Raw genomic sequence first — 72,089 nt, 5'->3', positions numbered from 1 at the left:
TGAACATAACAAGATTCAACAACTGAGACATAAACTGAACAAGTTCCACAGACATGTGACTAACAGAAATGGAATAATGTGTCCATGAACAAAGGGGGGGTCAAAATCAAAAGTAACAGTTAGTATCTGGTGGGGCCACCAGCTGCATTAAGTACTGCAGTGCATCTCCTCCTCATGGACTACACCAGATTTGCCCGTTCTTGCTGTGAGATGTTACCCCACTCTTCCACCAAGGCACCTGTAAGTTCCCAGACATTTCTGGGGGGGAATGGCCCTAGTCCTCACCCTCCGATCCAGCAGGTCCCAGACAAGCTCAATGGGATTGAGATCCGGGCTCTTCTCTGGCCATGGCAGAACACTGACATTCCTGTCTTGCAGGAAATCACGCACGTAACGAGCAGTATGGCTGGTGGCATTGTCATGCTGTTGGGTCATGTCAGGATGAGCCTGCAGGAAGGGTACCACATGAGAGAGGAGGATGTCTTCCCTGTAACGCACAGTGTTGAGATTACCTGCATTGACAACAAGCTCAGTCCGATGATGCTGTGACACACCGCCCCAGACCATGACGGACCCTCCATCTGTAAATCGATCCTGCTGCTTCGATGGTAAACGCAAATCCGACCTTCACCCGTGGTGAGACAAAACCACGACTTGTCAGTGAAGAGCACTTGTTGCCAGTCCTGTCTGGTCCAGCGACAGTGGGTTTGTGCCTATAGGCAACAATGTTGCTGGTGATGTCTGGTGAGGACCTGCCTTACAACAAGCCTACAAGCACTCAGTCCAGCCTCTTTCAACCTATTGTGGACAGTCTGAGCACTGATGGAGGGATTGTTCGTCCCTGGTGTAACTCGAGAAGTTGTTGTTGCCATCCTGTACCTGTCCTGCAGGTGTGATGTTCGGATATACTAATCCTGTGCAGGTGTTGTTACACATGGTCTGCCACTGCGAAGACGATCAGCTGTCCTTCCTGTCTCCCTGTAGCGTCTCACAGTATTGCAATTTATTGCCCTGGCCACATCTGCAGTCCTCATGTCTCCTTGCATGCCTAAGGCACGTTCACGCAGATGAGCAGGGACCCTGGGCATCTTTATTTTGGTGTTTTTCAGAGTCAGTAGAAAGGACTCTTTAGTGTCCTAAGTTTTCATGACTGTGACCTTAATTGCCTATCGTCTGTAAGCTGTTAGTGTCTTAACGACCGTTCCACAGGTGCATGTTCATTAATTGTTTATGGTTCATTGAACAAGCATGGGAAACAGTGTTTAAACCCTTTATAATGAAGATCGCCAGTTGTACAGTGTTTCCTCCGATACATTAGTGCGGTAGACTTCTGGGTTAAGCAAGCAGTGTGGCTTGGCAGGGTTGTGTTTCGGAGGACACATGGCTCTCAACCTTTGCCTCTCCCAAGTCCATACAGGAGGTGCAGCAATGGGAGAAGACTGTAACTACCAATTGGGGAGAAAAAAGGGGGAAAAAATGGCAGCATTTTAGAGATCCCCTGATACCCGCATGTAAATATTGAAATTCAACAGCATACACTTTCATTTTTGTCTTAATATATTGACTTGAAGTACAGTTTCATATAAAGATAATTTACATTTTGAAACATCTCTCTAAAGTGCGTTACTGGAATGTCGACACACACTAAAAACATCTTCAAACCTAACACATGGTATTCACAGAAGTCCACATCAACTACCAAACAAACAGCAAGTCCTCCTGAATCCCTCCACCAATACATGGATAAACACATAAGCCCATAGATATCTGTAAATCTGATGGATCTATTTGAGCCAATGGGAAAGATGGATACAACTTTGTTGGGTGTTGCATCCGATGTCTCCATGATGAAATCAACAACAACTACCAAGTTAAAGGAAAAAGCTGATGCGATACAAGAAAATATGGAAGGAGCTGAGCGATGGATTTCGACAGTGGAGAATACAGTCTCCCATCTGGAAAAGGGTGATGAGAATCACAAGAAAAATCTGGACATATTGTGGAATTGTGTCGAAGAACTTGGGAACAGACGTAGGAGAAATACGGTTAGATTGGTTCGTCTGAAAGAGCAGAGTGCTGGCGGTAGACTAATCTCTTGTCTGCAGAAAATCATCCTAGAAGGATTCGGATTTGACGACAAGCACATGAAACCATCGCAGCTTAGACATACCTGACAAGAATGGGACACTTCACGCTCACAGGCTATAACTACTCAGAGCAAATATGGCTAATGGTTATGGTTATGTAAACAGATTCTCTTGGAACATGTGGTAACCAAGTGAAGAGGAAAAAGATTTTGGCATATTTAAAATCAAAACAGGAGGATATTGTTAAATAAAGGTTCAATTAAAAAAATATATATAAATATATTGTGTTCATACCGGAATCACATTTAACAGATACAGAGGCACTGAAATTTAAAGAACGCTAGTTTATCGTACTTCATTTAATTCCAAACAAAATAGGGTGAATATTCTGATAAGCAAAATGCTTAATTCTGTAATGTTGAAGCAACACTCTGATGAGTTTGGCAGGATTATCTACATTTTCTTATAAATGGGATTAAGGTAGTGTTATGCAACATATAGGCTCCCAACAAGGAGGACCTAGATTTTTTTCAAGAGGTCAACGTTATACTGGGAAATATGGAGGGGCAGATCGTCCTTGCTGGAGACTTTAACCAAGTGATGGACAATATGATTGATAGAAGTATATTTACAGGTAACTCCATGCCAAAGGACAGACTTGCAATACATATGCTAGCAGAAGATATGGGCCGTTCAGACATATGTAGATTAGATTAGTCCATCCTAATGATAGAGAATATAATTTTTTCTCCCACTGTCATAAGACACACTCCATAATAGATGTATTCTTGATATATATGAGATATATAGCTAATCACTAGCAGATGATCTTAGTGTCACACCCTGATCTGTTTCACCTGTCCTCGTTATTGTCTCCACCCCCTCCAGGTGTCGCTTGTTTTCCCCAGTGTATTTATCCCTGTGTTTCCTGTCTCTCTGTGCCAGTTTGTCTTGTGTGTCCAAGCCTACCAGCGGTTTCCCTGGTTTCCTGCTTTTGCTAGTCCTCCCGGTTCTGAATCTTGCTTGTTTTCTGGACTCCAACCCCGCCTACCTGACCATTCTGCCTGCCTGCCCTTCGGTACCTCCTGAACTCTGAACTGGTTTTGACCTTTTGCCTGTCCACGACCGTTCTCTTGCCTACTCCCTTTGGATTGATTAAACAACTTGAACTCCAACCATCTGCCTCCTGTGTCTGCATCTGGGTTTTGCCTTGTGTCATGATACCTAGATCCTTTTCTTGAGATCAACAGGTTCAACTGAAAAGAATTCCACAGTATGGGAAAACTCTAAAGCATATATTAGACTTAGAGGGAAAATTATAGCACATGCATCCAAAAAGAGGGAAGGGGTTGAAGTAGCAAAAAATATTAGAAACCAAGATGTGTCTTGGAAAGTGATTTGGCAAGACATTTCAAAGACAGCACATTTCAAACTGCCTGCAAACTGAAATTTCAGTTGCATGAAATGTATAACAAAATGGCAGAATATGCACTGTTTAGGCTTTTAATAAGAGAGGTGAAAAGACAGGCAGGCTACTAGGAAGACAGGCTACTAATCCCAACAATTAAGAAGGGCAATAAGATGGTGACCTCATCCAAAGAGATAAACAGTGTGTTTCAAAGTTAGAAAGTTTTATATATAGACACAGCAAAAAAAGAAATGTCCTTTTTTCAGGACCCTGTCTTTCAAACATACTTTGTTAATCTAAATAACTACACAGATCTTCATTGTAAAGGTTTTAAACACTATTTCCCATAATTAATGAACATGCACCTGTGGAACCGACGTTTAAGCACTAACAGCTCACAGACGGTAGGCTGTTAGTCACATGTCTGTGGAACTTGTTCAGTTTATGTCTCAGTTGTTGAATCTTCTGTTCATACAAATATTTACACACGTTAAGTTTGAGGAAAATAAACGCAGTTGACAGTGAGAGGACGTCTCTTTTTTGTTGAGTTTAGTACCAGTCAAATGTTTGGACACACCTACTCAAATGTTTTTCTTTATTTTTTACATTGTAGAATAATAGTGAAGACATCAAAACTATGAAATAACACATATGGAATCATGTTGTAACCATAAAATCGTTAAACAAATCTGAGATTCTTCAAAGTAGCCACCTTTTGCGTTGCACACTCTTGGCATTCTCTCCACCAGCTTCATGAAGTAGTCACATGGAATGCATATCATTAACAGGTGTGCCTTGTTTACATTTTTGTCTATTTATGCAAGTTCCTTTCAGCCAATTTTCATCTTTAATATATGGCAGGCAAACAAGTTCCCTATCTTCTCCCTTTTCCACTTGCCTCCTCCATTTTTGTGGTAACGCTGCAATCAGTTGGTTCTAAGTTTGGATTGAGCAGATATTCCCTTATATTTTCGATAGCTGCATGTGACATAACTCGTCCGTTTCTATTCATAATATAATTAATACATTTAATTCAAAAATATTTTTTATCCCTAAACAATGTTTTTTTTAAATTCAGTACAGGTGTGCCTTGTTAAGTTCATTTGTGGAATTTCTTTCCTTCTTAATACATTTGAGCCAATCAGTTGTGTTCTGACAAGGTAGGGTTGGTATTAAGAAGATAGCCTTATTTGGTAATAAACCAAGTCCATATTAAGGCAAGAACAGCTCAAATAGGCAAAGAGAAATGACAGTCCTTCATCCCAATCCAGAAAATGTCAAGAACTTTGAAAGTTTCTTCAAGTGCAGCTGCAAAAACCATCAAGCGCTATGATGAAACTAGCTCTCATGAAGACCTCCACAGGAAAGGAAGAGTTACCTCTGCTGCAGAGGATAAGCTCATTAGAGTTACCAGTCTCAGAAATTGCAGCCCAAATAAATATATTAGAGCAAAATTAACAGACACATTTCAACATCAACTGTTCAGAGGAGACTGTGTGAATCAGGCCTTCATGGTTGAATTGCTGCAAAGAACACTACTAAAGGACACCAATAAGAATAAGAGACTTGCTTGGGCAAAGAGAAACGAGAAATTGACCACGAGAAATTGACATTAGACCGGTGGAAATCTGTCCTTTGGTCTGATGAGTGCAAATGAGAGATTTTTGGTTCCAACCGCCGTGTCTTTGTGCGACGCAGAGTAGGTGAAAGGATGATCTCTGCATGTGTGGTTCCCACCGTGAAGCATGAAGGAGGAGGTGTGATTGTATGGGAGTTCAAGGCAAACTTAACCACCATGGCTACCACAGCATTCTGCACCGATATGCCATCCCATCTGGTTTGCGCCATTCCCATCTTAGTGGGACTATGATTTGTTTTTCAACAGGACAATGACCCAACACACCTCCAGGCTGTGTAAGGACTATTTGACCAAGAAGGAGAGTGATGGAGTGCTGCATCAGATGACCTGGCCTCCACAATTACCCGACTACAAACCAATTGAGATCGTTTGGGGTGAGTTGGACTTGGGCCACAGAGTGAAGGAAAAGCAGCCAACAAGTGCTCAGAATATGTGGGAACTCCTTCAAGACTGTTGGAAAAGCATTCCAAGTGAGGTTGAGAGAAAAATGTTTTTATTAGTTTTTTTACATAACCTTTATTTAACTAGGCAAGTCAGTTAAATTAAGAACAAATTATTATTTCCAATGACAGCCTACCCGTCATTGAATGTCAAGAGTGTGCAAAGCTGTCGTCAAGGCAAAGGGTGGCTACTTTGAAGAATCTCAAATATAAAATATATTTTGATTTGTTTGGTTACTACGTGATTCCATATGTGCTATTAAATAGTTTTGAGGTCTTCACTATTATTCTACAATGTAGAAAAATAGTCAAAATAAAGGAAACCCCTTGAATGAGTAGGTGTGTACAAACCTTTGACTGGTACTGTACATCCTCCTGTTCAGTAAGCCCCATAGATATGGATACTTTTTTGTCTGGAATAGAATTGCCTACACAAGGGACCCATGTGCAGCTCCCTTATGATTGATGAGGATTTTCATAGGGCAAATGGACGGTTGCTTACTAGACGTCCATGGGTGCTATTTAAATAGGCCAACGGCCTCAGGTTGCCCCCCAAGGCCTGGTCTTCTGAGAAGTCAAAAAAGAATGTTTCCAGGACACTCAGTTTCCGAGATATATGTATTTTTTTGTTGATTTTTTTTCTGCTGTCCCGGAAAATTCCACCAGATGGTTCCTCCTTTAAAAGTTGCGAGCTTACACCGTGGGACTTAGAGGTACCCAGCATCACGGCTTCATTGCTCCAGACCACCACAAGGGGGAGTTAGAGCACTCATTGTCCATTTGGGTCCTAAGGTTTTTTTTGACCAATCATATCGAGTGGATCCAACGACAAATTTGATGAGGGGCACCCGTCCCTGTTGACTTCAGCAAAGATGGCTGACAAAACATTACGGGGAAGCAAATGTATGTAGTTATAACATCAAAACGAGTCAGGCGAGTCTTTTACGCCCTCTCCAAATGGTAGCTATAAGTGCAGAGGTTGCGCACTGTGCAACAATATGATGTGTGTGAATATTTCTGCCACCCACAATATTTCTGCCACCCACCCACAAATAACTGATATTATTACATGCTCCACCACCCATGTTATCTACACTATTAAATGTCCATGTGGGCTGTGCTATGTAGGTAAAACCTCTCGTTCTCTCAAACAGAGAAGCAGTGAACATAAAAAGTAAATTAGGAGAATGTATGTATATACACATACATACATACACATACATACATACATACATACATACCTGCACTGTGATAGTCTCAGAGGTCCGTTAAAAGCGCAGAGAGCATCATGAAGAACAAGGAACACACCAGGCAGGTCCGAGATACTGTTGTGAAGAAGTTTAAAGCCGGATTTGGATAGAAAAAGATTTCCCAAGCTTTAAACATCCCAAGGAGCACTGTGCAAGCGATAATATTGAAATGGAAGGAGTATCAGACCACTGCAAATCTACCAAGACCTGGCCTTCCTTCTAAACTTTCAGCTCATACAAGGAGAAGACTGATCAGAGATGCAGCCAAGAGGCCCATGATCACTCTGGATGAACTGCAGAGATCTACAGCTGAGGTGGGAGACTCTGTCCATAGGACAACAATCAGTCGTATATTGCACAAATCTGGCCTTTATGGAAGAGTGGCAAGAAGAAAGCCATTTCTTAAAGATATCCATAAAAAGTGTAGTTTAAAGTTTGCCACAAGCCACCTGGGAGACACACCAAACATGTGGAAGAAGGTGCTCTGGTCAGATGAAACCAACATTGAACTTTTTGGCAACAATGCAAAACGTTATGTTTGGCGTAAAAGCAACACAGCTCGTAACCCTGAACACACCATCCCCACTGTCAAACATGTTGGTGGCAGCATCATGGTTTGGGCCTGCTTTTCTTCAGCAGGGACAGGGAAGATGGTTAAAATTGATGGGAAGATGGATGGAGCCAAATACAGGACCATTCTGGAAGAAAACCTGATGGAGTCTGCAAAAGACCTGAGACTGGGACGGAGATTTGTCTTCCAACAAGACAATGATCCAAAACATAAAGCAAAATCTACAATGGAATGGTTCAACAATAAACATATCCAGGTGTTAGAATGGCCAAGTCAAAGTCCAGACCTGAATCCAATCGAGAATCTGTGGAAAGAACTGAAAACTGCTGTTCACAAATGCTCTCCATCCAACCTCACTGAGCTCGAGCTGTTTTGCAAGGAGGAATGGGAAAAATGTTCAGTCTCTCGATGTGCAAAACTGATAGAGACACACCCCAAGCGACTTACAGCTGTAATCGCAGCAAAAGGTGGCGCTACAAAGTATTAACTTAAGGGGGCTGAATAATTTTGCACGCCCAATTTTTCCATTTTTGATTTGTTAAAAAAGTTTGAAATATCCAATAAATGTCGTTCCACTTCATGATTGTGTCCCACTTGTTGTTGATTCTTCACAAAAAAATACAGTTTTATATCTTTATGTTTGAAGCCTGAAATGTGGCAAAAGGTCGCAAAGTTCAAGGGGGCCGAATACTTTTGCAAGGCACTGTATATATATATATATTTACAACATTTCTTACCGAGCCGTGATGCCTGCAGATTACAGATTGCCTTTGACGATCACTCATCATCTTAATTCATCAGTGAGTCAATGGCTTGAATAGGCGTTGACTCACTCACACGTTGAAAAGGGTGAGGAATGAGATGGAGTCACAATCCATGCCAGGCACACCTGTGAGCTCTGGAACTCCACCACAGTCAACATACAGTACATTGCGGGTTTGTCAGGTTTTCGGTTCACCCTGACATTTCCATTCCTATTCTGACAACAGAACTTGACCAACTGCTCACCAGACACAGCAAGGGCTGCCCGGACCGTTATGCTGTTCTGCTATTCCAAAGATGTGTAACCGAAGAGAGATACCATGAGTGGGCACAGAATACATAGCCTTCCCGCTAAGGCCGTCTATTTCAGCACCATTTCAACATTGCTCTGAGACAATCATGGAGAAACGAAAATGTTAAAATATTGATATTCTATATGATATTCTTAAGATATGTGTTGACTGAATATAAGCGAGAGATGTCTGCTAAGTAATAAAGTTAGGTTTCTCGAAAAATATATAATTCTAAATAACTGGCTTTACTTACAAATGAGTGAGAATGTCCCATGTTCAATAATTGCTTTTTTCTCGCTCACTCTAGGTTAAATGAAAACCAAATCTCCAAAATATTGCTACATTTCAAACAAAGCGATTACTATTATTAATGAATTTAGAATTATATAAAAGCCCTTTAGATATTCTCAGTCCTCCAATCCTTTAAATGTAAGGAAAATGCCCCTTAGATATTAATATAGAGTCCTCCAATCCTCTAAATGTAATTATTGGCGGAGAGTCACATCATTGAAAACATAATTTTTAGATATACTGTTAAAAATGTTGTAGGTCTTTTTTATTTAAAGAGCATGTTGAAGTTAGAGGCAAAAGCCTACAACTATTTTAGCACTGTTTCGCACTGCTCCGGGACAAGCACGACACAGGGATTCTTTAGCTAAATAGCCCAGTACTGTACTGATGGACATCACGTTGTACAGCGCCATATTTTCCATTCCATCCTAGAATAATAGTTAAGACTTCACAACTTTAGCAGGTGTAGCCCATCATGCAAATGTTTCCTATTGACAAGACAATATACGTTTTATTACAGGGATACTGTTCCCTCAATACCTCAACTTGCAATGTATTCGATGCTTAAGTACTCTAAAGTGTTGCATTTCTAACTCAAAACAGCAGTACAGTATTTCTTTATAAACATCTTTATGCTTTCATTAATAAAATAGAATAACATGAAAAAGAACATTCAAAAGCAGATGTTTATATTTCACTTAATCTCCATTTGGGTATTGCAATTAGAAGATTTTGGGTGCAGAAATGTTATGATTTTAGTGTAACCTTTATTTAACTAGGCAAGTCAGTTATGAACAAATTCTTACTTACACGGACAGCATACTCCTTCCTCGTAAATAGGCCAGGACTGTACTGCCGACCGTCATTTTCTGTTCCAGCACGTAACAGTCAATAGTTTGGACACACCTACTCATTCCAGGATTTTTCAATATTTTCTACATTGTAGAATAATAGGGAAGACATCACAAATATGAAATAAGTTAAGAACAAATTCCTATTTACATGGACAGTCTACTCCTTCCTCCCCAACAGGGATTTGAACACCAGTCTCCTACATGCCCGCATTATGTAGTACAGACATGTCCTGGTCTCCCCTATGTAAGGAATTAGGCACTTTCCCATGTTTACTAGAGTAGGTACTGTAGACTGCACAGTAGCCTAATAAACAAATAAACACATTGCATTAATAAAATAATGATAAAAAATACTCTGTCAAACTGCAGTTGTACAGCAACATATTTTCCATTCCATCCCAACGGAAACCCCGAGGGTTTTGTTTTTCATGGAATAGAAACACAATAATATTATTTAAATGAATTAAGCAAGTACCAGTAAAAAGTTTGGACACACCTACCCATTCCAGGATTTTCTTTATTTTTACTATTTTCTACATTGTAGAATAATAGTGAAGACATTACAACTATGAAATAACACTGGTCACCTGCGTGCCCTGCATTCTGTAGTACAGACATGGCTTGATCTCCCTTATGTAAGGATTTAGGCACTTTCCCATGTTTACTACAGTATGTATTGTAGACTGCAGAGTAGCCTAATAAACAAATAAACATATTTCGTTAACCTTTTATAACTAGGGGGCAGTATTTTCATTTTTGGATAAACAACGTTCCCGTTTTAAACAGGATATTTTGTCATGACAAGATGGTCAACTATGCATATCTTTGACAGCTTTAGATAGAAAACACTCTGACGTTTCCAAAACTGCAAAGATATTGTCTGTGAGTGCAACAGAACTGATGTTACAGGCGAAACCCAGATAAAAATCAAATCAGGAAGTGCCGCATTTTTTGAAACTGCCTCATGCCAATGACTCCTTATATGGCTGTGAATGAGCTACGAATGAGCTTACGTTTTCTACGTATTCCCCAAGGTATCTACAGCATTGTGACGTCTTTTTACGCATTTATGTTGAAGAATAGCCGTAAGGGACCACATTTAGCAAGTGGTCACATGATGGCTCCGGCAGAAAATCTTGTGTAAAGTACACAAGTAGCCATTTTTCCAATCGCTTCTTATGAGAAACCAATTGTCCCGACGGATATATTATCGAATATATATGTGAAAAACACCTTGAGGATTGATTCTAAACAACGTTTGCCATGTTTCTGTCAATATTATGGAGCTAATTTGGAAAAAAGTTCGGCGTTGTAGTGACTGCATTTTCCGGTCGATTTCTCAGCCAAACGTGAAGAACAAACGGAGCTATTTCGCCTACAAAAATAATATTTTTGGAAAAAAGGAACAATTTTGATGAATTAACAAGTTATTGGTATAATGAGGGCTTGGCCACTCACTGACCAATGAAGGCTTTATATTGCTCAGGAATTGTGAAAAACTGAGTTTAAATGTATTTGGCTAAGGTGTATGTAAACCTCCGACTTCAATTGTAAATGCCATTTGCACATGGTTCACTGACCCCTCCTGTCTCAGCCTCCAGTATTTATGCTACAGTAGTTTATGTGTCGGGGGGCTAGGTTCAGTTTGTTATATCTTGCGTACTCCTGTCCTTATCCGGTGTCCTGTGTGAATTTAAGTATGCTCTCTTTAATTCTCTCTTTCTTTCTCTCTCTCGGAGGACCTGAGCCCTAGGACCATGCCTCAGGACTACCGGGCATGATGACTCTTTGCTGTCCCCAGTCCACCTGGCCGTGCTGCTGCTCCAGTTTCAACTGTTCTGCCTGTGATTATTATTATTTGACCATGCTGGTCATTTATGAACATTTGAACATATTGGCCATGTTCTGTTATAATCTCCACCCGGCACAGCCAGAAGAGGACTGGCCACCCCACATAGCCTGGTTCCTCTCTAGGTTTCTTCCTAGGTTTTGGCCTTTCTAGGGAGTTTTTCCTAGCCACCGTGCTTCTATACCTGCATTGCTTGCTGTTTAGGGTTTTAGGCTGGGTTTCTGTACAGCACTTTGAGATATCAGCTGAGGTACGAAGGGCTATATAAATAAATTTGATTTGGGTTTGGAAGCCGACTTCCTATGATCATATATGGCAAATGGACATAACATCTTGATTTAGTACTTTCAATACTTAAATATGCCATTTGTACATTTCCCATGCCATTTGGACATGGTTCTGTGACTTTTGGGTTCAGAACCCAACTTCCTATGATCATATATATGGCAAATGGAGAAAACATAGGCCTTATGGACAAACTCGCATATATGAATAATTGACCAAAAAAATGCACTTTTTACGAGGTTTTAACATTTTGTAAAATTTTGAAAATGTCACCCTTGAGACCTGACTTTCAGACCATTTCACATTTGAAATCCTATGGTGGAGCGCGTTCGCGACCTTTTGGATTTTTGGTTTATAACACCCAGCATTTGACATGTTCCACTTGCAATATGTTTTTGACCAACTGCTGCCCAATTGAGTGGTATTTGCGATTATGTAAATGGTTGGCACAATGCCAATAAGATGCCATTCATTTTTGTCAATTTCATGGGGGTCTTCCCTTACCTACATTATCAGATAGCCAGGTAGAGGACCTTGACTGTACTATAACAGAAGAGGAGGTTAGAGCTGCCATTGTATCTATGAAAACATGGGTCACCTGGTCTGGATGGCCTTCCTGTAGAATATTATAACAGTATATTGACATTCTTGTACCTGTGTTGACAGTGGTTTACCAGGAGGCATTTAAAATGTCTTCCTTCCGGACACCTTTAATGAGGCTTTGATATCGTTGATGCCTAAAAAGGATAGAGATAAGACAGAACCTAGGAATTTTAGAGCTATCAACCTTCTTAATGTGGATTATTACTAAGACCCATGCGATATGCTTAGAGAAGGTATTATCTGATATCATACACAGTGACCAAGTAGGATTTATTAAGAACCTCAACTGATAATATCTGGATGCCTCTATGATATGGTTCCTACCGCTGCTGTTTCCTTCGATGCTGAGAAGGCATTTGATATGGTAGAATGGGCTTTTCTCTTAACTTAGGCCTAGGCATCCCGATAGCGGGACAACTTCCGGTGAAACTGGAGGGTGCGCAATTCAAATAAATAATTGTAAAAATTATGGATATTAAACATTTAGGTACATGCAAGTGTCTTATATCGGTTGAAAGCTTAGATTATTGTTAATCTAACTGAACTGTTCGATTTACAATAGCTATTACAGCGAAAGCATGCCATGCGATTGTTTGAGGATGGCGCCCCACATCGAAATATTTTTCCACCGGCACAGGCTTCATAAATTCACAAATAGCGATTAAATATTCACTTACTTTTTGAAAATATTCCTCTGATATGTCATCCAAAGGGTCCCAGCTATAACATGTAGTGTTGTTTTGTTAGATAAAATCCTTCTTTATATCCCAAAACGTTTAGTTGGCGCCATCGATTTGAGTAATCCACTCATTCAACTTGCAGAGAAAATAATCCAAAAATCTACCCCTAAACTTAGTTTCAACAAGTCAAAATACATTTATATTTTGACTTGTTGTAATCAAACTTGTGTAATCAAACTATAACACTTCTTACGGAAAGAAGTATGTTCAATAGGAAACCGATTTTAGCAGGTGCGTTCTGTCTTCATCGCGCATGCATACACACATTTCTCCCTGTACTAAAACTGATATTTCTTATTTTACTTTGTTTTGGAAGTTACAAGACTGAAACCTTTAATATAGACTGCTGACACGCTGTGGAAGCCATAGGAGTTGCATCCTGGGAGCTAGAATTCAGTATGCCCCTATACTTTCCATTGTAAGTGTCACGCCCTGGTCCTAGTATTTTGTGTTTTTTCTTCATGTATTGGGTCAGGCCAGGGTGTGGCATGGAGTTTTTGTATTGTGGTGTGTTTTGTCTTGGGGTTTTGGTGTGTAGATATTTGGGATTGTAGCTGGTGGGGTTTTCTAGCTAAGTCTATGGCTGTCTGGAGTGATTCTCAATCAGAGGCAGGTGCTTATCGTTGTCTCTGATTGTGAACCATATTTAGGCAGCCATATTCTTTGAGTTTGTCATGGGTGATTGTCCTTAGTGTCTTACTTGTACTCTCTGTTAGTTTGCACTAGATAGTCTGTTTTCGGTTTTCATTACGTTTATTGTTTTGTAGTGTTTAGTGTTTAGTCGTGTTTACGTTTTGTTTAATAAATATGGATCGCAATCGACACGCTGCAGTTTGGTCCGACTCTCCTTCATCACCACTAGCAAACCGTAACAGAATCACCCACCACCAACGGACCAAGCGGCGTGTCAACAGGCAGGAGCAGCCGAAAGAGGAGAGGCAACAAAAGCAGCAACAGCGGCGCAATGAGGATTGGACATGGGATGATATATTGGATGGCAAGGGTTACTACACATGGGAGGAGATCCTGGCGGGAAGGGATCGCCTTCCATGGGAACAGGTGGAGGCACTTAGGAGAGCAGAGGCAGCCGGAGAGAGGAACCGGCGATACGAGGGAACACGGTTGGCTAGGAAGCCCGAGAGTCAGCCCCAAAAATGTATTGGGGGGGGGGGGGGCTCACAGGGAGTATGGCTATGCCAGGTAGGAGACCTGCGCAAGCTCCCTGTGCTTACCGGGGGGCTAGAGAGATCGGGCAGGCACCGTGTTATGCTGTGGAGCGCACGGTGTCTCCAGTGTGGGTGCATAGCCCGGTTCGGTATATTCCAGCTCCGTGTATCGGCCGGGCTAGATTGAGCGTCGAGCCAAATGCCATGAAGCCAGCTCTACGCATCTGGTCCCCAGTGCGTCTCCTTGGGCCGGCTTACATGGCACCAGCCTTGCGCTCGGTGTCTCCGGTTCGCCTGCATAGCCCAGTGCAGGCTATTCCACCTCGCCGCACTGGCAGGGCAACCGAGAGCATTCAACCAGGTAAGGTTGGGCAGGCTCGGTGCTCAAGAGCTCCAGTGTGCCTGCACGGCCCGGTCTATCCGTCACCACCTCCACGCACCAGTCCTCCGGTAGCAGCTCCCCGCACCAGGCTTCCTGTGCGTGTCCTCGATCCAGTACCACCAGTTCCAGCACTACGCACCAGGCCTTCAGCGCAACCAGAGCCTCTCTCCTCTCCTCTCCTGCGCTGCCAGAGTCTCCCGCCTGTTCAGCGCAGACCGAGCTGCCAGTCTGCATGAAGCAGCCAGTCTACATGGAGCAGCCAGAGCTGTCAGTCTGCATGAAGTAGCCAGAGCTGTCAGTCTGCATGAAGCAGCCAGAGATGTCAGTCTGCATAGAGCGGCCAGAGCTGGCAGTCTGCAAGGAGCTGCCAGTCTACATGGAGCAGCCAGAGCTGTCAGTCTGCACGGAGCTGTCAGTCTGCACGGAGCTGTCAGTCTGCACGGAGCTGTCAGTCTGCACGGAGCTGTCAGTCTGCAAGGAGCTGTCAGTCTGCACGGAGCTGTCAGTCTGCAAGGAGCTGTCAGTCTGCAAGGAGCTGTCAGTCTGTAAGGAGCTGCCAGTCTGCAAGGGGCTGCCAGTCTGCAAGGGGCTGCCAGTCAGCACGGAGCCGCCAGCGCCGCCAGTCTGCCCAGCGCCGCCAGTCTGCCCAGCGCCGCCAGTCTGCCCAGCGCCGCCAGATCTGCCAGTCAACCAGACTCTTTCAGATCTGCCAGAATCTTCCAGATCTGCCAGTCGGCCAGGATCTGCCAACCAGCCAGGATCTGGTAGATCTACCTACCTGCCTGAGATTTCTCTCACTCCTGAGCTTTCTCTCACTCCTGAGCTTTCTCTCACTCCTGAGCTTTCTCTCACTCCTGAGCTTTCTCTCACTCCCGAGCTTTCTCTCACTCCCGAGCTTTCTCTCACTCCCGAGCTGTCTCTCACTCCCGAGCTGTCTCTCACTCCCGAGCTTCCCCTCAGTCCCGAGCTGTCCTTCAGTCCCGATCTGCTCCTCAGTCCAGTGGGTTTCTGGGTGAGGACTACTAGGCCATGGTCGGCGGCGAGGGTGGTCTATCCAGGGACGCGAGGAGGGGACTAAGACATTTACTGAGTGGGTTCATCGTCCCGCGCCAGAGCCGCCACCATTGGACAGACACCCACCCGGACCCTCCCTATTGTTTTGAGGTGCGTTCGGGAGTCCGCACCTTAGGAGGGGGGGGGTTCTGTCACGCCCTGGTCCTAGTATTTTGTGTTTTTTCTTCATGTATTGGGTCAGGCCAGGGTGTGGCATGGAGTTTTTGTATTCTGGTGTGTTTTGTCTTGGGGTTTTTGGTGTGTAGATATTTGGGATTGTAGCTAGTGGGGTTTTCTAGCAAAGTCTATGGCTGTCTGGAGTGATTCTCAATCAGAGGCAGGTGCTTATCGTTGTCTCTGAATCGGAACCATATTTAGGCAGCCATATTCTTTGAGTTTGTCGTGGGTGATTGTCCTTAGTGTCTTACTTGTACTCTCTGTTAGTTTGCACTAGATAGGCTGTTTTCATTACGTTTATTGTTTTGTAGTGTTTAGTGTTTAGTCGTGTTTACGTTTTGTTTAATAAATATGGATCGCAATCGACACGCTGCAGTTTGGTCCGACTCTCCTTCATCACCACTAGAAAACCGTAACAGAATCACCCACCACCAACGGACCAAGCGGCGTGTCAACAGGCAGGAGCAGCCGAAAGAGGAGAGGCAACAAAAGCAGCAACAGCGGCGCAATGAGGATTGGACATGGGATGATATATTGGATGGCAAGGGTTACTACACATGGGAGGAGATCCTGGCGGGAAGGGATCGCCTTCCATGGGAACAGGTGGAGGCACTTAGGAGAGCAGAGGCAGCCGGAGAGAGGAACCGGCGATACGAGGGAACACGGTTGGCTAGGAAGCCCGAGAGTCAGCCCCAAAAATGTATTGGGGGGGGGGGGGGGGGCTCACAGGGAGTATGGCTATGCCAGGTAGGAGACCTGCGCAAGCTCCCTGTGCTTACCGGGGGGCTAGAGAGATCGGGCAGGCACCGTGTTATGCTGTGGAGCGCACGGTGTCTCCAGTGTGGGTGCATAGCCCGGTTCGGTATATTCCAGCTCCGTGTATCGGCCGGGCTAGATTGAGCGTCGAGCCAAATGCCATGAAGCCAGCTCTACGCATCTGGTCCCCAGTGCGTCTCCTTGGGCCGGCTTACATGGCACCAGCCTTGCGCTCGGTGTCTCCGGTTCGCCTGCATAGCCCAGTGCGGGCTATTCCATTTCGCCGCACTGGCAGGGCAACCGAGAGCATTCAACCAGGTAAGGTTGGGCAGGCTCGGTGCTCAAGAGCTCCAGTGTGCCTGCACGGCCCGGTCTATCCGTCACCACCTCCACGCACCAGTCCTCCGGTAGCAGCTCCCCGCACCAGGCTTCCTGTGCGTGTCCTCGATCCAGTACCACCAGTTCCAGCACTACGCACCAGGCCTTCAGCGCAACCAGAGCCTCTCTCCTCTCCTCTCCTGCGCTGCCAGAGTCTCCCGCCTGTTCAGCGCAGACCGAGCTGCCAGTCTGCATGAAGCAGCCAGTCTACATGGAGCAGCCAGAGCTGTCAGTCTGCATGAAGCAGCCAGAGCTGTCAGTCTGCATGAAGCAGCCAGAGATGTCAGTCTGCATAGAGCAGCCAGAGCTGCCAGTCTGCAAGGAGCTGCCAGTCTACATGGAGCAGCCAGAGCTGTCAGTCTGCACGGAGCTGTCAGTCTGCACGGAGCTGTCAGTCTGCACGGAGCTGTCAGTCTGCAAGGAGCTGTCAGTCTGCAAGGAGCTGTCAATCTGCAAGGAGCTGTCAGTCTGTAAGGAGCTGCCAGTCTGCAAGGGGCTGCCAGTCTGCAAGGGGCTGCCAGTCAGCACGGAGCCGCCAGCGCCGCCAGTCTGCCCAGCGCCGCCAGTCTGCCCAGCGCCGCCAGTCTGCCCAGCGCCGCCAGATCTGCCAGTCAACCAGACTCTTTCAGATCTGCCAGAATCTTCCAGATCTGCCAGACAGCCAGACTCTTCCAGATCTGCCAGTCGGCCAGGATCTGCCAACCAGCCAGGATCTGGTAGATCTACCTACCTGCCTGAGCTTTCTCTCACTCCTGAGCTTTCTCTCACTCCTGAGCTTTCTCTCACTCCTGAGCTTTCTCTCACTCCCGAGCTTTCTCTCACTCCCGAGCTTTCTCTCACTCCCGAGCTTTCTCTCACTCCCGAGCTGTCTCTCACTCCCGAGCTGTCTCTCACTCCCGAGCTTCCCCTCAGTCCCGAGCTGTCCTTCAGTCCCGATCTGCTCCTCAGTCCAGTGGGTTTCTGGGTGAGGACTACTAGGCCATGGTCGGCGGCGAGGGTGGTCTATCCAGGGACGCGAGGAGGGGACTAAGACATTTACTGAGTGGGTTCATCGTCCCGCGCCAGAGCCGCCACCATTGGACAGACACCCACCCGGACCCTCCCTATTGTTTTGAGGTGCGTTCGGGAGTCCGCACCTTAGGAGGGGGGGGGTTCTGTCACGCCCTGGTCCTAGTATTTTGTGTTTTTTCTTCATGTATTGGGTCAGGCCAGGGTGTGGCATGGAGTTTTTGTATTCTGGTGTGTTTTGTCTTGGGGTTTTGGTGTGTAGATATTTGGGATTGTAGCTAGTGGGGTTTTCTAGCAAAGTCTATGGCTGTCTGGAGTGATTCTCAATCAGAGGCAGGTGCTTATCGTTGTCTCTGAATCGGAACCATATTTAGGCAGCCATATTCTTTGAGTTTGTCGTGGGTGATTGTCCTTAGTGTCTTACTTGTACTCTCTGTTAGTTTGCACTAGATAGGCTGTTTTCATTACGTTTATTGTTTTGTAGTGTTTAGTGTTTAGTCGTGTTTACGTTTTGTTTAATAAATATGGATCGCAATCGACACGCTGCAGTTTGGTCCGACTCTCCTTCATCACCACTAGAAAACCGTAACAGTAAGAGCATGGGCTCTCAAAAGGAAACAAATTCCAGGTTGGTTTTTCTTTGGGTTTTCTCCTACCATATCTATTGAGTCATATTATTCTACATTATTTTAACATTTCTACAAACTTCAAAGTGTTTTCTTTCCAATGGTACCAGTTATATGCATATCCTGGCTTCAGGGCCTGAGCAACAGGCAGTTTACTTTGGGCACGTCATTCAGGTGGAAATTGAAAAGAAAAGGGCCCTAGCTCTAAGAAGTTTTAAAAACCTTAGAAAATGTGGTTTCAGACCTGACTTTTGTAAATGGATAGGGTTCCTTTATTCCAATCCTTAAGCAACAGTACTTATGAATATAATTATATCTCCTTTATTCAGTCTTTCTAAAAGCACAAGGCAGGGTTGCTCTCATTCCCCGCTCCTATTTACAATTGTTTTAGAGCCTCCTGCAACAATGTTAAGAACAGATCCAGAAATTAGGGGTGTCAATGAAGGAGGAAAAGATCACAAGCTGCTTATGTATGCAGACAATATTCTACTTCTGGTCTCTGGTCCTCTTCAGTCTGTACCACGATTACCTACTTATATTTAATCATATATTGTAGTTTGTCAGGCTACAAAATTAATTGGAATAAGTCAAAAGCAATGCCAATTAATGCCATATGTTACTCTGGAACTGTTACCCCATTTAATTTCAAATGGGTTCCTACTGGGATGAAATATTTGGGTATGAAGTTGAGTTCAAATTTGGAGGAAGTGATGGGACAAATTTTTGAACCAGTACTAGTCAAGATTAAGACCAATTTAGAAAAGATACAACTTTCTTTATGGGGAAACATCAAAGTGAAAGCAATGGTTGTGGTCCCACAATTTAATTATATCGCTGCAATGTTACTTATGAATATTCCACACCTGTATTTTAAACAATATGACAAAATAACAATGCTTTTGTGGGACAGAAAAAAAACTGGATTCATCTGAAGAAGATGAGCTCACCAAGGGATTTAGGAGGCTTGGCTTTACCAGATGTTAAATTGTACAAATTATCATTTGAATTGGCGAAGCATTGGTGTAAAGGGGATGCTGGCTTGGACTGGATAATAATAGAACGGGAACTAGGTTATCCTTTCACCCCTGTTGATATTCTGTCATATAGTCTTACATGGGAGAGGTTTGCTGAAACTCCCTACCCAATTTTGTTTTACTCAAAAAAGGTGTGGAAACAAGTACAAAAGATATGTGGAATTTCACTTCTAAAACAAGGATCATTGTGGCACAATCCTAGGCTACGGATAGGAAAGAAGTCTTGTGTACTGGAAACAATGGCTAATGAAAGTAATTCATACTATAGGTGATCTGTACAATGAAGGTGTTTTAATGTCATACTCAGATTTGGTGCAAAAAAATATGATGTGGGAGAACAGGGACATTTCTGGAAATATTTACAATTGAGGGAAATTGTTGTTAACCGGCTATCAACAAAATCCAGGAAAGAACCCAATAGCAAAGTATTTGGTATTACATAAACACAAATCAGCTATTTTCTCCTCAATATTTAGTCCTCGGTCAAGTAAAGGCTGTAAAAACCTCAGAACAATATGGCAAATTGACCTTAAGTGTGAAATTGAGGATTATACCTGGTTGAAGATCATGTCCAACTCAGGGAGGAACATAAGGGAAGCCAGGGGGAAACTTTCTCAATATGAGATACTACATAGGTTTTATAGGTTTTATTGGACCCCAACAAGACTTTATAAGATGGGGCTGACCAACAACTCTCTGTGTTGGAAATACCAAAAAAGATACTGGGACATTTTTTACATGCATTATGGGGATGTACATTAGTGCTACCTTTCTGGGAGGATGTTTTGAAATATCTGGAGGAATGGTTGCAGTTAACAATTCCAGTTTCAACCAGGGTGATAGAACAGAGTTACAGAGTTATAGAATCAATATTGGAGGTAGCATCTTATGAACAAATGCTTGCTAGGATCACAATTCTATAAGCTGGACCCATTTTATTTGACTGGGAGGTTATGACTTATGCTTGTGAACACATTTAGTTCTGTATTTTTTTGTTTATCATAAATAAATACAACTTTAGTAACAAAGAGGTTAGGGTTAAGTTTAGGAGTTAGGTTAAGGGTTAGGTTTAGGTTTAGGGGAAGGGTTAGCAAACATGCTAAGTAGTTGCAAAGTATCTAAAAGTAGTAAGTAGTTGCAAAGTTGGTAGTTAGATAAAATTGTCTCTGATGACCTTTTGGGTTGTAACATTCACGTTACACACCCACCCGTCCAACAACCCTCCTTTCATTTTTGCATGAAGTAACCTGTCTTATTCGCCCATACCAAACGTAACATTTCATACTAATTTAAGTGTACTGGATTGGTTACATGTAGTCTATGACACAGACTGATTGTTCATCTTTTCTGCATATGAAATTATGTTTGACAATCTATTTTTCCAAGCTACTTTGTAGGCTACATGATCATATACACTGCTCAAAAAAAAGGGAACACTTAAACAACACAATGTAACTCCAAGTCAATCACACTTCTGTGAAATCGAACTGTCCACTTAGGAAGCAACACTGATTGACAATAAATTTCACATGCTGTTGTGCAAATGGAATAGACAACAGGTGGAAATTATAGGCAATTAGCAAGACACCCCCAATAAAAGAGTGGTTCTGCAGGTGGTGACCACAGACCACTTCTCAGCTCCTATGCTTCCTGGCTGATGTTTTGGTCACTTTTGAATGCTGGCGGTGCTTTCACACTAGTGGTAGCATGAGACGGAGTCTACAGCCCACACAAGTGGCTCAGGTAGTGCAGCTCATCCAGGATGGCCCATCAATGCGAGCTGTGGCAAGAAGGTTTGCTGTGTCTGTCAGCGTAGTGTCCAGAGCATGGAGGCGCTACCAGGAGACAGGCCAGTACATCAGGAGACGTGGAGGAGGCCGTAGGAGGGCAACAACCCAGCAGCAGGACCGCTACCTCTGCCTTTGTGCAAGGTGGAGCAGGAGGAGCACTGCCAGAGACCTGCAAAATGACCACCAGCAGGCCACAAATGTGCATGTGTCTGCTCAAACGGTCAGAAGCAGACTCCATGAGGGTGGTATAAGGGCCCGACGTCCACAGGTGGGGGTTGTTCTTACAGCCCAACACCGTGCAGGACGTTTGACATTTGCCAGAGAACACCAAGATTGGCAAATTCACCACTGGCGCCCTGTGCTCTTCACAGATGAAAGCAGGTTCACACTGAGCACATGTGACAGACGTGACAGTCTGGAGACGCCGTGGAGAATGTTCTGCTGCCTGCAACATCCTCCAGCATGACCGGTTTGGCGGTGGGTCAGTCATGGTGTGGGGTGGCATTTCTTTGGGGGGCCGCACAGCCCTCCATGTGCTTGCCAGAGATAGCCTGACTGCCATTAGGTACCGAGATGAGATCCTCAGACCCCTTGTGAGACCATATGCTGGTGCGGTTGGCCCTGGGTTCCTCCTAATGCAAGACAATGCTAGACCTCATGTGGCTGGAGTGTGTCAGCAGTTCCTGGAAGAGGAAGGCATTGATGCTATGGACTGGCCCGCCCGTTCCCCAGACCTGAATCCAATTGAGCACATGTCTCGCTCCATCCACCAACGCCACGTTGCACTACAGACTGTCCAGGAGTTGGCGGATGCTTTAGTCCAGGTCTGGGAGGAGATCCCTCAGGAGACCATCCGCCACCTCATCAGGAGCATGCCCAGGCATTGTAGGGAGGTCATACAGGCACATGGAGGCCACAAACACTACTGAGACTCATTTTGACTTGTTTTAACGACAACAAAGTTGGATCAGCCTGTAGTGTGGTTTTCCACTTTAGTTTTGAGTGTGACTCCAAATCCAGACCTCCATGGGTTGATGAATTTGATTTCCATTGATCATTTTTGTGTGATTTTGTTGTCAGCACATTCAACTATGTAAAGAAAAAAGTATTTAAAAAGAATATTTCATTCATTCAGATCTAGGATGTGTTATTTTAGTGTTCCCTTTTTGAGTAGTGTATATGATTACATAGGCTATGACTGTCTGGAGAGATTTCAGTCAGCGCATTGTTACTGAGAACCGAATATACACAAGCTGGTACTACCCCAGGCACATGCACAGATAGGGTTCTATCAGTAGAGATAGGGCTCTACATCTGCTATTCCAGCACCATTTCAACTTAAACATTTAAACATCATAAAATCAACAAGACTTTATATGCATAGTTTAATACACTGAAAACAAACCTAAAGATAACAAAAACAATTTAGTCCAATCAATGTTGCCATGGTATTGATCTCTGTCTGTGTGTGTTTGTGCGTGCACAAGTAAAACAAAAATGTTGACTGACTATTTGTAGACTAGTTGAATGCCAATGCCATCCTCCTCTCTTTGCGACATGGGGCTGTGCATTATCATGCTGAAACATGAGGGGATGGCGGCGGATAAATGGCACGACAATGGGCCTCAGGATCTCGTTACGGTATCTCTGTGCATTCAAATTCCCATCGATAAAATGCAATTGTGTTCGTTGTCTGTAGCTTATGCATGCCCATACCATAACCCCACCATCACCAAGGGGCACTCTGCTCACAACGTTGACGTCAGCACACCGCTCTCCCACATGACGCCATACACCAGCATTTCCCAAACTCGGTTGTCTGGACCCCAAGGGGGTGCACGTTTTGGTTTTTGCCCTAATTCTACACAGCTGATCCAAATGATCAAATCTTGATGATTAGTTTATTATCTGAATCATCTTTGTAGGGCAAAAATCTAACTGTGCACCACCTGTGGTCCCGAGGACCGAGTTTGGGAAACCCTACCACACACGTTGTCTGTCATCTGCCTGGATTCATCTGTGAAGAGTACACTTCTGCAGCATTCCAGTGGCCATCAAAGGTGAGCATTTGCCCACTGAAGTCGGTTATGATGCCAAACTGGTGAGGACAACGAACATGCAGATGAGCTTCCCTGAGACAGTTTCTGAAAGTTTGTGCAGAAATTATTTGGTTGTGCAAACCCACAGTTTCATCAGCTGTCCGGATGGCTAGTCTCAGACGATCCTGCAGGTGAAGAGGCCAGATGTGGAGGTCCTGGGGTGGTGTGCGTACACGTGGTCTGCAGTTGTGAGGCCGGTTGGAGGTACTGCCAAATTCTCTAAAACAACGTTGGAGGCGGCTTATGGTGGAGAAATTAACAATCAATTATTTGGCAACAGCACTGGAAGACATTCCTGCAGTCAGCATGCCAATTTCATGCTTCCTCAAAACTTGAAACATCTGGGGCATTGTGTTTAGTGATAAAACTGCACATTATAGAGTGGCCTTGTCGACTGAAAGAGGTTGCACTCCGGTTTTGTGATGAAATTAAGGTGTGGTTGAATTTATTCTGCCACTGTGTCTTCTTATTGTCTCAGCATTAGGCTTATGCAGTGCATTCGAAAAGCATTCAGACCCCTTGACCTTGTCCACCTTTTGTTATGTTACAGCCTTTTTCTAAAATATATCTATTTTTTAAATTCCCTCATCAATCTACACACACTAACCCATAATGACAAAGCAAAAACTGGTTTTAGAAATGTTTGATAATTTATAAGAAATAACAAACTGAAATATCACATTTACATAAGTGTTCAGACCCTTTACTCAGTACTTTGTTGAAGCATCTTTGGCAGCGATTACAGTCTTGAGTCTTCTTGGGTATGACGCTACAAGCTTGGCATATCTGCATTTAGGGAGTTTCTCCCATTCTTCTCTAGCTCTGTTAGGTTGGATGAGGAGCTTCGCTGCACAGCTATGTTCAGGTCTCTCCAGAGACGCTTAATCGGGTTCAAGTCCGGGCTCTGGCTGAGCCACTCAAGTGCATTCAGAGACTTGTCCCGAAGCCACTCCTGTGCTGTGTTAGCTGTATGCTTAGGGTAGTTATCCGGTTTGAAGGTGAACCTTTGCCCCAGTCTGAGGTCCTGAGCGCTCTGGAGCAGGTTTTCATCAAGGATCTCTCTCTACTTTGCTCCAATCATCTTTCCCTCGATCCTGACTAGTCTCCCAGTCCCTGCCGCAGAAAAACATCCCCACATCATGATGCTTCCACCACCATGCTTCACCTTAGGAATGGTACCAGGTTTCCTCCAGATGTGATGCTTGGCATTCAGGTCAAAGAGTTCAAACTTGGTTTCATCAGACCAGAGAATCTTGTTTCTGATGGTCTGAGAGTCCTTTAGGTGCCTTTTGGCAAACTCCAAGTGGGCTGTCATGTGCCTTTTACTGAGGAGTGGCTTCTGTCTGGCCACTCTACCATAAAGACCTGATTGGTGGAGTGCTGAAGAGATGGTTTTCTTACTTGAATGTTCTCCCATCTCCGCAGAGGAAATCTGGAGCTCTGTCAGAGTGACCATCGTGTTCTTGGCCATCTCCTTGACCAAGGCCCTTCTCTCCCGATTGCTCAGTGTGGCTGGGCGGCCAGCTCTAGGATGAGTCTTGGTGGGTCCAAAGTTCTTCCATTTTAGAATGATGGAGAATGGGGCCTCCCGAGTGGCGCAGCGGTCTAAGGCACTGCTTCGCTAGAGGCATCCCTACAGACCCGGGTTTGATCCTGGGCTGTATCACAACCGGCCATGATTGGGAGTCCCATAGGGCGGTGCACAATTGGCCCCGCCTTGTCCAGGTTTTCCGGGGGGATTTTCCGGGGGGGCCTCATTTTAGCAGGCCGGGCGCCTGCAGGCTGACCTCAGTCGTCAGTAGAACGGTGTGTCCTCCAACACATTGGGGCTTCCGGCTTAAACGAGCGGGTGTTAAGAGGCATGGTTTGGCGGGTCATGATTCAGAGGACACATGACTCGACCTTCGCCTCCCGAGCCCACTGAGAAGTTGGAACGATGAGACGAGATCAAAAAAGGGGGTCAAAATAAAAGATTGATGGAGGCCACTGTGTTCTTGGGGACCTTCAATGTGAAGACATTTTTTGCTACCCTTCTCCAGATCTGTGCCTCGACACAATCCTGTCTTGGAGCTCTACAGACATTTCCTTTGACCTCATGGCTTGGTTTTTGCTCTGACATGCACTGCCAACTGTAGGACATTAAATAGACAGGTATATGCCTTTCCAAATCATATCCAATCAATTGAATTTACCACAGGTGGACTCCAATCAAGTTGTAGAAACATCTCAAGGATGATCAATGGAAACAGGATGCACCTGAGCTCAATTTCGAGTCTCATAGCAAAGGGTCTGAATATTTATGTAAATAAGGTATTTTAGTTTTATTAGTTTTAATTTATTTTATTTGTAATACATTGCAAACATTTCTAAAAACCTGTTTTCGCTTAGTCGTTATGGGGTATTGTGTGTAGATTGATGAGGGTAAAAACCTAACATAACAAAATGTGGAAAAGGAGCCTCAACTTTCTGAATGCACTGTATTTCACGATTGCAAGGCATATGAACTAACAGGTTATAGAGCAATCAAAGCAATTATCACAACACATAGTTTGTAATATGTTTTTTTTTTCTGGTTTGGCTTCCCCAGTAATTTTACCAATGCATCGCTACTGGCAACCAAAATGCCTCCAAAGTGATGGCACTGGTGCAGACAGATTGTGCTTTCCATCTGATCCTGCAACCTCCGCTACAAGTAGACTAGGTTGTATGATTTTGCTTGATATTTTCCCAGTTGATTGGCTGCTAACATGAATGAATGACTTTCAGCTCCAAATGCAGGTGTAAAACATAGTTTATTTCTGTAGCCTCTCTTGCATTTTGAAAAGTCATTACCGTTTATGGCTGTAATGACAGGCCACATTTGCGCAGCAATTGTGCTTGCATGTTCACGTGTGCATACGTGCATCTGCGTGTGCGGGGGTCGCATGTTTTGTACCACTCCTTTCTGGGGGTCAATGATCAAAAAGTTTGAAAACCACTGGGATAAATGGAGTTGGGTTGGATATAGTAATTTTTTACAATCTTCTATTTTGACTGGAATTGTGTGGTCATTGTAAATAAGTGGAGCATTACTAATCCTAGCATCAAAATAGTTTTGCAAAAGGAGTCTCATGGTTGCAGGATTTATTTTGCGGGGTGCCATTTTTTTGTTCAGCACATGCCCCCGAAAAGGTCTGTGCACAGCCCTCTATTACTCAATGACTATCTTATTCGCAGTTGAATTAGCCAGCCTAAAAAATCGTCCACAGGCAGGCATATATCTTTATGGTGACTTCAACTGCCCACAACTGAAACCCATTCAATGAGTGTCTGCCTCTATAAAACAACTGTTAACTATCACACCAGGGCAGAATATTGACCCTGAGTGAATGATCACCCGATCACACTTGTGTGATGTGGGTGACAAAACACCTGAAAGCCAAGTCCAAAGAGGAGGAAGTGTACGCCGGGGCAGGAGTCCTATCACAAAGGCGGCATTAGGCGGCCACACACACATGTTCACACTGCATTTAGCCCAGGTCTAAGATAATTCTTAGGAACAGTTTTTCAGGCTTGCCAATCACAGAGTTCCGTTGTCACATAAATTGAATATTGAATATGCTTAGCCCTGGGCTAAGAACATGCAAACGAAACCTTGGTGGTCAAATCAAATCAAATCTTTTCAGCTCTAGTTTTTAGATTGCTGTGAAGTACATGATTTTAGTTTGTTTGTTTCATATGGTTTTGAAATGTGATTTTTTAAATTGAATTTAGAAAGACAGCTGCACATTCACTACATCCTGGTCATTAGCAGTCAGCCACTGAGTCATGGTTGATGCATACTGGTCCCTCTTTTGACCCAAGTCATGTAAAACTGTGGATCTCATTGGCGCCATCCTAATTTAATAATAGGCTCATCCACTGCCTCGTTTATCAAAAACAGACTTCTACCACATCTAATAAACATGGGCCGAAAACAAGTCACATTTGCTTAATTGTGTTAGAACCAATTATAATTAATTACTGTTTTTCCGTAAGCTAGTAGTTCTACTCATCAAAACAAGGAGAGTCAGAGATGAGTTAATTCACAAGCAGCCTATTTCTCAGATCTAGCGAAACTAAAAATAGACTTTATTATACAATAGGTACAGTTTAAAATAAGAAACAATTCATAATGTGGTACACAATGCAAGCCTCTCTTCAGGCCGCCAACTAATCACTGAGCGGGAGATGATATATTAACTGTCCACTGCATGACCCCACTAACTGGTCCATTTGGATAATATCATCCATTGTACACACATCTCAATCACCAAACAACCTTATTTGGCTGTATTAACCTTGTGTAACCTTTTTTAGATTAATGGACATTAAATTACATTACATGTCCAAGCTTGAGATCTTCCACCCTTACAGTTATTGCCCTCAGGTCATTCAAAAGTCCCTGGGCTCTATTTTCGGCTGGCGTTAGTTAGGCAAGCACAATTTTCAAATGCAAGCTTGTTTGCATTTTCGACCTGTTAAAGCCGGAGCTCTTCTATTTTCAAACCCTAGAGCTAGGATTGGTAATTTACCTGTTTTATATGAGCTCGCTTGCGCTGAGGTGAGAGGGGAGGGGTGGCTATATCTGAGGTTTGTCCTTAACCTCTATTTTCATTTTTGGAAAAATAACATTCCCAAAGTAAACAGGCTATTTTTCAGGACCAGATAATAGAATATGCATATAATTGACAGCTTAGGATGGAAAACACTCTAAAGTTTCCAAAACTGTAAAAATATTGTCTGTGAGTATAACAGAACTGATATTGCAGGCGAAAGCCTGAGAACTCCAATCAGGAAGTGACTCTTATTTAGAAACCTCTGCGTTCCTATGCGTCCCTATTGAGCAGTGAAAGGGATATCAATCAGATTCCTTTTTTCTATGGCTTCCCTAGTGTGTCTAGTGTCACAAGACATAGCTTCAGGCTTTTATTTTGAAAAATGAGCGTGAGCGACAACATTGTGTCAGTGGTCAGCTGGATGCTCTCAGAGTGATATGTGCGTAATAGACAAATGCGCCCATTGTTTCTCTCGCTCCTACTAAGAAGCCAACTGACCGGTTGATATATTATCGGATAGATATTTGAAAAACACCTTGTGGTTGATTATAAAAAATGTTTGCCATGTTTCTGTCGATATTATGGATCTAATTTGGAATATTTTTCGGCGTTGTTGTGACCACGTTTGGCTGAGAAATCGACCGGAAATTGTGAAGAACAAACAGAGCTATTTCGGCTACAAAAATAATCTTTATGGAAAAAAGGAACATTTGCTATCTAACTGGGAGTCTCGTGAGTGAAAACATCCGAAGCTCATCAAAGGTAAACGATTTAATTTGATTGCTTTTCTGATTTTCGTGACCAAGCTGCCTGCTGCTAGCTAGGTATAATGCTATGCTAGGCTATCGATAAACTTACACAAATGCTTGTCTTGCTTTGGCTGTAAAGCATCATTTCAAAATCTGAAATGACAGGGTGATTAACAAAAGCTGTGTTTCAATATATTTCACTTCTGATTTCATGAATATGAATATTTTCTAGTAATATTTTTTGTCCGTTGCGTTATGCTAATTAGTGTCAGTTGATGACAATTCTCCCGGATCCGGGAGCGGTAGTTCCAAGAGGTTAAAAACGTGCGACAAATTGCCAATTTCAGAATGCGCTGGTTGGGATATTTAAGATGGATTTTGACAATAGAATCACAGTTTATCTAGCCGTGACGCACATTGCCCATGCCATATGCACATAAAACAAGAGAGGTATGCTTTTTGTGCCCATTAACTTGGTATTTAGAAACATTAAAGAACAACATTTTTCCCCATTTCGTTTCATTTGATTTAAAAACCAAGCATAGCTTCCTCTCCTCTCAATGAAGACTGTTTTTCTTGTCCAGCTACATTTGCCAATTAGTGAAGACTATCGAAAAAGTGTTTGGCTCATGAGACTGCTTTGAATTTTGTTTGATAAAAAACAAGACCTTAGCAGCATACTATAACTAAAGCTGATTCAACAGCAATGTGTCGTATGTTTTTCTTATCCTGGCCATGCATTAGCCAAGTAGCTTATCCACCAAAGGTTTCTAAATGGTATGCTCGTGAGTCTTTTGTCGACCTTCTTTTGCATTATCCTCAATTCACACAGGCCTACCTGCAGTGCGTACTCCATTCGGCTTGAATCTATCCCCATTTCCAAAGACCACCTCTTGTCAGGTTAGCAAAGACGCACTCCTCTAGTATTTACATTATTCACTCCTATTATGCATATCAACAGTAGTCCTAGGCTATATATTGCTCATTTAGAACTTGCCTCACACACACACACAATACAATTTACAGGAGCCCAAAATAGTTTATTTGAGTAGAGGTGAGATGCATAAAGGCCTATACTCGCTGATGCCAATAACAACAATGTTGACTGTAAAAACTCCAAAGTATTGCTCAAACACGAGATGTTATTTTATTTTTATTTGTTTACTGTTGCTATCACTCATTACTGTAGCCTATGCAATTTAATAAACTGTAGTATCAATCCACAATGTACTGGGACAGAATATTCCGTACCCCCAGCCAAATTGGAGTTGCTGAATATGAAAAGACTATCAATACAGTGGGGCAATTGGTCAGCCACCAATTGTGCAAGTTCTCCCACTTAAAAATATGAGCGAGGCCTGCAATTTTCATCATAGGTACACTTCAACCATGACAGGCAATATGAGGAAAAAAAATCCAAAAAAATGGCATCATTAAACTGAAGACTGTTAGTTTATCAAATCAATTCTCTGTAATTATTATTACGTGATTAACTAGTCAGGCAAATGTAATTAACTAGGAAGTCGGGGCACCAAGGAAAATATTCAGATTACAAAGTTATAATTTTCCTCACAACTTTCATATATTTTAAGCTGTCAATTATATGCATAATCGAGCATCTTTTCGTGACAAAATATCTTGTTTAAAACGGGAATGTTTTTCATCCCAACATTTTAATAGCACCCCCTAATGCATAACTTAAAAGATTCAGCAATCTACTCAAACCTTATCCCTCTCGTAATTGAGGTGGGCTTGGTCTGAGGATTTTTGTAGGTGGGGGTTATATTCGTAACAGCAGAATGGGGCTGTTCCATGACACCAGGTCAACCAGGTCTGTGCTCATGGGGCAGGCCCATCACCTAGTTAACCCCAAAGGGAATTTTAGCTTCCTTCATTAAACGTTAAAAGTTAAAAGTTTATAATCACACCACATAATTTCACAAATAGTTTCATATTTACTCATTCATTTTATACAACAATTAGATGCAAGCTCTACAACCAAGACTCTTGTATAAACAGAGTTATGGTAATGTGGCTGTACTGCCTTTCCTGAGGTTACCAAATTGTACAAAACGGACCAGTTCATAGCTGTCTACTTCACCGACCATTTATACCTTCTCCAGAACATGGATATTGTTCAGTTCTCAAGATCTGTGATGTGGAAGAAGTTCCTTTGTTCTCTCTATGAAAACTCACTCAATACTCTGGCCAAGAGGAGAGAAAACTCCTCTAGGAATTTATGACTTGACCAACAGAGCCTGGGTTTAGGGGGAAGAGAGAGAGAGGCGGCGAGAGAGAGAGGGGAGGGTGGTGCTCGCTGCACCCAAAGAGGGCCACGTCATGACACCAAACAGGTCTATTTTTGTTACACCAGATCAGAGGACATTTCTCCAAAAACTATGATATTTGTCCCCATGTGCAGTTGCAAACCGTAGTCTGGCTTTTTTATGGCGGTTTTGGAGCAGTGGCTTCTTCCTTGCTGTGCGGCCTTTCAGGTTATGTCGATATAGGACTCGTTTACTGTGGATATAGATACTTTTGTACCTGTTTCCTCCAGCATCTTCACAAGGTCCTTTGCTGTTGTTCTGGGATTGATTTGCACTTTTCACACCAAAGTAAGTTCATCTCTAGGAGACAGAACATGTCTCCTTCCTGAACGGTATGATGGCTGCGTGGTCCCATGGTGTTTATCCTTGCGTACTATTGTTTGTACAGATGAATGTGGTACCTTCAGGCGTTTGGAAATATCTCCCAAGGATGAACCAGATTTGTGGAGGTCTACAATTTATTTTCTGAGGTCTTGGCTGATTCCTTTTGATTTACCCATGATGTCAAGCAAAGAGGCACTGAGATTGAAGGTAGGCCGTTCACTTCCCGTTAGCGTGTGATTTAATTACAAGAACGGGTCAAGAGAATAACATTTTTTATCAAACCCACGACCTTGGAGTTATTAGCACCACACACTAGGCAACTGAGCTAACCGGACTCTTGGTACAAGTCTTACGATCCCCCGAGCCTCTGCAAGTGTTGGATCTTACACTACCAAGTCCGCCAAGAGCGTAGCTTGACGAGGCCGGACAACCAGCTGGGGAATTGGTTCAAATGTTAGAGCGCTTGCTTAGCATGAGAGAGGTAGCAGGATTGATGCATTCTACAAAGAAAACAGTTTTTGAGAATCGAAGAAAGCTGCAGTTCACAGTGCATGCAGCTTAGTCTTACGACAGCCTAATGTAATGTAACAATGACAAGTTACTTTCACTTATCGCAGTGACGTCACAATGTCTTACAGAAAAAAAGGACATTTCTTATTTTCCGAGAAGCAGCGCAGCACACACGATTGAGGCCCACATACAAAGCTGTGGGCATGCTCCTTATGGCCAAAGCAGAGCATAAAGAACCTCAAATGCAGAAACACAGAATCATACCTTAGACCTTTAGTTTAACCCTCTCCCTTTTTTTTATTTATTTTTATTTCACCTTTATTTAACCAGGTAGGCTAGTTGAGAACAAGTTCTCATTTGCAACTGCGACCTGGCCAAGATAAAGCATAGCAGTGTGAGCAGACAACAAAGAGTTACACATGGAGTAAACAATTAACAAGTCAATAACACAGTAGAAACCAAAGGGGGAGTCTATATACAATGTGTGCAAAAGGCATGAGGAGGTAGGCAAATAATTACAATTTTGCAGATTAACACTGGAGTGATGAATGATCAGATGGTCATGTACAGGTAGAGATATTGGTGTGCAAAAGAGCAGAAAAGTAAAGAAATAAAAACAGTATGGGGATGAGGTAGGTGAAAAAGGGTGGGCTATTTACCAATAGACTATGTACAGCTGCAGCGATCGGTTAGCTGCTCAGATAGCTGATGTTTGAAGTTGGTGAGGGAGATAAAAGTCTCCAACTTCAGCGATTTTTGCAATTCGTTCCAGTCACAGGCAGCAGAGTACTGGAACGAAAGGCGGCCAAATGAGGTGTTGGCTTTAGGGATGATCAGTGAGATACACCTGCTGGAGCGCGTGCTACGGATGGGTGTTGCCATCGTGACCAGTGAGCTGAGATAAGGCGGAGCTTTACCTAGCATGGACTTGTAGATGACCTGGAGCCAGTGGGTCTGGCGATGAATATGTAGCGAGGGCCAGCAGACTAGAGCATACAAGTCGCAGTGGTGGGTGGTATAAGGTGCTTTAGTGACAAAACGGATGGCACTGTGATAGACTGCATCCAGTTTGCTGAGTAGAGTGTTGGAAGCCATTTTGTAGATGACATCGCCGAAGTCGAGGATCGGTAGGATAGTCAGTTTTACTAGGGTAAGCTTGGCGGCGTGAGTGAAGGAGGCTTTGTTGCGGAATAGAAAGCCGACTCTTGATTTGATTTTCGATTGGAGATGTTTGATATGAGTCTGGAAGGAGAGTTAGCAGTCTAGCCAGACACCTAGGTACTTATAGACGTCCACATATTCTAGGTCGGAACCATCCAGGGTGGTGATGCTAGTCGGGCATGCGGGTGCAGGCAGCGACCGGTTGAAAAGCATGCATTTGGTTTTACTGGCGTTTAAGAGCAGTTGGAGGCCACGGAAGGAGTGTTGTATGGTATTGAAGCTTGTTTGGAGGTTAGATAGCACAGTGTCCAAAGACGGGCCGAAAGTATATAGAATGGTGTCGTCTGCGTAGAGGTGGATCAGGGAATCGCCCGCAGCAAGAGCAACATCATTGATATACACAGAGAAAAGAGTCGGCCCGAGAATTGAACCCTGTGGCACCCCCATAGAGACTGCCAGAGGACCAGACAGCATGCCCTCCGATTTGACGCACTGAACTCTGTCTGCAAAGTAATTGGTGAACCAGGCAAGGCAGTCATCTGAAAAACCGAGGCTCCTGAGTCTGCCGATAAGAATATGGTGATTGACAGAGTCGAAAGCCTTGGCAAGATCGATGAAGACGGCTGCACAGTACTGTCTTTTATCGATGGCGGTTATGATATCGTTGAGTACCTTGAGTGTGGCTGAGGTGCACCCATGACCGGCTCGGAAACCAGATTGCACAGCGGAGAAGGTGCGGTGGGATTCGAGATGGTCAGTGACCTGTTTGTTGACTTGGCTTTCGAAGACCTTAGATAGGCAGGGCAGGATGGATATAGGTCTGTAACAGTTTGGGTCCAGGGTGTCTCCCCCTTTGAAGAGGGGGATGACTGCGGCAGCTTTCCAATCCTTGGGGATCTCAGACGATATGAAAGAGAGGTTGAACAGGCTGGTAATAGGGGTTGCGACAATGGTGGCAGATAGTTTCAGAAATAGAGGGTCCAGATTGTCAAGCCCAGCTGATTTGTACGGGTCCAGGTTTTGCAGCTCTTTCAGAACATCTGCTATCTGGATTTGGTTAAAGGAGAACCTGGAGAGGCTTGGGCGAGGAGCTGCGGGGGGGGCGGAGCTGTTGGCCGAGGTTGAAGTAGCCAGGCGGAAGGCATGGCCAGCCGTTGAGAAATGCTTATTGAAGTTTTCGATAATCATGGATTTATCAGTGGTGACCGTGTTACCTAGCCTCAGTGCAGTGGGCAGCTGGGAGGAGGTGCTCTTGTTCTCCATGGACTTCACGGTGTCCCAGAACTTTTTGGAGTTGGAGCTACAGGATGCAAACTTCTGCCTGAAGAAGCTGGCCTTAGCTTTCCTGACTGACTGCGTGTATTGGTTCCGGACTTCCCTGAACAGTTGCATATCACGGGGACTATTCGATGCTATTGCAGTCCGCCACAGGATGTTTTTGTGCTGGTCGAGGGCAGTCAGGTCTGGGGTGAACCAAGGGCTGTATCTGTTCTTAGTTCTGCATTTTTTGAACGGAGCATGCTTATCTAAAATGTTGAGGAAGTTACTTTTAAAGAATGACCAGGCATCCTCAACTGACGGGATGAGGTCAATGTCCTTCCAGGATACCCGGGCCAGGTCGATTAGAAAGGCCTGCTCACAGAAGTGTTTTAGGGAGCGTTTGACAGTGATGAGGGGTGGTCGTTTGACTGCGGCTCCGTAGCGGATACAGGCAATGAGGCAGTGATCGCTGAGATCCTGGTTGAAGACAGCGGAGGTGTATTTGGAGGGCCAGTTGGTCAGGATGACGTCTATGAGGGTGCCCTTGTTTACAGAGTTAGGGTTGTACCTGGTGGGTTCCTTGATGATTTGTGTGAGATTGAGGGCATCTAGCTTAGATTGTAGGACTGGCGGGGTGTTAAGCATATCCCAGTTTAGGTCACCTAACAGAACAAACTCTGAAGCTAGATGGGGGGCGATCAATTCACAAATGGTGTCCAGGGCACAGCTGGGAACTGAGGGGGGTCGGTAGCAGGCGGCAACCGTGAGAGACTTATTTCTGGAGAGAGTAATTTTCAAAATTAATAGTTCGAACTGTTTGGGTATGGACCTGGAAAGTATGACATTACTTTGCAGGCTATCTCTGCAGTAAACTGCAACTCCTCCCCCTTTGGCAGTTCTATCTTGACGGAAGATGTTATAGCTGGGTATGGAAATCTCTGAATTTTTGGTGGCCTTCCTGAGCCAGGATTCAGACACAGCAAGGACATCAGGGTTAGCAGAGTGTGCTAAAGCAGTGAGTAAAACAAACTTAGGGAGGAGGCTTCTGATGTTGACATGCATGAAACCAAGGCTTTTTCGATCACAGAAGTCAACAAATGAGGGTGCCTGGGGACATGCAGGGCCTGGGTTTACCTCCACATCACCCGCGGAACAGAGAAGGAGTAGTATGAGGGTGCGGCTAAAGGCTATCAAAATTGGTCGCCTAGAGCGTTGGGGACAGAGAATAAGAGGAGCAGGTTTCTGGGCATGGTAGAATATATTCAGGGCATAATGCGCAGACAGGGGTATGGTGGGGTGCGGGTACAGCGGAGGTAAGCCCAGGCACTGGGTGATGATGAGAGAGGTTGTATCTCTGGACATGCTGGTAGTAATGGGTGAGGTCACCACATGTGTGGGAGGTGGGACAAAGGAGTTATCAGGGGCATGAAGAGTGGAACTAGGGGCTCCATTGTGAACTAAAACAATGATAACTAACCTGAACAACAGTATACAAGGCATATTGACATTTGAGAGAGACATACAGCGAGGCATACAGTAATCACAGGTGTTGAATTGGGAAAGCTAGCTAAAACAGTAGGTGAGACAACAGCTAATCAGCTAGCACAACAACAGCAGGTAAAATGGCGTAGACTAGGCAACGGGGCCAACAGATAAAACAAACAAGCAGAATGGAGTACCGTGATTAATGGACCCTAATGAGCTATTTCGTAGAGCCACTCGAAAACAAAGTCTGTGGCAGCCACGGGGATACACATGCAAGTGACACACAATTTTGACCCTCAAAATGTACCTCATGGCCAGTACAGGGTTCAAAACCATGACCTTGGAGTTGTTGACACAATGCTCTAGCCAACTGAGCTAACCAGCCACTTGGTATGGAACACAATTGTTGCGATGCACCGAGCCTCTGCAAGTGCTGGCGTGTACACTACCAAGTCCACCAAAAGCATAGCCTGACCAAACTGGACACTCTTGGTTGCTCCTTGTGGAAAATCCAACCAACTGGGGAATTAGCTAAATTTAAGAGTGCTAGCTTAGCATGTGAGAGGTAGTAAGATTGATGCTCGCATTCTCCAAAACACTTTGATTTTGAGGATCAAAGAAAGCTCAAGTTCAAACTACATGCATCGTTGTCTTACGACAACCTACTGTCATGTAACAATGACAAGAAACTTTCATGTAACACTGATGTCACAATGTCAGATGAAAAAGAAAGCCATTACTGCCAAAGCAGAGCATAAAGGAAGAACAACAACTAATGCGGAATCCCGGGATCGAACCACAGACCTGTAGATCTTCAGTCTAATGCTCTCCCAGCTGAGATATTTCCGGAAGCAACTACATGTAGTTGTTTGGCACCCTTGACATACACACGCATGTGACTCACAATTTTGACACTCAAAGTGTACCTCATGGCCAGTACGGGGATCAAACCCACGACCTTGGCGTTATTAGCACCACGCTCTAACCAACTGAGCAAAACGGCCGCTGGTTACGGAGCACAATTGTTGAGATGCACCGAGCCTCTGCAAGTGCTGGCGCGTCAACTACAAGTCCACCATCAGCATAGCCTGGCAAGAATGGACATTCTTGGTTGCTCCTTGTGGCAATTCCAACCGAGCTGGGGAATGAGATCAAATGGTTGAGTGCTTGCTTAGCATGCGAGAGGTAGTAGGATTGATGCCTGCATTCTCCCAAAAACATTTTTTTGTGGGAAATTAGCTAGGTTGGATATGGTTGATTGAGTTACATTTTTTATTTGATTTTTAAAAGAGAGGTTGGAATCAAGTAAGATGCCTTGGTACTTAAAATCAGATACCACCGGGGCTTTTTCCCCTGATACATAGATATCGGTCTCAGGGTAATCCGTTGTTTTCTTTGTGAGAAACATGCAGTCTGTGTTTTATTATATTGAGATGTAAACATGAGTCTCTGAGCAAATTTGTCATCTGAACCATTATAGTAGTGAGTTCTTGTGTAGTTTGTTGTTTGTTATTTGCATGAATTTATCACTGTATCATCTGCATACATTGGAATTTCAGACCCTGTACAGACAGAAGGAAGATCATTAATGTACGAGCTGAACAGTATTGACCTTTGGGGAATTAAACCATTGTGGATGAGTTGTGAGTGGGAACATTTTTTTTGGGGGGGGGGGGGGGATTTTCACGCTGATGAGACAGCGCCAACTTTTGAAAGATTTTAGATTTGTTAAAAATCAGGATAGTTTTTACTAAATTTATATCAACAGGTTGAAATGATTTAGATAACTGATTAAAGGGGTTATGGGTTTGTATATTTGTTTACTGTTTATTGTTGATTTTAGGAGTTGTTTTAACTAGCGAGTGGCCATTTAGCACATTTCTTTAGAGCACGGTGCTAAGAACGCAAAGGTTTGATCCCTGTACTGGCTACAACATTCCTTTTGAGTGCCCAAATTCTGTGCCATTTGCAGGTGTCCCCAAAGGTGCTGCTGAAATAGCTCAGTTGGTTGAGTGTTAAGACTAAAGGTCCCTGGTTCAATCCTGTGTTTTGGTGTTGGAGGTTGGTTCCGCCACAAGCTCCCCTTTGACCACCAGGAGAATGCACAGCACAGAAAGTGAGGATTGTTCTACTTAAAAATATATATCTGCCACACTTTTTTGGGGGGCCTGAAACTGCAACATTTTGTTTCTCTCCGTAGCCCATGCACTTTAAATATTTAAATGATAAATCATTCGATTTTTCCATTGTTTTAATGATAGCAGATTGATTAATTATTTTCAAGATCAGTAATGAGAAGAGAATTGTCCAACCCATCAGGTGTCGCACTACACAAGCCTGAACTGTAGGCTATCTTGCCATGTCCTGAAATATGCAGACAGACAGATTAAAAGTAATATTCCTACTTTTTAGGCTGACATTGTTACATCATGATTACATCACAGTAGGTTGTCACAAGACTGAGCTGCAGGCACTCTGACCGTGCACTTTCTTGGGTCCTCAAAACAATGTGTGTTGGAGAATGTGGGCATCAATCCCACTACCTCCTGCTTGCTAAGAGAGTCCCCAGCTGCTTGAAGTGGCCACGAGAAGCAGAAATGGCAGAAAAAGTCACTGGAGAATGAATGGGTGGCCAAGCACTGCTGTAGAGGCCATGCATCATGTCATCTACATGTTTCAGGAACTGTAAAGACAGATGAATCATGATGAACCATCACCTAAGGTATTCATTAGTGTTAGTCTAGCAAGCACTGTACATTGACTATGTTGCCCTTCAGCAACCTGGTAGTCAGGCAGACATATGCAGAGAGATAGAGAGCTAGACAGCAAAACATAGGCTATTTACACTTATTAATCAAAAGACTGGATATCTTCTGTGTTCCTTCCCTTCGTTCCCTCCTCCATCCTTTCATCCAAGCTAGAAGATTTCTGCAAATAAAAAGAGAATCAATAATTGAAAACCGCATTTGAGAGTCGTAACGTTAGAATGACTTGAGGGGGAGCAGGGATAGGCAAAATGTATTTTATTGTCAAATACAAAATACACAAATATACAAGGATCCCTATTGAATGAAGAAAAGGAAAACTTCACATCCATATTGGGGGGGTCTCTCTCTCTCACATGCGCACACACACACACACACACACACACAGAACAGAGATTTAAATGTCAAAACCTTAGCTAGCTAGCTACAAGAGTTGAATATTAAAACGTAACATGTCCATGGAGGATTAGTCAGAGAACTAACGTTCGCTAGCTAAAATTAGCCAGCTAACTTAAGTTAGCTAACGTTAGCTAGCTAGGAAATCTTTCCTTGATGTTCTTCTTCCCAACAACCCATTGCTTTACTTACAAAAACAGGGACTACCCACTTAGCAGTCAGATATTTTCATTTTTTTGTGTACCTTTCGAGAAACTGTGGTGGGTTCCTCGACTCCTTGCCCGTCAACTACCGGTGTCGACTCCCATTTCTGTGTGTCAATCTTCGAATCGACTCCTAACATTCAGTATTTGTGCAATGGAGGAAATTATTTTCAGTATTCGACACCTCGACTAAGCTGTCCCCGCAGATCGACTCTGTACGGGTACCCCCTGTATACAGCCTTTTTATTGTATTGTGTAACTTTTTATAACATTTTTCTTAGTAAATATTTTCTTAACTCTATATCTTGAACTGCATTGTTGGTTTTAAAGGCAAGAATCTCCACCTCTTGTATTCGGCGCATGTGACAAATACAATTTGATATGATTTGATTTGACTTCATTAATAGGAAAATACATTTTTGCGTTGACAAACTTCGGAATAATCTTTTGAAAGTCATTAGAGCAATACATGATAGCCAATGGTGTTCTAGACTGCCTTTTTTTGTGTCCCACATTTACTTCTATAGAAAAACAAATGTGTTAAAAACCCAATATTGTTAATCAACCAGGCTGTCACCGAAAAAATTCTAATATATAATAGCCTTATGTTTTTTTTTAAATTTTTAACAAATGCCAATACTGTTTTCTAAGCTTGTTTTTGCTTAATACTGTAACGGCTTTCTTCTGTGGACGAAGGAGAGGACCAAAGCACAGCGTGGTTAGTGTTCATCATGTTTAATAAAGACAATAAACGTTTTCACTACAAAATAACAACTGTGCCAAAACCGAAACAGTTCTGTCTGTTGCAGACACACGAAGACAGAAGACAACCACCCACAAAAACCAACACAAAACAGGCTACCTAAATATGGTTCCCAAATCAGAGACAATGACTAACACCTGCCTCTGATTGAGAAGCATATCAGGCCAAACATAGAAACGGGAAAACTAGACACACAACATAGAATGGTCACTCAGCTCACCTCCTGACCAACACTAAAACAAAGACAACACAAAAGAACTATGGTCAGAACGTGACAAATACTTTGGGATATTGGTGCACTTGTAGCCAGAAAGGCCCTTTTTTTCGTATAGGCAACAGTAGGCCTACACGTTTCATATTTTGTGGAGCCTACGTTACACAATTTTCTTCATAATGCATTTAATACAAGGCTCCACTTTTTCATGTACATTTCACCATTTCTTTCAAAATGCATTTTATTCAACAGTATGTCAAATTACGAGGGTTGCCAGATTGGAGAAAAAAAGTGGCATTGGTAAAGGTATTTGATTGGGGAATGGGAATACATTTTTATGAAAGGAAATTATTATACACACACATGCACACAAACACTTACACACATATACACACTCACTTTTTTTGTACTCATGTTGAAGCAAAGTCTTGACTTTTGTATCTAGTTGTCATGTACTCATTATCTTTAACTGGTTAAATATTTGTTCTTTGCATGTTTCAGTAATGATGAACATGGTTAAATAGTTGTAAATCTCTGCTTGATTTAGCTTTTGGTATATTTGGCATTTTATTACATATTCTGTAGTTCCACCGAAGAAAGCAATAATTAATCAACACACTACTGTAAATAAATGGACACTACCTGTTATGAAACCAGATTGCATAGCGGAGAATGTATGGTGGGATTCGAAATGGTCGGTAATCTGTTTGTTGACTTGGCTTTCGAAGACCTTAGAAATGCAGGGTAGGATATATATAGGTATATATATGTGTATGTGTATATATACTCCAGAATGTTATGAAGAGTGATCAGATGAATCGCAATTAATTGCAAAGTCCCTATTTGGTATGCAAATGAACTGAATCCCCCCCCCCCTCCTGTTTGTGGGTGAGTCCCAGAAAGAGGGCCAATTATCTACAAATTCTATCTTTTGGGAGGGGCAGAAAACAGTTTTCAACCAGCGATTGAGTTGTGAGACTCTGCTGTAGAGCTCATCACTCCCCCTAACTGGGAGGGGGCCGGAGACAATTACTCGATGCCGACACAACAGCATGTGAAATGTATTGTCAATCAGTGTTGCTTCCTAAGTGGACAGTTTGATTTCACAGAAGTGTGATTGACTTGGAGTTACATTGTGTTGTTTAAGTGTTCCCTTTATTTTTTTGAGCAGTGTATAAGGCAAACAGACAGCTGCAGCCAACCATATACATATAATCCATGGGTTGCAATTCAAATCAGGACTAGCAGCCACTACTAGTGAACCCATGAGTTTAACACTCAAATTGCCAGGCTAAGAGGTTCCAAAACCATTCTAAAGCCACAATGCAACAAGCTGTATATGTGGCCTGCATGCTGCCCATATTGTGGGCTTCCCGACTGTAGGCAACCTGTAACTGCCAAAATAAAGGAAACACTTGAGTGAAGGAGGGATACAAAGTTTATGTTATGGTGTGTGTGCATTTTCCTGGCATGGTTTAGGTACACTTGAAGAATCTATGCCTAGGCGCATTGAGGCTGTTCTGGCAGTTTATGATGGCCCAACACCCTTTTAAGACACTTTATGTTAGTGTTTCCTTAATGTTGATAGTTACCTGTATGTGCTTGTGATAAAAGTTTATCCACAGTAATATTTAGAAACTATTGATCCTTTGTAGCCAAATTATGCTCTATAGTGTATTTTGAACATCGATAGCAGGCTCCTGTGGTTGTATAAAAAAGACATGTTTTTACATCCCTGTTGGTGAGCATTACTCCTTTGCCAAGATAATCCATCCACCTTACAGGTGTGGCATATCAAGAAGCTGATTGAACAGCATGATGTCACGTCCTGACCATAGGAAGCCTTTATTTTCTATGGTAGAGTAGGTCAGGGCGTGACTAGGTATTTAGTCTGGTTATATTTTCTATGTGGGGTTCTAGTTTGTTTTTTCTATGTTGGTGTGTTGGTATGATTCCCAATTAGAGGCAGCTGGCTATCGTTGTCTCTAATTGGGGATCATACTTAAGTAGCATTTTTCCACCTGTGTGTTATGGGATATTGTTTTGAGTAAGTGTATGTAGCACCTCTGTTGTCACGGTTTATTGTTTCGTTTGTTTTGCAAAGTTTCACTATTAAATATTATGTGGAACTCAACATACGCTACCCCTTGATCCGTCTATACAAATGAACGTGACACATGATCATTACATAGGTGCACCTTGTGTTGGGGGACAATATAATGCAACTCTAAAATGTGCAGTTTTGTAACATGCCACAGATGTCTCAACTTGAGGCAGTGTGCAACTGACAAGCTGACTGCAGGAATTGCCACCAGTGTTGTTGCCAGATAATGTAAAGTTAATTTCTCTACCATACGCCGCCTCCAACGTCATTTTAGAGAATTTGGCATTGCGTACAACCAGCCTCAAACCACAGACCACCTGTAAAAAACAAGGAATTTCTAAGTGACCCCAAACTTTTGAACGGTAGTGTACATGTACAGTTGAAGTCAGAAGTTTACAAACACTTAGGTTGGAGTCATTAAAACTTGTTTTTCAACCACTCCACAAATTTCTTGTTAACAAACTATAGTTTTGGCAAGTCGGTTAGGACATCTACTTTGTGCATGACACAAGCCATTTTTCCAACAATTGTTTACAGATTATTTCACTTTTATTTTACTGTATCACAATTCCAGTGGGTCAGAAGTTTACAAACACTAAGTTGACTGTGCCTTTAAACAGCTTGGAAAATTCCAGAAAATTATGTCATGGCTTTAGAAGCTTCTGATAGGCTAATCTACACAATTTGAGGTGTACCTGTGGATGTATTTCAAGGCCTACCTTCAAACTCAGTGCTTATTTGCTTGACATCATGGGAAAATCAAAAGAAATCAGCCAAGACTTCAGAAAAAAGGAATCGAGACCTCCACAAGTCTGCTTCATACTTGGGAGCAATTTTCAAACGCCTGAAGGTGTTCATCTGTACAAACAATAGTACGTAAGTATAAACACCAAGTGACCACACAGCCGTCACACCACTCAGGAAGGAGACATGTTTTCTTTCTCCTAGAGATGAACGTACTTTGGTGCGAAAAGTGCAAATCAATCCCTGAACAACAGCAAAGGCCCTTGTGAAGATGCTGGAGGAAACAGGTACAAAACTATCTATATCTACAGTAAAACGAGACCTATATCGACATAACCTGAAAGGCCTCTCAGCAAGAAGCCACTGCTCAAAAACCGCCATAAAAAAGCCAGACTATGGTTTGCAACTGCACATGGGGACAAAGATCATACTTTTTGGAGAAATGTCCTCTGGTCTGATGAAACAAAAATAAAACTGTTTGGCCATAATGAGCATTGTTATGTTTGGAGGAAAAAGGGGGAGGCTTGCAAGCCGAAGAATACCATCCCAACCGTGAAGCACGGGGGTGGCAGCATCATGTTATGTGGGTGCTTTGCTGCAGGAGGGACTGGTGCACATCACAAAATAGATGGCATCATGAGAGAGGAAAATCTCCAGAATCTTCCAAATGGACAATGACCCCAAGCAAACTTCCAAAGTTGTGGCAAAATGGCTTTAGGACAACAAAAGGTTTTGGAGTGGCCATCACAAAGCCCTGACCTCAATCAAATAGAAAATGTGTGGGCAGCACTGAAAAATATTGTGCGAGCAAGGAGTTCTACAAACCTGATTCAGTTACACCAGCTCTGTCAGGAGGAATGTGCAAAAATTCACCCAACTTATTGTGGGAAGCTTGTGGAAGGCTACCTGAAGCGTTTGACCCAAGTTAAACAATTTAAAGGCAATGCTACCAAATACTAATTGAGTGTATGTAAACTTCTGATCCACTGGGAATGTGATGAAAGAAATAAAAGCTGAAATAAATCACTCTCTCTACTATTATTCTGACATTTCACTTTAAAATAAAGTGGTGATTCTAAATGACCTAAAACTGAGAATTTTTACTAGGATTAAATGTCAGGAAATGTGAAAAACGGAATAATGTATTTGGCTAAGGTGCATGTAAACTTCCCACTTCAACTGGACATATTACCTCAATTACCTCGACTATCCTGTGCCCCCATGCATTGACTCTGTACCGGTATCTCGTGTATATTGCCTCACTACTGTTATTCTACTGCTGCTCTTTAACTATTTGTTATTTGTGTAATTTTTTTTTTTATACACATTTTTCTTAAAACTGAATTGTTGGTTTGTAAGAAAGCATTTCACTGTAAGGTCTACACCTGTTGATTTCGGTTCATGTGACAAATACAATTTGATTCATAGATTAGGGCCTAATGAACTTATTTAAATTGAATGATTTCCTTATATGAACTGTAACTCAGTCAAATCTTTTAAGATGTTATGTTTATATTTTTGTTTAGTATACTTTATATTAATCAGTTACCCAATCAATATAGGGCTCCCCAGTTACCCACGTAGGCCCCCTAGCTCCTCTCCTTCGCCATCTAACATTTAGCAGAGGCAGCAGACAGCAGCAGGCTGTCTACAGTCACTGAGAGCGGGCTCCTGATTCCTCAGGTGGTTGGCAGTTGCAGTAAAAAAAATACTTTTCCACATTTTATGTTACAGCCTTATACTGAAAATGATTTTTTTTTTTTTTATCTCAGCAATCTACACACAATACCCCATAATAACAAAGCGAAAACGGGGTTAGACATTTTTGCACATTTATTCAAAATAAAACAGAAATTCCTTATTTACATAAGTATTCAGACCCTTTGGTAGAAGACTCAAAATGTAGCTCAGGATCATCCTGTTTCCATTGATCATCCTTCAGATGTTTCTACAACTTGATTGGAGCAATCAGGGGAGAGGGGCCTTGGTCAGGGAGGTGACAAAGAACCTGATGGTCACTCCGACAGAGTTCTTGAGATCCTCTGAAGATGGGAGAACCTTCCAGAAGGACAACCATCTCTCTAGCACTCCACCAATCAGGCCACACAGAAGCCACTCCTCAGTAATAGGCTATGACAGTCCACTTGGGAGTTTGCCAAAAGGCACCAAATGACTGACCATGAGAAACAAGATTCTCTGGTCTGATGAAACCAAGATTGAACTCTTTGGCCTGAATGCCAAGCATCATGTCTGGAGGAAACCTGAGACCATCCCTACAATGAAGCATGGTGGTTTCAGCATCATGCTGTGGGGATGTTTTTCAGCGGCAGGGACTGGGAGACTAGTCAGGGTCGAGGCAAAGATGAACGGAGCAAAGTACAGAGAGATCCTTGATGAAAACCTGCTCCAGAGCTCTCAATACCTTATATTGGGGTGAAGGTTCACCTTCCAACAGGACATCCACCCTAAGCGCACACAACCAAGACAACACAGGAGAGGCTTCAGGGCAAGTCGCTGAATGTCCTTGAGTGTCCCACCCAGAGCCCGGACTTGAACCCGATTGAACATGTCTGGAGGGACCTGACAATAGCTGTGCAGCGACGTTCCCCATCCAACCTGACAGAGCTTGAAAGGATCTTCAGAGAAGAATGGGAGAAACTCCCTAAATACAGGTGGGCCAAGTTTGTAATACCCAAGAAGTCATACCCACCTCAGGTCCAAATCGGATTTATTTTTATGACAGGATTGTGTCAGGGTGAATTCGGTTCAGATCTCAATTTTAGGAAGTGAGAAGACCTCTAGATCAGGGTGTCAGGAGAGAGTAAATAAAATGTCAAGAAAAAATTCCACTGCAGATACTGTATCACCTCAGTCAGTACTAGAGCAGAAAACACCTTTTAAGTAGCCTAGACATCAACAAAAGAAAAAGAGTTAACTGCTTTTATATAAATAATGAGAAATACTGTTGGAAAAATGTCTAATACTGCAGGTCAGTTTCACTACATAGACAATTTATTTAAAACTGAGAACAAATTGCACACAATGCATAGGACACTGGTTTAAAAGATAACTTATGAAAAATACAATTGTTAGACATTAAAATCTTTCCCCAATAACACGGTTTATCAAATGCATGCCAAATGAGTGAAGGGACAGTGGAATGAAGAGGAGTCTGCCTGGGGTAGTTAAAACATGTAAACATGACATCGCTTGTGTAAACAGTACCCTGATCAGTGCTGGTCTATAGTGAGTCCATAGAAATATCACATGTAAGGCACACAAAGACTTTAAGCACTCAAGTGTTTCAGTTTGGCATAGCATTATGTTTCACTGGAATATAATCATTGGTTAAACTCTCCCTAAGAAGGAAAATGAATATACCTAACGAGTGTAAATTTACATAAATCCCATCCAATTCCTAAATAAATTACAACCCAATTAATAATTATTTACTAATAAATGGTAGTGAAACAGTCAGTAAAGTGTAAAGCAAGTAAAAAGGGAATTCATTGGCAAAACTGCAAGGCTACTGGTGACCTATAGTTGCAGGGGTTAATAGAGGGAGATATAAAACACAGGGATATATAAAGCAAAATGCCACTAAAATGAAGTATAAAATAACATAATTTGTCACTGAACATTAAAGCAGTGTTTCCCCTACGTGTGCATTTAGCAGTGGCACAATATTATTTTATATTGTTTTTAAAAATAGTTTTCTGGATGGTAAAACATTTTTAATATAAACTTACACCACCAAAACCAGAATAGCAACAGCTATAAGCAACATTTTTTTTCTCCCAGTAAGATCTTTGAGAACTAACACTCAAAATAAACTTGACAGTCAGGGAGAATGTAAAATTACATGTCACCCATTGATTTTGTTACAATGTTTGAGTCACTCAGATTGCATAAAATGGCATAAGCCATAGCAAAATGTGTAGAATTGTAGGAAATTAACTTTAAAACAGCAACATTATCTGATGCCAAGAGGGCCTCTAAAACCACACCATTGGCCACACCCCCGAATAACTTTGCCACCGCTGCTGAAAGAAATCATTTGCCACCGCTGCTGAAAGGACACACTGAAGCAAATCGAACAGGAATAACACGTGAGCCTCATAACTTACATCTGAAGACTGATGTCTTATGGGCTGTTGACAGTACAGTCAGTTTTAAAATGCTTATTGTTGTTCCTTTCTTTATAAAGTAAGACATTTGAAGTAAGCAGGCTCTGTGAAATGACTTTCTATTTAGCGCCAGAATCTAGCCAACGAGGGCAGAATAGAGGACTAGATGCCAGTGGTTGTTTTGATCCAAGTCACGCTGATCTTCACATGAAACCAGAGCTGAGACGGGGTGAGATGGGGAACAAGAAGGAAAGTGGGGGAGAATAAGAGAAGAGAGCTGGACAATCATGTGTTAGGAACTGCCCTCAGTCAGAGCAGACTGATATCAAACATCTATAGAAAAAAAATCTAAGCTGCTCAAATGGAGACATTAAAAAGAGAACATTTAGAGTATGGCCCTAGAGGTCAGAGGTACTGTAACTCACTTCTTGCGGTCCTTGTCCTTCTTCCCGTTAGCATTAAGGTTCTGGGCCTGCAGTAGCTGGGCTGCAGCTCGTCTCTTACTGAAGGAACTTTGTTCCTCCTCTAGAACTCGTCTCTTCTCCTCCAACGCACCCCTCTCCTCCGCATGCAACCGCTTCAGCTGCTCAAACCTTCCCTGCAGCTACTCACACAGCAGCAAAATGGTTAGAGACTTACAATGGATACCTTCACATAAAACACATGTTCTGCTAAGTATCGTAATATATGTGTATTTTTGAATGTGGTGTGTTACTGTATATGTGTGTGCATGTGACGTGTACCCCTCTCTCAGCATCTTTGAGTTCAGCCTCCTTCTCTTTGACTCTCTGGACAAACAGCTGTCTCATCTCCTCCTCTCGCCGCTGAAGTTCCCCCAGAAACTCTGTACGCTTTGCTTCATATGTTTGCTGAAGGCTGTGCACACATTTCAAAGGTCATACACACTTCAATTTCACTAGTGCCAGAGTCAATGTGTGTGTATCGTACCTGACAGGTTTGCTCTCAGGGTCTGTGTCTCTGAAGCCTATCTCCTCTAGCTTGCAGCGGCGGTACAGTTCATAGTGACGTGTGTGAGTCTGCTCTCTCAGGTCCTCCATGTTCACACAGATCAGCATTTCACGCAGTTTCACAAAGTCACAGTGATTCTCGTTCTCCACTGAAACACAATCAGCACAACAGTGGATTTGTCCAATTTTCTCCTGCCCAACAGAGGGACCCAAACACACACACACTCACCTTGCACTACGCCCCAGGGGTACTGGCGAGCCTTCACCATTTTGTTCCCCACCATCATCTCCTCTGTACTACCCACTACAGCAAACGGCAGGTGGCCCTGCACACAGACACACACACACTTGCAGTTGAGGAACTGTCCCAAATCAGGATAGGGTATGCGAGCATTGTTTTAATTCAAATCCATTTTTGACTCGCTGAGCCATCCACGTGTGACATGCATGTGCAGTTTGAAGCCTGGTTTGAATTAGTGGCAGGCGTTTGATCAATACCCACCCTTTGTGACATGTATGACGCCTTAGTTAGAATGTGAAGCCAACTGAAGCTAGCTAGTGTTAGACGATCCTGCATATCTCTAGCTGGCTTGGTGACATAGCCCTGAGATGTAGACTGCACATTACAGACACTAAGATACTTATGTGAATACCATCTTTGAGACGCTCTGTCAACAATAACTACATAAACATGTGCAGCAGCAGATGTGTGCGTGTACTTACATTCATGGTAGTGTTAACCTTGGCTACAGTCTCATCGTCCAGAGGGAACTGGTAGATCTGAACTCCGTTACTGACCAGCTCACTCATGATCTTGAGCTTAAACTTGTGCAGCTCACTCTTAGAGATGGTGTCCGCCTTGGCTATCACTGGGATGATGTTCACCTGGAACAAACACGCACATACAGACAAAATGTGCTATTTCTGTGCAAATAAGGATGGTGAGAATTACACAATATTTATTTTAGTACTGAAAGAAACCATTTTGAAGGCGCACATTCTACATGACATTAGCATGCTAGCTTGTCTACAAGGCCCATGCAACTCATAGTACTTTGCAAGCTGCAGACTCAGATTCGTAGTGTTGACAGAATCCCACCCAAAGGCCACCCAGCCTACACTAGCTTCTTGCCAACAACCCACACACACACACCACAGCTAAGTATATACTCTCTGCGCCTGGTACAAACACACTGTTCTCTGTCTCACTCTGCATCAGTCCTCTACTTTTACTGTTCTCGCTCTCCCATCTTTTCAGAGTCACTACATCTCTCTATCCATACAGGACAAAGAAAGCTAGACAGCATTCCACAGAAAACAAACCCATTCAGATGGTAATCACTGGGGTGGGCATACACACAGCTGAGCTCATGCCAGCTACTGTGAGTGACTAGACAGCGCGCAGGGGAACTATAGACCACTCCAGAGTGGACACATCTAGGGTAAAACTAAACTACGACACAGTCAGGCAGGGATAAATTCTGAAACGCGCTATAGCGTGCTTGACTTCCAATTGAGCAGTCACCTGCAGCGATTACCTTGAATGTGATAAGTACAAAAATTTATGCACTCACTAATGTAAGTCGCTCTGGATAAGAGGGTCAGCTGAATTTAAAAAATAAAAATCATAGAAAAGTAAACGTACAAACATGAACAGACTGAATCCTGGCCTCAGTCATGTGCATTCAATTACATCATGTGAATACACAACTACACACATTAACACTCAGATTCGAGAAGCTAAAAAACTACCCTGACATCTGGAGCTTAATATCTCCTTCCTACAGTTGGTTCAGTGTTTGACTGCCACAAGGATCTGAGAGTTGTGACCTCAGTACAGTGATATGAGCAGGGTCAGTGACTATACTGGGCCAGTGACCAGAAGCCTTTGACAGACACCTTGCTGTCTAGTTTCTTCATAGTGAGTAGGTCCAGGGACTTGAGGGAGTGTCCGGAGGGCGATATGAAGTAGAGACAGGCATGGAGCCGGGAGTCGTGGTAGTTATGGAGGCTTCTCTTGATCTTCAGCTCCTCCTGGAGATACGTCTCATACTGACGGTCTATATAGTCCACCACCGGCTGGTAGCTAGTAAGGAGAAACATAAGGTTAGTATACACACGCTTTCCCAGTTTGTTCAGCTAGTCTTAAAAGCTGACAGTGATGTGACACACCCCTCTCCCTACCTGTCCTGTTTGTTCATCTGGTCTCCAAAGCCAACAGTGTTGACTACTGTGAGTCTGAGTTTGACATTACTCTCCTGCAGGTCGTATGTCTGGGCCCGCAGCTTCACCTGTGGCTCGAAGTGGGACGACTCACAGTTCTCAAAGTTAGTGTTGAACAGTGTGTCCATCAGGGTCGACTTACCAATACCAGTCTCACCTGGTGGGGGACACACACAGAGAGAGACGGAGTGTGAGAGGCAGCAAGGGGATAGGCCTGGTTGGAGAGAGACGGTTGTTGTCTTACCTATACAGAGGATGTTGAAACAGAAGCCTTGGCAGGTGGACTTGTTGACCAGCTGGTCTGGAAGGCTGTCAAACCCAACATGGCCAGACAGAGAGAGGGGATGTGCTCCCTTATCATGTCAGGAACACAACATAACACATCAGACTCTCCCCCAGAGTAATGTCTGTTCAAACACCAAATATAAGCCTCTGAACCTCTGTTTATTGCTCTAGTGTAGTGAACAAGAAATGCCATTTGAAACGTAACAAAATATAATCATTTGAAAGCAGCTGACGTTAAATCATGGCATTATTTTGATCTCAAGACACAGTTCGCAAAACAGCGATATCTAAAGTTAGCTACTTAACGTTACAGTATCTTACGACAGCTTAACGAAGTTAAACAGCCAGTGCCGGCTATGCAAATAGCGGAGGAGGCTACAACGTTACTAACGTTTGTTAACACGACTAGCTAGCTAGCCAATTTAACAACTTCAAAACACTGCTGGTTACTTTTACAAGCAAGCTAGTTAGAATTAGCAAGGGACACTCCCTGGCATGTCTGACTCGACTCAGACGTCCTAAACTTGTTCGTTATGTTCTGTAAAGTTTCTATTCAGATAGCTAACTCTAAATACTGGGGAATACACACAAAAACTACTTTATGACGTACCAGCTGCCGAGCAACATCAGAGGAAGACATAGTTTGAATATATATTTTTAGAAAGCAATCTCAAAACAAAGTAGATGTCATAAACGGAGGAGACTTATAGCTAGCTTCTTCTTCAGTGGGGTTTATAGGGGGTTGTCATCCAACGTTATGCTGCATTAACGCCACCTACTGTACTGGAGTGTGCGCCAGAGACAGGGAGGAAATTCGACCTGCCTACCCCGTTTTAATAAAAAATAAAAAAACATTTTTGATTCAAATGATGACTCAGTATGCTATCAGTATATACTCAGTATCCCCTTCTCCCTCATAATGGATCTCACTCCCTCTCTCGGCTCTCATACTGCCGGTCCCAGTGGAAAAACGTTACGCTCCCTTTACTTTCAATGCATTTTTCCACAAAAGGTGGATAAACTGTTGTGCTAAATAAAACATTTGGGTAAACTGCGATTACTGGCGTTTACCCTACACCACTGTTCAGTACATGTTCCGGTCACTGTTCCCTGGGTAGTAATCACACCTTCCTGTTAGATGCTTTCCTATAATTCGTGTATGTTTTATTCAGCCGGTTGTGTCCCAAACGTAGCCTTGTAAAGATGGTCTCCTCTCTTCCTGCCGTCCTCCCCTCCTACTCTTTCCTCTGTACTTGTGATAGATGCCTGTCCTTTGTGTCTTTGTTCCACCTCTCCTGCCATCTCTATGTAACAGGGTTATATTGGTGATTCCCCTTGTCACTTTATTGTTAAGCCAATGGGTTTTTGGTTTTAGATTTGTCTTGCGTTCACCTACTCAAAATGGCATCTTATTTTTTTTTTTGACCTTTATTTTACTAGGCAAGTCAGTTAAGAACAAATTCTTATTTTCAATGACGGCCTAGGAACAGTGGGTTAATTGCCTGTTCAAGGGCAGAATGACAGATTTTGTACCTTGTCAGCTCGGGGATTTGAACTTGCAACCTTTCGGTTACTAGTCCAATGCTCTAACCACCCTGCTGGTTTGCGTAGCTTGCTTACGAGGGGGGATGTTTCAGTTAGAATCGTCCCAGTGAACAAGCACCAAACCAGCGGTAAGTTGTTGGTTGCAAAGCACTGTACGTCAAAAGTGATTTTTATACTCCCAAGTGATGATTTAAATGTACAATTTATATCAATTTGTTTGTAAATGTTATTCGAACATCACACATAAGGTGCAGCGTTTTTTGGAGAATATTTGTTGTGCATTTTGTTGTAAAGAATTCCTTCCAGTACTAGCTAGCAACTTACTGTGTCTGGTGGGGGGGTTCATATATTTTGTACAGTGCGTGAGTGCAGAGATGGATGGTGAGCCGTGCATTGCATGACGTGCAATTTTGTGCTGTTCCTATCAGGTACATTGTTAAAGATATTATATTGTAATTGTATTATTTTGGTAACTACATGGCCAGTGAACAAGCACCAAACCCGCGTGCGTGAGTACAGAGTTGGATGGTGAGCCGTGCTTTGCATGACGTGCAATTTTGTGCTGTTCCTATCAGAATAAATCTCCATGACTGGTAGGCTCGTGTCACTGGGTAACTCGCGGCTGTGCTTCCCTTTGTAGTCTGTAATAGTTTGCAAGCCCTGCCACATAAGACGAGTGTCGGAGCCGGTGTAGTATGATTCAATCTTAGCCCTGTATTGATCCTTTGCCTGTTTGATGGTTCACAGCAGGGCATAGCAGGATTTCTTAGAATCTTCCGGGTTAGAGTCCCACACCTTGAAGGCAGCAGCTCTACCCTTTAGCTCAGGGCAAATGTTGCCTGTAATCCATGGCTTCTGGTTGGGGTATGTACGTACAGTCACTGTGGGGACGACGTCCTCAATGCACTTATTGATAAAGCCAGTGACTGATGTGGTGTACTCGTCATTGCCATCGGAAGAATCCCGGAACATTCCAGTCTGTGATAGTAAAACAGTCCGGTAGTTTAGCATCTGCTTCATCTGACCACTTTTTTATAGACCGGGTCACTGGTGCTTCGTGCTTTAATTTTTGCTTGTAAGCAGGAATCAGGAGGATAGAGTTGTGGTCGGATTTACCAAATGGTGGGCGAGGGAGAGCTTTGTACGCGTCTCTGTGTGTGGAGTACAGGTGATCTAGAATTTTTTTCCCTCTGGTTGCACATTAAACATGTTGATGGAAATTTGGTAGAACTGATTTAAGTTTCCCTGCATTAAAGTCTCCGGCCACTAGGAGCGCTGCCCCTGGGTGAGTGGTTTCCTGTTTGCTTATTTCCTTATACAGCTGACTGAGTACAGTCTTAGTGCCAGCATCTGTCTGTGGTGGTAAATAAACAGCCACAAAAAGTATAGCTGAAAACTCTCTAGGCAGGTAGTGTGGCCTGCAATTTATCACAATATACTCTACTTCAGGCAACCAAAATATAGAGACTTCCTTAGATTTCATGCACCAGCTGTTGTTTACAAATATGCACAGACCGCCCCCCCCTCGTCTTCCTGGAGTGTGCTGTTCTATCTTGCCGGTACAGCGTATATCCCGCTAGCTGAATTTCCATGTCGTCATTCAGCCACGAAACATAGGATATTACAGTTTTTGATGTCCCGTTTGTCGGATATTCGTGATCTTACCTCGTCAAGTTTATTGTCAATTATTGCACGTTGGCGAGTAGTATTGATGGTAAAGGCCGCCTGACTAGGCATCCAACTCTTTGTCCTCTGTACCTGCGTTGCTTCCTCTCGCAAATAACGGGGATGTTGACCCTGTCGGGTGTTTGGAGAATGTCCTGTGCGTCTTGCTTGTTGAAGAAAAAATATTTGTCTAATCCGAGGTGAGTGATCGCTGTCCTGATATCCAAAAGCTCTATTTTGCCGTAAGATATGGTTGCAGAAACGTTATGTATAAAATAAGTTACAAATAACGTGAAAACCCCCCACATAATAGCACAATTGGTTGGGCGCACGTAAAACTGCTGCCATTTCTTCCGGCGCCATTTTAGTCCCGGCCACTAGGAGCGCTGGTTCTGGATGAGCATTTTCTTGTCTGCTTATGGCCTTATATAGCTTGTTGAGTGCGGTCTTAGTGCCAGCATCGGTTTGTGGTGGTAAATAGATGGCTACAAATAATATAGATGAGAACTCTCTTGGTAGATAGTCTGGTCTACAGCTTATCATGAGGCATTCTACCTCAGGCGAGCAATAGCTCAATAGTTCTTTAATATTAGGCATCGCGCACAAGCAGTTATTGACAAATAGACACACCCCCGCCCCTCGTCTTACTAGACGTAGCTGCTCTGTCCTGACGAAACCCGGAGAAGGCAGCCAGCTTTATATTATCCGTGTCGTCACAGACAGAGACACAGTCACCATCTCCTCACTACACACGGGTTCAATCAAATTACGTTGAACAAACATGGAATAGACGTTTAATTGACCACTGATCATAGCACAACAGTATGGAACAGCGTAGCCTCACCCGCCACTTCCAACAAACACAAAGACATCATCAGGGCGAAATGAGCTCTCACCCCCTCCACAAATGTTCTTGTCATTCAATTCTTCAGGTATGCATTCTATTAATATTGAAGTTCCATTCTGATTTATTCTACCTAGCATTCCACTGATGTTTATTCTTCTATATGTGGCTAACCATATTACATGGATTGATATTGCCCTGTACATTTCTCCCAGATTGAAATCATTGTTTTGTTACATGCTACTGGGAGTCCTAGGGTTGCCAACCCGTTCCTGGGTTTTCTGCTCGTCAGTACACTGATATCTCTTCAGATTGCATAAATTATTTGAAGATTTCACTGTCAACCACTTCGCCATGTTTTGATCTATCTATTTTTCTTTGATTAGATTACTTATTTATTTAATTGTTCATTTTTTAAATAAGGATTTATTCATTTTGATTACCCTGTTTTGACTTAACTTGATTAAACATTGAATCTTGTAGCGACTTATGAAGAGCCAAATAAAATAACCTTTTACTTAAGATTTCCGTGGAGAGGAACACTATGTTTCTGTAAAGAGGATCGCAATGAATAAAGATCATACCCTCCAAAAAATGCATTTAGTTAGCACTTTATTCATGATGTTGGGGTATGATCATCATTCTTCGTGATTAATTTATGATAATCCTTGATCATGATAGCTTCCACATTAATGTAGTGTTCAGAAATGATTTATTGTTATCAAATCAAACTTTATTTAAATAGCACATTTTTAGACCCGGAGGCAACGCAATGCGCTTTACAGCAAAATGAATAAAAACAATAAAAATACCACAAGAAGAGTATAGGAGGATAAAAATACATATAGATAACAGCCATGGGAGTTCAAACAGTAATAGCATAGAACGAGTGAGGAATGTAGTAGCTAATCCATGGTAAGAGCAAAATATAAAAGATGAGCTAAAAGAACTGAATGACTAAAAGCCTAAGAGCACGCTAGGGAAAAGCTAAAACGGTTTTAAGACGTCTTTAAAAAATGTCCACAGTTTTGGCCCCCCTCAGGTTCTCTGGCAGGCTATGATCAACCACTCTACTTTAGTTTTTGTCTTAGGTGTAACCATATGTCTTATGTAACCATACCAAACATAACATATCATACTAATTTGAGTGTCCCGGATTTACATTTATCTGCAGCTTGGTCTCATAGACTAGACGTAACATGGTAAATGTAAATCCGGGATGCTCAAATTATTATGTTATGTTACATTTGGTATGGTTACATAAGACAGATGGTTACTTAACTTAGTATGGCTGCAGGGGCAGTATTGAGTAGCTTGGATGAAAAAGTGCCCATTGTAAACGGCCAGCTCCTCAGTCTCATGTTGCTAATATATGCATATTATTAGTAGTATTGGATAGGAAACACTCTAAAGTTTCCAAAACTGTCAAAATATTGTCTGTGACTATAACTAAACTGATATTGCAGACGAAACCCTGAGGAAAATCAAAACAGGAAGTGGCTTCTATTTTGAAAACTCCATGTTCCATAGCCTCCCTTTGCTGGATTTAAAGGGATATGAACCAGATTCCTTTTCCTATCGCTTTCCCAAGGTGTCAACAGTCTTCAGACATAGTTTCAGGTTTTTATTTTGAAAAATGAGCCAGAACGATAACATCGCGTCAAGTGGTCACATGAGTTTTGCTCGCACAACAGAGTTTAGATAGGTATTGCTTTTCCCTCTCCTACTGTGAAAGACATTTGCGGTTGATATATTATCAATTATATATTTTAAAAACAACCTGAGGATTGATTATAAAAAAAACGTTTGACATGTTTCTGTGGACATTATGGAAACTATTTGGAATTTCCGTCTGCGTTGTCGTGACCGCTCTTTCCTGTGAATTTCTGAACATAACGCGACAAACAGTATTTTGGATATAAAAATAATCTTTATGGAACAAAAGGAACATTTGTTGTGTAACTGGGAGTCTCATGAGTGAAAACATCCGAAGATCATAAAAGGTAAAAGATTGATTGCTTTTCTGATTTTCGTGACCAAGCTTCCTGATGCTAAGTGTACATAATGCTATGCTATGCTAGGTGGATTAACAAAAGGCTAAACTGTGTTTTCCTATATTGCACTTGTGATTTCATGAATATAAATAATTGTAGTAATATTTATTGAATGTAGCGCTATGCTATTCAGTGGTTGTTGATTGCACTTATCCCGATAGGGGGATTGCAGCCATAACAATTAAGGCAAAAACAATGGTAGGGTGGAAGCTCGGGCATATAACGTGAATGCCTATCAACCCAAAGGTTGTGAATTTGAACCTAATCATTGGCAACTTCAGCTACTTACTACTTTTCTAGCTACTTTGCAACTACTTAGCATGTTAGCTAACCTTAACCCTTTTAGATAATAATTTCCCTTTTGGAGAATCTCTTACACAATGGGTTAATGTTATGTATAGTAACCCTAGGTGAAAAATAGTAAATACTTATCAGAAAGTATTAAACTGTCAAGAGGAGTAAAACAAGGTTGTCCACTATTGGCATATCTATTTATTATGGCCATCGAATTTTTAGATATTAATATCAGATCCAACAATAATATCAAGGGGCTGGAAAGACATTGCTTAAAAAGAATGGTGTAATTGTATGCTGATTCATGTTCTTTTAAATTCACAATTTGGATCCCTGCACAGCCTCAGAGGAGCTAGATACTTTTTTGAACCTCTCTGGATTACAACCAAATTATGATAAATGATTTTTAATTTTACCTTTATTTAACCAGGCAAGTCAGTTAAGAACACATTCTTATTTTCAATGACGGCCTGGGAACAGTGGGTTAACTGCCTGTTCAGGGGAAGAACGACAGGGGTTTGAACTTGACAGATTTGTACCTTGTCAGCTCGGGGGTTTGAACTCTCAACCTTCCGGTTACTAGTCCAATGCTCTGACCACTAGGCTACGCTGCCGCCCTGATAAATATTAAGTATTGGATCGCTAAAAAGTACAACTCTTACATTACCGTGTAGTTTACCAGTAGAATGGTCTGACGGGGAAGTGGACATACACGGTATTCATATCCTGAAAGAAAAAAAGGATCTCTCTACAATACTTATTTAAAGAAAGTTAACAAAATAGATAAGATCTTGTTACCATGGAAAGGAAAATACCTGTCTATTTGTGGAAAGATTCCCCTGATCAATTTTTTAGTCATATCTGTTTACCTATTTGCTTATGGCTTTACCTACACCTAGCGACTTGTTTTTAAAAATTGTATTAATTGAGCAAATTGAGCATATTCATTAACTGTCACGACTTCTGCCAAAGTCGTTGCCTCTCCTTGTTCGGGCGGTGCTCAGCGTTCGACGTCACCGGTCTTCTAGCCATCATTGATCCATTTTTCATTTTCCATTGGTTTTGTCTTGTCTTCCCACACACCTGTTTTCAATCCCATTCATTACCTGTTGTGTATTTAACCCTCTGTTTCCCCTCATGTCTTTGTCAGAGATTGTTTATTGTCAGTGTAGTGTTTTTTTGTTGTATAGGTGCGCGACGGGTCTTCGTACCCATATTTGTTTATGTTCTTTTCCTGTTTAGTGTTATGGAGCATGTTACTATGACATTATTAAAAGACTCCATTTTACACTCCGTTTGACTCTCCTGCGCCTGACTTCCCTGCCAGTTTGCTTTGGAGTTTAGGACCTTCGCTGCCGGCGCTGGATGGAGCGACAGGGCCCTGATCGACCATTACCGTTGTAGTCTACGCGAGGACGTCCGTCGGGAGCTGGCCTGTAGAGACACCACCCTCACCTTCGACCAGCTGGTGGACATGTCCATCAAGCTGGACAACATGCTGGCTACTCGTGGACGTCTAGATCGGGGTCTGGTTGTTCCATCCTCTCGCACCCTCTCTCCCGAACCTATGGAATTGGGAGGGATGGTGCGCAGGGAGACCGGAGGGGGTTCCCGCTCGAGCACCATTGATGGTCGCAGAGGGCACACTGCTGGTCGGTGCCGGGTTGGTTCCTCTGGGAATAGAGAAGGCAGGCAGGGCATTCTGGCATCACCCCAGGTGAGTAGGCACCATTCTCATCCAGAGCCCTCTGCTGCACTAATGTTTGTCTCTGTCTCTTTTCCTGATTTTTCACTGCATTCCCAGTATAAGGCGCTAGTAGATTCAGGTGCGGCTGGGAATTTCCTTAATAAAAGTCTAGCTCATAGTTTAGGGATCCCTATTGTTCCTGTGGATATGCCTTTCCCTATTCATGCCTTAGATAGTCGACCATTAGGGTCAGGGTTTATCAGGGAGGTAACCGCACCTTTGTGTATGATAACGCAGGAGGGTCACAAGGAGAAGATTAGTCTTTTCCTTATTGATTCTCCTGCGTATTCTGTGGTGCTAGGCCTACCCTGGTTAGCTTGCCATAACCCCACTGTTTCTTGGCCACAGAGGGCTCTCACGGGGTGGTCGCGAGAATGATCAGGTAGGGGTTTCCGTTGGTGCTACTACGGTGGAAAGTCCAGACCAGGTCTCCACCGTGCGCATTCCCCCCGAATATGCCGATTTGGCTCTCACCTTCTGTAAAAAGAAGGCGACTCAATTACCACCCCATCGACGGGGGGATTGTGCGATAGATCTCCTGGTAGACGCTGCATATCCCAAGAGTCACGTGTATCCCCTGTCGCAAGCGGAGACGGAGGCTATGGAGACATGTCTCTGAATCTCTGCATCAGGGGTTCATTCAGCCATCCATTTCACCAGTCTCTTCGAGTTTCTTTTTTTGTGAAAAAAAAGGATGGCGGTTTACGCCTGTGCATTGATTATCGAGGTCTGAATAAAATCACAGTGAAATATAGTTACCCGCTACCTCTGATTAATACGGTTATTGAGTTAATGCACGGGGCACGTTTTTCACAAAATTGGATCTCAGGAGTGCGTACAATCTGGTGCGTATTCGGAAGGGTGATGAGTGGAAGACGGCATTTAGCACCACCTCAGGTCATTATGAGTACCTTGTCATGCCATATGGGTTGATGGAATGCTCCATCAGTTTTCCAATCATTTGTAGATGAGATCTTCAGGGACCTGCACGGGCAGGGTGTAGTGGTGTATATAGATGATATTCTGATATACTCTGCTACACGCGCCGAGCATGTGTCCCTGGTGCGCAGGGTGCTTGGTCACATGTTGGAGCATGATCTATATGTCAAGGCTGAGAAATGCTTGTTCTTCCAACAATCCATCTCCTTCCTAGGGCATCGGATTTCCACTTCAGGAGTGGAGATGGAGAGCGACCGCATTACAGCCGTGCGTAATTGGCCGACTCCAACCACGGTAAAGGAGTTGCAGCGTTTTTTGTGGTTTGCCAATTACTACCGGAGGTTTATCCGGGGTTTTGGTCAGGTGGCAGCTCCCATTACCTCACTGCTAAAGGGGGGCCCGGTGCGCTTGCGGTGGTCGGCTGAGGCGAACAGGGCTTTTGAGCACCTGAAGACTCTGTTTACCTCGGTGCCTGTGCTGGCTCATCCGGATCCCTCTTTGCCATTCATAGTGGAGGTGGATGCATCCGAAGCTGGGATAGGAGCAGTGCTCTCTCAGCGTTCGGGTACGCCACTGAAGCTTCGCCCCTGTGCTTTCTTTTCGAAGAAGCTCAGCCCGGCGGAGCGAAACTATGATGTGGGGAACCGAGAGCTGTTAGCTGTCGTAGAAGCCTTGAAGGTGTGGAGGCATTGGCTTGAGGGGGCTAAACACCCTTTTCTCATCTGGACTGACCACCACAATCTGGAGTACATCCGGCAGGCGAAGAGACTGAATCCTCGCCAGGCAAGGTGGGCCATGTTTTTCACTCGTTTTGTGTTTACTCTTTCTTACAGACCAGGCTCCCAGAACATTAAGGCAGACGCATTGTCTCGGCTGTATGACACAGAGGAGCGATCCATGGATCCCACTCCCATACTCCCAGCTTCGTGTCTGGTGGCGTCTGTAGTGTGGGAGCTGGACGCAGACATTGAGCGGGCGTCACGTGCAGAGCCCTCCCCCCCCCTGAGTGTCCAGCTGGTCGTCTGTACGTTCTGTCTGCTGTCTGTGACCGATTGATCTATTGGGCTCACACGTCACCCTCCTCTGGTCATCCTGGGATAGGTCGGACGATGCGCTGTCTTGAAGGGAGGTACTGGTGGCCCACTTTAGCTAAGGACATGAGGATTTATGTTTCTTCCTGCTCGGTGTGTGCCCAGTGCAAGGCTCCTAGACACCTGCCCAGAGGTAAGCTACAACCTCTACCCGTTCCTCAACGGCCGTGGTCGCACCTGTCGGTGGATTTTTTGACTGATCTTCCACCTTCACAGGGTTACACCACGATCCTGGTCGTTGTGGATCGGTTTTCAAAGTCCTGTCTCCTCCCTTTGCCCGGTCTCCCTACGGCCTTACAAACTGCAGAGGCCCTATTTACACACGTTTTACGGCACTAGGGGGTGCCTGAGGATATAGTCTCTGATCGGGGTCCCCAGTTCACATCAAGGGTCTGGAAGGCGTTCATGGAGCATCTGGGTTAGTCTTACCTCAGGTTTTCACCCCGAGAGTAATGGGAAGGTGGAGAGAGTTAACCAGGATGTGGGTAGGTTTCTGCTGTCTTATTGCCAGGATCGGCCGGGGGAGTGGGCGAAGTTCATGCCCTGGGCAGAGATGGCTCAGAACTCGCTACGTCACTCCTCCACTAACCTTACTCCTTTTCAATGTGTATTAGGGTATCAGCCGGTTCTGGCTCCTTGGCATCAGAGCCAGACCGAGGCCCCTGCGGTGGACAATTGGTTTCGGCACGCTGAGGAAACCTGGGAGGCAGCCCACGTCCACCTTCAGCGTGCCATAAGGCGCCAGAAAATTGGCGCAGACCGTCGCCGCAGTGAGGCCCCAGTGTTCGCACCAGGGGACAGGGTCTGGCTCTCGACCCGAAACCTGCCCCTCCGCCTGCTCTGCCGGAAGCTGGGTCCGCGGTTTGTGGGGCCGTTTAAAGTCCTGAGGAGAGTGAACGAGGTATGTTATAGGTTACAACTGCCCACTAATTACTGTATTAACCCCTCGTTCCATGTGTCTCTCCTCAGGCCGATGGTGGCTGGCCCGCTCCAGGAGGCTGAAGTGCGTGATGTTCCTCAGCCTCCTCTAGACATCGAGGGGGTTCCGGCGTACTCTGTTCGACCCATTTTGGATTCGAGACGTCGGGCGAGGGGCCTTCAGTACCTCGTGGACTGGGAGGGGTACGGGCCGGAGGAGAGATGCTGGGTTCCGGTGGAGGACGTGTTAGATCCTTCCATGTTATCAGAATTCCCCCGTCTCCATCCGGATCGCCCTGCACCTCGCCCTCCGGGTCGTCCCCGAGGCCGGTGTCGACGCGCAGCTGGAGCCGCGCGTCAGGGGGGGGTACTGTCACGACTTCTGCCGAAGTCGTTGCCTCTCCTTGTTCGGGCGGTGCTCGGCGTTCGTCGTCACCGGTCTTCTAGCCATCATTGATCCATTTCATATTCCATTGGTTTTGTCTTGTCTTCCCACACACCTGTTTTCAATCCCATTCATTACCTGTTGTGTATTTAACCCTCTGTTTCCCCTCATATCTTTGTCAGAGATTGTTTATTGTCAGTGTAGTGTTTTTTGTTGTATAGGTGCGCGACGGGTCTTCGTACCCATATTTGTTTATGTTCTTTTCCTGTTTAGTGTTATGGAGCATGTTACTATGACATTATTAAAAGACTCCATTTTACACTCCGTTTGACTCTCCTGCGCCTGACTTCCCTGCCACCTATACACATGCCTGACATTAACATAATGAATATGAATTCGGAGGGGAGAAATGATTAAATACAAAAGCATTAGACCTCTCAATAAAGGCTTCAGTCATACAAAAGTTATACTTAAATCCGAATTGGTTCTCTAGCAGATTAGTAAGAATGTCTCACCCATGTTCAAGAATGGCCTTTCTCCCATTATTCCGATTACAACCTCTCACTTTCTGTTATTTGAAAATGAAATAATAAAAAAAATATTGCTATTTGAAAACAACTTGGTATGACTTGTTTTAAAATTTCAGTTTAATCCACCAGAAAAGACAGAACAATTATCATGACCAATATTATTGTTACACTCAAATATAGTAATTGATAAAAAAAAAACGTTTTTGTATAAAACAGTATATTCTTTGTAAATTACTTCATAAATTGGACTGGTGGAGTTATGGCACACATGCAGCTAACAAAAATGTATGGAAATGTCTGCTCTACTCAAAATGACAACCAGCTAATTGCAGCATTACTGCAAAAATGGATGAGGCAAGTGGAAGGGGAATTATTAAAGACCAAAATTGGTTAAAGAAAATTGTGATAAATAAAAAGGTATACCTGTCACGACTTCCACCGAAGTCGTTTCCTCTCCTTGTTCGGGCGGTGTTCGGCGGTTGGCGTCACCGGTCTTCTAGCCATCGTCAATCCACTTTTAATTTTCCATTTGTTTTGTCTTGTTTTCCTACACACCTGGTTTCCATTTCCCTCATTAAGTGTTGTGAATTTAACCCTCTGTTCCCCCCATGTCCTTGTGTGGAATTGTTTGTTTGCAAGTGCTTGTGCACTATGTTACTGGTGCGCGTCGGGTTTTTGTACCCATGTAGGTTCTTTTTTTATTGCCGTTGGTTTTGAAATTAATCTTCTCCGGCTATTTCCTATTTCTGCTCTCCTGTGTCTGACTTCACTGCAACCAGTTCCACAACACTTACAATACCAGTTTCATTTAAGGACCAACTCATTGACAGCTGTGCATATATACCGATTCCATGGCACACGGTTTATGAACTGATACACAAAACAACGCTGGGTGTATTGAATCCAGAGAAAAACACAAACCAACTGACTAATAAACCGCTATGAGATGGAATCAAATGTGAGTGACTGTGCCAATCAATAAACACTGTAAAGGGTTTAAGTGTAGCATGTGCTTATAACAAACCCACTACAATATATGATGCAATGATGTCTTGCAAGAAAAATCCTACCACACCGTAGAATGGCAGTGCAAATGCAGTGTTCTCCAGGGAAAATAAATCTTTGCATGCCAATCTAGTTATCAATATCCTGGGTTCGGGTGGCTCGTCATCCTTGGTGTAACTGAATCCATACTTAAAAACACCTGACCTGTTTTACAAACAGGATCACACAATATATATACCATGAATACCTTTTCATATAAACATTAATATAGTGCTTAGCTTAATTAAATAAATGAGAAAATAAAACATAGTCAAAATGCTTTAGCTACAGCACTAATCTCACGTGGTCTGAACAATAACTAGCCTGGGCAATGCAAAGGACTTTACACAACTACAGCACCAGGCTCACCTGGACTGAATAGACTAGCCCGGGCAAATGAAAAGTACTAGTGCTTACACCGTCATTTCTTAGAAAGTAATCTTAAACATAACAGTGTACCAAAATGGATTATGATACTGGCTAATCACATTGTATAAAAGTATGAAAACTAAAATAGTTTGTCATGCATGATTAGCATGATCACTAACGTTTGCTATTTCAATTGATCGATAGCTGAGCTAGCCTAAATGTTAACGGCTTGTGCGTATGCTTGAACACGCACAAAATGCTAGCAATAGTTTAGCTAGCCTAATCGCAAGCAGCTTGTTCTCCATACAAAACTCACCAAATCCTGGCGTCAATCTTTCCCTCAATCCCTTCACAGCACCTTTGTGTAGATAAGTGAGTGTTAATATCCAGTTCTCTCTTTTTAGTTTAGTTTTATACAACTTCTCAATGATTTGAAACTTAGTTTTTCTTCCATGGAATGGCGGTAGCTCTTCACATTCCGTTCTAGCTCTTTTTTAGCATGTTGGTGCCAACTGGTGTATAACGGGAGGTTAGGAGAGGGACTAAGAGAATATTGAGTTTTGATTGGCTCAAAATAAACTGCTCGTCATGCAGCTTCTGACAGCTGATTTGTAATAGCTGTCAACTTAAACATATCACAATATAATATGACTGGCTACTGGAATCTCACTAGAAACGATAAGTATTCAACATGACCTGCGTTACACGTAGCACTCATGTCTGTAGCCATGAAGTGCTTTGAAAGGCTGCTCATGGCTCACATCAACACCATTATCCCAGAAACCCTAGACCCACTCCAATTTGCATACCGCCCCAACAGATCCACAGATGATGCAATCTCTATTGCACTCAACACTGCCATTTTCCACATGGACAAAAGGAACACCTATGTGGGAATTATATTCATTGACTACAGCTCAGCTTTCAACACCATAGTGCCCTCAAAGCTCATCACTAAGCTAAGGACCCTTGAACTAAACACCTCCCTCTGCAACTGGATCCTGGACTTCTTGACGGGCCACCCTAGGTGGTAAGGGTAGGTAACAACACATCTGACACTCTGATCCTCAACACGGGGGCCCCTTAGGGGTGCGTGCTCAGTCCCTTCCTGTACTCGCTGTTCACTCATGACTGAATGGCCAGGCACGACTCCAACACCATCGTCAAGTTAGCCGATGACACACAGTGGTAAGCTTGATCACCGACAACAATGATACAGCCTATAGGGAGGAGGTCAAAAACCTGGCCGTGCGGTGCCAGGACAACAACCTCTCCCTCAACGTGAGGGAGATGAATGTGGACTACAGGAAAAGGAGGACCGAGCATGTCCCCATTCTCATCGATGGGGCTGTAGTGGAGCAGGTTGAGAGCTTCAAGTTCCTTGATGTCCACATCACCAACAAACGATCATGATCCAAACACAGTAAGACAATCATGAAGAGGGCACGACAAAGCCTAAGGAGACTGAAAAGATTTGGCATGGGTCCTGAGATCCTCAAAAGGTTCTACAGCTGCAACATCGAGAGCATCCTGACTGCTTGCATCACTGCCTGGTATGGCAACTGTTCGGCCTCCGACCTCAAGGCACTACAGAGGGTAGTGCGTAGGGCCCAGTACATCACTGGGGACAAGTTTTCTGCAATCCAGGACCTCTATACCAGGTGGTGTCAGAGGAAGGCCCTAAAAATTGTCAAAGACTCCAGCCACCCTAGTTATAGACTGTTCTCTCTACTACCGCACGGCAAGCGTTACTGGAGTGCCAAGTCTAGGTCCAAAAGGCTTAACAGCGTCTACCCCCAAGCCATAAGACTCCTGAACGGCTAATCAAAGGGCAACCTAGGCCCCTCTTTTACGCTGCTGCTACTCTCTGTTTATTATCTATGCATAGACACTTTAACTCTACTTACATGTACATATTACCTCTATTACCTCGACTAACTGGTGCCCCTGCACATTGACACTGTACCAGTACCCCCTGTATATAGCCTCGCTACTGCTGCTGTTTAGTTATTTGTTACTTTTATTTTCTATTTTTCACTTAAAACATATTTTTATTAATTAACTGCATTGTTGGTTAAGGGCTGTTAAGTAAGCATTTCACCATAAGGTTGTATTTAGCGCATGTGACAATTAAAATTGGTTTTGATTTGGATTCAAAACATTGACGTTTTTCCATTTAAATGACTATACAAAATTCTTGAAATTAATAGAAATGTTTATATAGACGAGGGATACAACCATCCTAGCTCTGCAGATTTTGCTGCGAAGAGACAGAATCATTAGATAATTTGTTTTGTTACTGTTTTTGGTCACAGGTTTAGGAATGGCTGAAGAATTGCAACATTTACATAGAGCAAATTCTACAAATAGCACTGATGGGTGATTTTAAAAAGTCATAGTCAATCGATCAATAATATAATAATACTCTTAGCAAAAATATGTATCTTTAGTTTACTATCTGTGGAAACAATGAGAATAGAAATGTTCAGAGCTTTTGTGAAACAACACAGCACAGTTGAAACATATATGGCAGTCATACCCTGACCTTAGAGAGCCTTCTTATTTCTCTATTTGGTTAGGTCAGGGTGTGATTTGGGTGGACATTCTAGTTTTCTATTTCTTTGTTGGCCGTGTATGGTTCCCAATCAGAGGCAGCTGTCTATCGTTGTCTCTGATTGGGAATCATACTTAGGCAGCCTGTTTTCCACCCTAGTTTGTGGGATCTTGTCTTTGTATATTTGCTGTTTAGCGCTACAGAGCTTTACGTTCGTGGTTTGTTGGTGTCATTTGAAAATAAAGTAAAATGTACGCCTACCGCCCTGCACCTTGGTCTCCTTCTAACGAAGGACGTAACAATGGCAAATAGAAATCAAAACTGGATGGTGTTCAGAGATAGATGGGAGAGGTTGAGTGGAGCTGAAGGATGGGACAAAAAAACAAGATAACTAATGTTACATATATTGTGTCTGTAAAATGTATATAGGTTCAGAGGTTTTGTGAAACAGCACAGCACAGTTGAAAAATATATGGCAAATAGAAATCATAACCGGATGGTGTTCCTAGAGCTGGCCGCCCTGCTAAACTGAGCAATCAGGGGGGAAGGGCCTTGATCAGGGAAGTTACCAAGAACCCAATGGTCACTCTGGCATTGCTCTAGAGTTCCTCTGTGGAGATGGGAGAACCTTCCAGAAGGATAACCACTTCTGCAGCTCTCCACCAATCAGGCCTTTATGGTAGAGTGTCCAGACGGAAGCCAATCTTCAGTAAAAGGCACATAACAGCTGATTTGGAATTTGCCGAAAGGCACCTAAAGGACTCTCAGACCATGAGAAACAGGGTTCTCTGGTCTGATGAAACTAAGATTGAACTCTTTGGCCTGAATGCCAAGCATCACGTCATTAGGAAACCTGGCACAATCCCTAAGGTGAAGCATGGTGGTGGCAGCATTATGCTGTCAGGATGTTTTTCAGTGGCAGGGACTAGGAGACTAGTCAAGATCGAGGAGAGATCCTTGATGAAAACCTGCTCCAGAGCAATCAGGACCTCAGACTAGGGCGAAGGTTCACCATACAACAGGACAATGACCCTAAACACCCAGCCAAGCCAACGCAGGAGTGGCATCGGGACAAGTCTGAATGTCCTTGAGTGGCCCAACCCAATCGAACATCTCTGGAGATACCTGAAAATAGCTGGGCAGTAATGCTCACTATACAACCTGACAGAGTTTGAGAGGATCTGCAGAGAAGAATGGGAGAAACTCCGCAAATACAGTTGTGCAAAGCTTGTAGCTTCATACCCAAGAAAACTCAAGGCTGTAATTTCTGCCAAAAGTGCTTCAAAAAAGTACTGAGTAAAGGGTCTAAATACTTATTAAAATGTGGTATTTCTGTTTTTTTATATACATTTGCAAAATAAACTAAAAAACTTTTGCTTTGTCAGTGTGGGGTATTGTGTGTAGATTGAGAAAAACAACAATTTATTTACAAAAAATATGGGGGATTGGAAATGATGCGGACAAATACATTGATGGAAGCCACAATCTACCTTCAATATTAAAGCTGATCTACCCCCTAAAATATTAATATACACTGTAAGACGCTTCTATGTACAGACATTTGTTGTTACTCTAAAATCTGAGATCTGGATATAACGCACTGCATGATTTACAACTGTTACAATTTACAACTGTCCCGTTGACTGAACGCCGATCCTTAAGAAAAGTGGTAATCCTAACGGACCTAAAACGGGGAATTTTTATCTGGATTAAATGAACAACTGAGTTTAAATGTACTTAGTTAGCTAAGGTGTATGTAAACTTCCGACTTCAACTGTAGTTTTGATGTCTTCACTATTATTCTACAACGTAAAAGAAAAAAAAAGAAAAAATTGAATGAGTAGGTGTGTCCAAACTTTTAAATGGTAATGTATAATAAAGAATTGAGATTTCTGACATATCATACAAAATGGGTGATGGATATCCACAAATTACTATATACAGTACAAAACGTGACATATCATGCTATATGTAATGCCTTGGATTTACATACAGAATAGTACGACATGCTCTGAGAGCAGGTTGCAGTGATGCCAAAAGCCCAGGTCTACCCTAGAATGCCTCAACAAAAATATAGACGCAACATGCAACACTTTCAATGATTTTACTGAGTTAAAATTCATATAAGGAAATCAGTCAATTCACATAAATTCATTAGGCCCTGATTTCACATGACTGGGAATACAGAAGTTTATGAGAATGGCTTTCAGACAATGAGTTGAAATTTATTTTCAATGACAGTCCACGTATGGCTTCTTTTTGTCTTCTTCCAAAAGTCCACAAGAATCTTGAAAACCTCCCAGGCAGACCAGTCATCAGTGGTAATGAAAGTCTGACAGAACCCATCTCCAAGCACATTGATTACTTTATTATGCCTTTTCTGCTGTCACTGCCAGCCTATCTCAAGATACCACAGATGTGTTGAACAAAATTAAGGAATTTAACAATATAGGTTCCTTTTTGGTCCCCATGGATGTGGAGTCTCTATACACCACTATTGGACATGAATGAACAAGGATTGGCAGCTATGCACCATTTATTGAGTACCCGGCCTGTGACTGAGATGCCTCCTACAGAATTCATTGTCTCACTGACTGAATGGACTCTTAATAATGACATCTTTGTCTTTTAGGACCGTATTTTTAAACAAGTGAAAGGATGTGCCATAGGAGCTTGCTACAGCCCTGGTTTGTACTTTGGTAAATGGGAAAATTACTTCATTTTGGATCCTTAAAAAAAACTGTTATTTGACTGGATTATATGGCGGGATGCTATTTTGATGATGTTTGCCTGTTCTGGTCTGGCTCAGAAGATGAACTTATTTCCTTCAACCAATACCTTAACAGCATTAATCCTAACATCAAACTAGCTATGGAGTACAGCAAGGATAACATGCATTTTGTTGGACCTTAACATCAGTAAAAATGACGAAGGTTGTTTGTACACATCGATCTTTAGGAAGCCTACAGATGGGAATACCATTCTGAGAGAACTTCTTGGGCATCGTAACGCATCAGAGAGAGAGTACTTTGTTACAAAATATAGTACTGAATCAGAGAACATAAAAAAATAATTGGTGAATCATCCAAAGTGATACGCTACCACGCTAATTCTTCCCAGAGGCACCAGTCAGAAGCTTTAAGAGATGTCCTACCTTAATGACAAATTAGTTCACAGCTATCTTCCTGGTGACAGTCAAAAAACTTGGCTAGCACACAAACCCAAGGGCTCTTTTAAATGCAACCATTGCAGATATTTTGTACAGAAAAAGATTTTTGTTGACACAGCTTCTAAAATGGAGTATCAAGTCAAGCATTTCATTAACTGCAAAACCACTCATGTCATCTACAGATCGGAATGTCCACAGTGCAAGGTATTCTACATTGGATGGACAAAGAGACAAGTTCAAGACCGCTTAGAGGAACACAAGTACCCCATACGGGTAGGCAATGAAGACTACCCCATGGCAAGGCACTACAAGTCCTTACACCATGGCAACCCTGCCTCCCTACAAGCAATGGGTATTGATCATATTCCAGCCTCTATTAGAAAAGGGGACCGTCTTAAACAGCTAAAACAAAGGGAACGTTTTAAGATGTACAAACTACAGGCCATTAAGTACCCTGGTTTAAATGAAGATTTCTCACATTTTCTGTGGGGTTGTGATAGGTCTATTTGCTGTCATCTAGTGGACATTTTTGCTCTATTGCCCTCAGCTATGTTTAGACTGTTGTTGTCCATGTTTGCTGTGTTTTAGGGTACTATGGAATAGATGGCTCTCCTATTCTTGGCACTTTGTCCAGTCATATTCAAGGTTGGAACTACCTTTCTATGGGTTCTGATGCTTCTAGCTTGGATTTGCATTTTTGATAACATATTTACAGTATTTCACTTTTTAATGTTTATAGTATTGCTTAATAGGTGTTGTCCAATGAATGCTGTAACCACTCCCTCTTCAAATCAGGACTGATTGGAAAAAGCTGTTCAAAAGAGAACATTGTATTATCATTTCTTTGTACTCCTTGACAAAGGCCATGCAGCCGAAACACGTCAGAGTTTTTAAACTTTGTTTCCATTGAACATGCCATACAAATAAAGGCATTTAAATTACTTATATGAATAGTGCCTTGGTCCTCCTTTCTTTTTGATGACAGATATGCATCTGTTGGCCACAGACACGTTTAAAAAAAGGTAGGGACGTGGATCAGTAAACCAGTCAGTATGTGGTGTGACCACCATTTGCCTAAAACAGCGCGACACATCTCCTTCACATAGAGTTGATCAGGCTGTTGATTGTGGCCTGTGGAATGTTGTCCCACTACTCTTCAATGGCTGTGCAAAGTTACTGGATATTGGCTGGTACTGGAGCACCCTGTCCTGCACGTCGATCCAGAGCATCCCAAACGTGCTCAATGGGAGATATGTCTGAGTATGCAGGCCATGGAAGAACTAGGACATTTTCAGCTCCCAGAAATTATGTACAGATCCTTGCGACATGGGGTCGTGCGTTATCATGCTGAAACATGAGGTGATGGCGGAGGATGAATGGCACAACAATAGACCTCAGGATCTCGTCACTGTATTTCTGTGCATTCAAATTGCCATTGATAAAATGGAATTGTGTTCATTGTCCTAGCTTATGTCTGCCCGTACCATAACCCCACTGCCACCATGGGGCACTTTGTTCACAACGCTGACATCAATACATCGGCCACACAACACCATACACGCTGCTTTCCATCTTCCCGGTGTTGTGTGGCATTTTATTTTCCCCAGCACAAGGTGCACCTGTGTAACGATCATGCCGTTTAATCAGCTTCTTGATATGCCACACCTGTCAGGTGGATTAATTATCTTGGCAAAGGAGAAATGCTCACTAACAGGGATGTAAACAAATTTGTGCACAAACTTTGAGCTAAATAACCTTTTTGTGAGTATGGAACATTTCTGGGATATTTTATTTCAGCCCATGAAACATGGGACCAACACTTTACACTTTACACTTCATCCATTTAAGAATGATGGAGGCCACTGTGTTCTTGGGGACCTTCAATGCTGCAGAAATGTTTTGCTACCCTTCCCCAGATCTGTGTCTCGATACAACCCTGTATCGGAGCTCTACGCACAATTCCTTCGACCTCATTGCTTGGTTTTTGCTCTGACATGTACTGTCAACTGTGGGACCTTACATAGATAGGGGTGTGCCTTTCCAAATCATGTCCAATCAGTAGACTTTTGAATTTACCAGAGGTCGACTCCAAGTTGTAGAAACATCTCCAGGATGATCAGTGGAAATAGGATGCACCTGAGCTTAATTTCGAGTCTCATAGCAAAGGGTCTGAATACTTATGTAAATAAGGAATTTCTGTTTTTCATTTTGAATA

The 72,089-nt window shown here is 43.1% G+C and overlaps 1 protein-coding gene and 1 long non-coding RNA gene across 3 annotated transcripts; both read right to left on the bottom strand.

Annotated features, from left to right (window-relative positions):
• Positions 1 to 38,167: 38,167 nt before the first annotated feature.
• On the bottom strand, positions 38,168 to 39,575 carry LOC109875557 (uncharacterized). Its single transcript, XR_002252833.2, has 3 exons — positions 39,340 to 39,575; positions 38,780 to 38,862; positions 38,168 to 38,617 (listed from the first exon to the last, which is right to left on the bottom strand). It is a non-coding gene; the product is annotated as an uncharacterized LOC109875557 (long non-coding RNA).
• A 6,538-nt stretch (positions 39,576 to 46,113) lies between these two features.
• Positions 46,114 to 51,530, bottom strand: LOC109875561 (septin-10). 2 transcript variants are annotated; one of them, XM_020467909.2, is made up of 10 exons: positions 51,337 to 51,530; positions 50,686 to 50,794; positions 50,403 to 50,598; positions 50,118 to 50,304; positions 48,942 to 49,103; positions 48,448 to 48,544; positions 48,199 to 48,367; positions 47,994 to 48,126; positions 47,676 to 47,854; positions 46,114 to 47,469 (listed from the first exon to the last, which is right to left on the bottom strand). In XM_020467909.2, the coding sequence occupies exons 1-10, from the start codon at positions 51,364 to 51,366 to the stop codon at positions 47,454 to 47,456; spliced, it is 1,278 nt and encodes a 425-aa protein (XP_020323498.1). In that variant the 5' UTR covers positions 51,367 to 51,530; the 3' UTR covers positions 46,114 to 47,453. The 2 variants fall into 2 exon arrangements, with proteins under 2 accessions (XP_020323498.1, XP_020323499.1); XM_020467910.2 differs by having other exon boundaries at positions 50,686 to 50,750; positions 51,337 to 51,466.
• Between the last annotated feature and the right edge of the window lie 20,559 nt (positions 51,531 to 72,089).

This window comes from Oncorhynchus kisutch, linkage group LG17 (assembly GCF_002021735.2).
Source record: "Oncorhynchus kisutch isolate 150728-3 linkage group LG17, Okis_V2, whole genome shotgun sequence".
In the NCBI taxonomy this organism is placed as follows: domain Eukaryota; kingdom Metazoa; phylum Chordata; class Actinopteri; order Salmoniformes; family Salmonidae; genus Oncorhynchus; species Oncorhynchus kisutch.
The sequence above is the reverse complement of the archived record's forward strand: the minus strand, read 5'-3'. Positions and strand labels throughout refer to the sequence as shown.

Bases quoted from the DNA above. Each gene is read 5' to 3' on its own strand.
- LOC109875561 (XM_020467909.2), bottom strand. From the start codon at position 51,366: ATGTCTTCCTCTGATGTTGCTCGGCAGCTG. The intron at 50,599-50,685 runs GTAAGACAACAA...GTCCCCCACCAG, and splicing joins TTTCAACATCCTCTGTATAG to GTGAGACTGGTATTGGTAAG. The intron at 48,368-48,447 runs GTGAGTGTGTGT...ATTGTGTTTCAG, and splicing joins CCCCTGGGGCGTAGTGCAAG to TGGAGAACGAGAATCACTGT.